The 72,089-nt window shown below is 55.0% G+C and overlaps 4 protein-coding genes and 1 non-coding gene across 11 annotated transcripts in view; 2 read left to right on the top strand and 3 right to left on the bottom strand.

Moving 5' to 3' along the window:
• The window catches only part of LOC139230569 (trans-1,2-dihydrobenzene-1,2-diol dehydrogenase-like), a 9,407-nt gene extending 8,873 nt beyond the window's left edge, over positions 1-534 (top strand). The window contains exon 7 of the mRNA XM_070862396.1: positions 122-534. Coding sequence (XP_070718497.1) covers positions 122-231 — 110 coding nt within the window. The 3' untranslated portion in view covers positions 232-534. The remainder of the gene's footprint in view (positions 1-121) is intronic.
• A 1,660-nt stretch (positions 535-2,194) lies between these two features.
• Positions 2,195-6,289, bottom strand: rps11 (ribosomal protein S11). Its single transcript, XM_070862395.1, has 5 exons — positions 6,182-6,289; positions 4,981-5,112; positions 4,316-4,391; positions 3,333-3,462; positions 2,195-2,375 (listed from the first exon to the last, which is right to left on the bottom strand). Exons 1-5 carry the CDS (start codon positions 6,194-6,196, stop codon positions 2,252-2,254), a joined length of 477 nt encoding a protein of 158 aa, XP_070718496.1. The 5' UTR covers positions 6,197-6,289; the 3' UTR covers positions 2,195-2,251.
• On the bottom strand, positions 4,464-4,550 carry LOC139230745 (small nucleolar RNA SNORD35). Its single transcript, XR_011587976.1, has one exon. It is a non-coding gene; the product is annotated as a small nucleolar RNA SNORD35 (small nucleolar RNA).
• A 10,471-nt stretch (positions 6,290-16,760) lies between the features above and the next one.
• Positions 16,761-39,176, bottom strand: LOC139230109 (zinc finger and BTB domain-containing protein 20-like). 2 transcript variants are annotated; one of them, XM_070861947.1, is made up of 4 exons: positions 39,084-39,176; positions 34,797-36,379; positions 26,483-26,781; positions 16,761-16,818 (listed from the first exon to the last, which is right to left on the bottom strand). In XM_070861947.1, the coding sequence occupies exons 2-3, from the start codon at positions 36,349-36,351 to the stop codon at positions 26,525-26,527; spliced, it is 1,812 nt and encodes a 603-aa protein (XP_070718048.1). In that variant the 5' UTR covers positions 36,352-36,379; positions 39,084-39,176; the 3' UTR covers positions 16,761-16,818; positions 26,483-26,524. The 2 variants fall into 2 exon arrangements, with proteins under 2 accessions (XP_070718048.1, XP_070718047.1); XM_070861946.1 differs by lacking the exons at positions 16,761-16,818; positions 39,084-39,176 and adding an exon at positions 37,196-39,076 and having other exon boundaries at positions 26,519-26,781.
• On the top strand, positions 39,148-63,041 carry thap7 (THAP domain containing 7). 6 transcript variants are annotated; one of them, XM_070861951.1, is made up of 5 exons: positions 39,152-39,300; positions 40,561-40,669; positions 61,193-61,348; positions 61,614-61,736; positions 62,244-63,041. In XM_070861951.1, the coding sequence occupies exons 2-5, from the start codon at positions 40,590-40,592 to the stop codon at positions 62,944-62,946; spliced, it is 1,062 nt and encodes a 353-aa protein (XP_070718052.1). In that variant the 5' UTR covers positions 39,152-39,300; positions 40,561-40,589; the 3' UTR covers positions 62,947-63,041. The 6 variants fall into 6 exon arrangements, with proteins under 6 accessions (XP_070718055.1, XP_070718052.1, XP_070718053.1 ...); XM_070861952.1 differs by having other exon boundaries at positions 39,152-39,305; XM_070861950.1 differs by having other exon boundaries at positions 39,152-39,363.
• The last annotated feature ends 9,048 nt before the right edge of the window (positions 63,042-72,089 follow it).

Genomic DNA, 72,089 nt, shown 5'->3' with positions numbered 1-72,089 from the left:
TGCCAGACCACGTATTGGGATTGCATGCTGTGGCATTAGCTGGAGTCAGCTGCCCCTCGGGCCCATGGAGGGAGAGCAGTACGACTGTGACCCAGTTACATTTGTTCTGTTTGATCTGCAGGGCTGAAGGAAAGTCCCCAAATGCCACTGGCAGAGAGCGAGCTGATTGTGAGCATTATGGATGAGGCTCGGCGACAGCTGGGGGTGGTGTACCACCAGGACACAGCGTGAAGGCCACACCACAACACCAGAGGCCCTGGTACCCACTGCAGGCACTGAATCACGGGGAACTCCACGGACCCGAGGCCAATCTCACGGCACAGACTTCGACAAAGGACCCTGGGGAATACAGCTCCTTAATAAACATTACTCACCCGACCAGCACAGCATACGGCCAGGTTCCACCCACCGCCTGGGCTCAGTGATCAGAGAGATTGGGGCAGGACACGGGAGGCTAAATAAAATCATCAGGCCCCCCGCCCCAGCCCTCCCCCCCCCCACTCGGCGTTCCCTCCCACCCCCGCCCCAGACACCAAGGGCTCCCCCCCCCCCCAGACACCAAGGGCCCCCCCCCCCCCAGACACCAAGGCCCCCCCCCCCCCCCCAGACACCAAGTGCTCTCTCCCCGCCGCCCCCCCCCACACCCCAAGGGCTCCCCATACCAGAGTTCGGGAGTGACCCAGTGGCTGGTGCCCAGGAGTGTGTCCCCCTCCCCCACCGTTAGCAGCAGCTGACTGGCACAGCAGGATCCCACAAAGACCAGTTCTTTGAGCCACTCATGCCCTCAGTCTGACTCCATCAGTCCAGATATACAAGAACAACAAGAAATAGGAACAGAAGGCTATTCGACCCCTCGAGCCTGCTCCGCCATTCAATACGACCATGGCTGATCCAATCATGGACTCAGCTCCACTTCCCCGCCCTCTCCCCATAACCCCTTATCGGTTAAGAAACTGTCTATTTCTGTCTTAAATTTATTCAATGTCCCAGCTTCCACAGCTCTCTGAGGCAGTGAATTCCAGAGATTCCTTCTCTGAGAGGAGACATTTCTCCTCATCTCAGTTTTAAACGGACGGCCCCTTATTCTAAGACCATGCCCCCTAGTTCCAGTCTCCCCCATCAGAGGAAACATCCTCTCTGCATCCACCTTGTCAAGCCCCCTCATAATCTTATACGTTTCGATAAGATCACCTCTCATTCTTCTGAATTCCAATGAGTAGAGGCCCAACCTCCTCAACCTTTCCTCATAAGTCAACCCCTCATCCCTAGAATCAACCGAGTGAACCTTCTCTTAACTGCCTCCAAAGCAAGTATATTCTTTCGTAAATACGGAGACCAAAACTGCACGCAGTACTCCAGGTGTGGCCTCACCAATACCCTGTATAGCTATAGCAAGACTTCCCTGCTTTTATACTCCATCCCCCTTTGCAATAAAGGCCAAGATACCACTTGCTGTACCTGCATACTATTCTTTTGTGTTTCATGCACAAGTACCCCCAGGTCTCGCTGTACTGCAGCACTTTGCAATCTTTCTCCATTTAAATAATAACTTGCTCTTTGATTTTTTTCTGCTAAAGTGGATAATCTCTCACTTTCCAACATTATACTCCATCTGCCAAATTTTTGCCCACTCACTGAGCCTGTCTATGTCCTTTTGCAGATTTTTTGTGTCCTCCTCACACATTGCTTTTCCTCCCATCTTTGTATTGTCAGCAAACTTGGCTACGTTACACTCAGTCCCTTCTTCCAAGTCGTTAATATAGATTGTAAATAGTTGGAGTCCCAGCACTGATCCCTGCGGCACCCCACTAGTTACTGATTGCCAACCCGAGAATGAACCATTTATCCCGACTCTCTGTTTTCTGTTAGTGAGACAATCTTCTATCCATGCTAATATATTACCCCCAATCCCGTGAACTTTTATCTTGTGTATGGCATCATATGGTCAGGAACCAGAGTGGGCCAGGACAGTGACTCCACCAATCAAATGGAGGGGGAATTATCCCGAAACGCTGAACATCGATGCACCACAATCCCATGTGCCCCTAACCCCTTTTTTTAACCCCTGGGGAAGTGGGCTACAATGTTTATCGAGACCATGTACTGAAACCAAACACGATCAAATTCCTCAAAAATAAAATGCACCACCAACACTCGACTGCCGTGCTGATTTAACCTTCGACCCAGTGTCTGGAGACATGGAGTTTTTTCACAAAGGGTTTATTGTGGTTAATTCACCTTACAATCACACTTAGAATTTCTGGAACTGCTTCTTGGCTCCAGCGGCCTTGGTGACTTTAAGGACATTGAAGCGCACGGTCTTGCTGAGGGGCCGACACTCCCCCACAGTCACACTGTCTCCATTCTGCACATCCCTGGAACAAGGAGATAAACCCGGGTTAAACAGAACATTCCACCCACGGTCTTGCTCAGTAACGGCCCCACGAAACATGGACTCAGGCTCAGCACCAGAAACAAATACCTGGCCATAAACAAGATGCACATTGCTCAGCCTAAACACCCAAAGCACCATTCTTCACATGGGACCCTCAACAGTGCCAGCAGCTCACAGAATCGGGCGAGGCATCACTGCCGACATCAATCAGACTCTCACACCAACAGGATCGGGAGCAGGACCCCGTTCATTGCACTTCAACCAGTACTGTCCCGACCAAGCACTGGCGAACTCAAGACCTATGTGGCCATCGCCCCGGCTCATGCTCTGTATTCGACCCCACATACTGCAGATCGGAAGTTAGGGACAGTGTCTGGTCCGGCTGCAGTCAATGGGCGATCAGGGACCCGATAATGAGCGATAAGTACGGGGTTCCGATAGACCCTCTCATTAGCAATCGAGGGGAAATGGGAAAAGAGAAGCTATTTCAAAGGTTTAAAACCAAAGTCGAGCCAGCCCCTGGGTGGCCCTTTGGGTAAATGCACTGCCTGGTGCGGGTGCGGAGGTCAATTTCAGCCGGGACAGCACGTTCCTGCCAGCATCACCCACCCCCTCCTGGTACACACTGACGGGACAAACATATAACCAGAGTGCCATTCTACACAAATATCGCAACCAGCATCAAATCTGATCAGAACCAGGAGTGTCTCCAATGGGGAAGGGTTATGTGACAGGGTGAGGCTGTACATTATGTGAAACGCTCAACACTTTCCACTCACAGACAGAGAGACAGATCTGAAGTGCTCGGGGAATCCCGCGGGAGCTCTGCAGACCACTGAGTTTCAGCATCACCAACAACACTCACACTCCCAAACAGCACACAGGATGTGCACACAGCAAACAGACAGACAGTGGCCGAGAGTGAGGGGTGGGATACCTGAAGCAGGGGGACAGGTGCACAGACATGTTCTTGTGTCGCTTCTCAAAGCGGTTGTATTTCCTGATGTAATGCAGATAGTCCCTGCGGATCACGATGGTCCGCTGCATCTTCATCTTGGTCACAACACCTGTCAGAGAAAGCAGATCATCATACAGTGCATTCGTGAGGTGCCACACCCCTTCACGTAACGTACAGCACACTGACACACAGCGCTCACCCCTTCACAAACCCTAAAACAGAACACAATGCGAGGTATGAGGGCAGGAATGGACACACTGAGGCTCTGGGGTATTCAGTGACCCGAGACCCAGAGGTGGGATAGAAGCAAACATCAGAAGGATGGCATGAGTGGAAACGCTTTCTATCCCCTCCTCGAGGGGAAGAGCTGAGCCTCCACTGACTGCGTCGTGGTATAGACACCCCCCTCCCCATTTACTGCGACAATTAAAGCTCACCGAAGACGGACATCGGAGGCCTGGGTCTGTGAACACACGACAATGCCAGGCAACATTAAAGCATCTCTCACAACAGAGCTCCACTTTTACACTCAGCACAGAGTTTTACACTCAGTTCTCCCAGTGACAGTCCTGATCCTATTCTCAGTCCTCACGGACCGCCGTCAGGAATGGGGACTGGCATTTCCACCCAGGGCTCTGGGGCCAATTGGGTACCTGTGCTGATACCAACCAACAAGGATTGCTGTGATAGACAGAATGGGCCCTTTATACACTGCTCTACAAACCACCCCAGGTCTCGGGTTCCCCATCAATAGGATCAGAGGCCGGGCCAGCCACTCTACATCACCAGCCAGTGACCGACTGTCCAGGGCAACCACTGTATTGCTGGCGGGGTTGAGGGTGGAGAGGCAGCGATCCAGGCCCACCCAGGGCCAGTATGCCCATCGAATGGCAGTGCCCCACCTCAAGGCAGGAACAGTATCCTGTGCAGAATCCCCCTTCCAATTGGAGAGCCAGGCCTACCTGACAAGATCCGTCCTCGGATTGACACGTTCCCGGTGAACGGACACTTCTTGTCAATGTAGGTTCCATCGATGGCCTAGGAGACAGAAAGGAGCACGCGACACGTGAGGGAAGGCGAGGAACCGAGGGAGCGAGGCTGGTTGCTGCAAGAGCTGCATCAGTAAAGCCATCAGGCAATGTCGTCAGTGCCTTCGAGAGACTTGGAAGACCATCGTGAGAATGAACATCATTTGTAGCCCTGATGCCTGCCACCTTTACACGCAGCAAGCCCAACACTGGGCCAGAGCAGAAACGAGAGGCTCGGTAATACAGTGCGGGGACTGTGGGTTAATGACCTCACTGGCTGATTCCAGACTCAGAATCAGGTTCCATCAGTAAACCTGCCGCTCACAAACCACCCCTTTAGCTGCCTTGGGACCTTTCTACAGAACTGGGGCGAACAATCAATCTGAAGCAGTGGCTCCAGTGGGAACACCAACCCACTGACTCCTCAGCCCATGCCCCAGGGAGGTGCTGAAACAGGGACACCAATGGGTAATCCCTCAGCCAGATTAAAACTTTCATACAAGTAAAGATGGTTCCCAGAGCCTGCACCAACGTCCCAGCCAAGACCCCCCCCCTGCCCCCCGTAGCTCCCCCATGGCCAGCCGGCCTGGCAGCCTCACCTCTCGCGGAGTCTTGAAGCCCAGGCCCACGTTGCGATAGTAGCGAGGAAGCTTCTCCTTACTGCCCTCACCCACCAGTGCTCGCTTCTTGTTCTGGAAGATGGTGGGCTGCTTCTGGTAAGCTCGCTCGGTCTGCAGTGGAGGGAAAGGAAAACACGCTGAGGGTTACAGAGAGTCTGCGGCCCCACAAACTGCCAGACAGGAGAGATGGTGGATCTGGGAGCTGCCTGAACCCATCCAGCCAGGAAGCAGCTGTTAAACCCGGTGTTAACCAGTGCAACAGAGAGATGGAAAGTGTTAGAAAGTGAGGGACACAGAGTGAAAGGGGGAGGAAGATGCCTGCTATGAGGGAGGGGGGGAATAGGGGGTTATGCAGATAGATTTAAATAAAGGACAGGAGGAGGCTGGAGTGGAGAATAAATGGCCGTTGGATCGAGTGGTCTGTCCCATATTTCCTGTCATCCTATCGAGCCGGGCCTTCTCCCGCCCCCCCCCCCCCCCCCATACATAACATACAACAGGAGCAGGAGTCGGCCATTCGGCCCCTCGAGCCTGCTCCGCCATTTAATACGACCAGGGCTGATCGATCATTGACTCAGCTCCACTTCCCCGCCCGCTCCCCAGAACCCCTTATCGGTTCAGAAACTGTCTATTTCTGTCTTAAATATATTCAATGACCAGCCTCCACAGCTCTCGGGGCAGCGAATTCCACAGATTTACAGCCCTGAAATCCAATGTGTAAAGGCCCAACTCCTCAACATCTCCTCATAAGTCAACCCCGGAATCCCCCTCATCCCCGGAATCCCCCTCAACCCCCGAGTGACCCAGTGACCCTTCTCTGAACTGCCTCCAAAACAAGTTTATCCCTCTGTAAATATGGAAACTATAACTGCCCGCAGTACTCCAGGTGTGTCACCGATACCCTGTGCCGGCTTCCCCCTCCACCGCTCCCCGGCCTCTCACTATCCCGGCCCCAGGCTCCCCTCCCCCCGGGGCCCGGCCTCTCCCCCCCGGGGCCCGGCCTCTCCCCCCCCGGCCCCCAGTCCCTCTCCCCCCCGGGGCCCGGCCTCTCCCCCCGGGGCCCAGTCCCTCTCCCCCCCGGGGCCCGGCCTCTCCCCCCGGCCCCGGGCCCTCTCCCCCCGGGGCCCAGTCCCTCTCCCCCCCCGGGGCCCGGCCCCCAGGCCTCTCCCCCCCCGGGTACCTGAGTGTCCGCCATGTTGTTGTTGCCGCGCTCCGGGAGAAAGAGCGAGGCTGGGCCACGGGGTCTCTTAAGCACCTCCACACGGCGGGAAGTGACGCATCTTTAGGGCGGAAGTTGTGCGCGTCGCTACGGCTGCTGGGCGAATGAGGTCGGACTGGGCGCCGCCATATTGGCCACGCCGTCTCATTGTCACTGCGCATGCTCCAGAGACCCCAATACACGGAGTGAGTGAGAGAGACTCCAATACACGGAGAGAGACAGACCCCAATATACGGAGAGAGAGAGAGAGAGAGAGACCCCAATACAAGGAGAGAGAGAGACCCCCCAATAAACGGAGAGAGAGACCCCAATACAAGGAGAGAGAGTTACCCCCCAATAAATGGAGAGAGAGACCCCAATACACGGAGAGAGAGAGACCCCCCAATAAATGGAGAGAGAGACCCCAATACACGGAGAGAGAGAGAGAGAGACCCCAATACACGGAGAGAGAGACAGAAACCCCAATACACGGAGAGAGAGAGAGACCCCAATACACGGAGAGAGAGAGAGAGAAACCCCAATACACGGAGAGAGAGAGAGAGAGAGAGAGAAACCCCAATACACGGAGAGAGAGAGAGACCCCAATACACGAAGAGAGAGAGACCCCAATACACGGAGAGAGAGAGAGACCCCAATACACGGAGAGAGAGGGAGAGAGAGAGAGACCCCAATACACGGAGAGAGAGAGAGAAACCCCAATACACGGAGAGAGAGAGACCCCAATACATGGAGAGAGAGAGAGAGAAAGACCCCAATACACGGAGAGAGAGAGAGAGAGAGAAACCCCAATACACGGAGAGAGAGAGAGAGAGAGAGAAACCCCAATACACGGAGAGAGAGAGACCCCAATACACGGTGAGAGAGAGAGACCCCAATACACGGAGAGAGAGAGAGACCCCAATACACGGAGAGAGAGAGAGACCCCAATACACGGAGAGAGAGAGAGAGAAACCCCAATACACGGAGAGAGAGAGACCCCCCAATAAACGGAGAGAGAGACCCCAATACACAGAGAGAGAGAGAAACCCCAACACAAGGAGAGAGAGAGACCCCGCAATAAACGGAGAGAGAGACCCCAATACACGGAGAGAGAGACCCCAAGACACGGAGAGAGAGACCCCAATACACGGAGTGAGAGAGAGACCCCAATACACGGAGAGAGAGAGACCCCAATACACGGAGAGAGAGAGAGACCCCAATACACGGAGAGAGAGAGAGAGACCCCAATACACGGAGAGAGAGAGAGAGAAACCCCAATACACGGAGAGAGAGAGACCCCCCCAATAAACGGAGAGAGAGACCCCAATACACAGAGAGAGAGAGAAACCCCAATACACGGAGAGACCCCAATACACGGAGTGAGAGAGAGACCCCAATACACGGAGAGAGAGAGAGACCCCAATACACAGAGAGAGAGAGAGAGACCCCAATACACGGAGAGAGAGAGACCCCCCAATAAACGGAGAGAGAGACCCCAATACACAGAGAGAGAGAGAAACTCCAATACAAGGAGAGAGAGAGACCCCCCAATAAATGGAGAGAGAGACCCCCCAATAAATGGAGAGAGAGACCCCAATACACGGAGAGAGAGACCCCAATACATGGAGAGAGAGACCCCAATACACGGAGTGAGAGAGAGACCCCAATACACGGAGAGAGAGAGAGACCCCAATACACGGAGAGAGAGAGAGACCCCAATACACGGAGAGAGAGACCCCAATACACGGAGAGAGAGAGAGACCCCAATACACGGAGAGAGAGAGAGAGAGAGAGAGAAGGAGACATCAATACGTGGAGAGAGAGAGAGAGAGAGAACCCAATACACGGAGAGAGAGAGAGAGACCCCAATACACGGAGAGAGAGAGACCCCAATACACGGAGAGACCCACCCCAATACACGGAGTGAGAGAGAGACCCCAATACACGGAGAGAGAGAGAGACCCCAATACACGGAGAGAGAGAGAGACCCCAATACACGGAGAGAGAGAGAGACCCCAATACACGGAGAGAGAGAGAGACCCCCCAATAAACGGAGAGAGAGAGAGACCCCCCAATAAACGGAGAGAGAGACCCCAATACACGGAGAGAGAGACCCCAATACACGGAGAGAGAGAGACCCCAATACACGGAGAGAGAGAGAGACCCCAATACACGGAGAGAGAGAGAGACCCCAATACACGGAGAGAGAGAGAGACCCCAATACACGGAGAGAGAGAGAGAGAAACCCCAATACACGGAGAGAGAGAGACCCCCCCAATAAACGGAGAGAGAGACCCCAATACACAGAGAGAGAGAGAAACCCCAATACAAGGAGAGAGAGAGACCCCCCAATAAACGGAGAGACCCCAATACACGGTGAGAGAGACCCCAATACACGGAGAGAGAGACCCCAATACACGGAGAGAGAGACCCCAATACACGGAGTGAGAGAGACCCCAATACACGGAGAGAGAGAGAGACCCCAATAAACGGAGAGAGAGAGCGACCCCAATACACGGAGAGAGAGAGAGAGAAACCCCAATACACGGAGAGAGAGAGACCCCCCAATAAACGGAGAGAGACCCCAATACACAGAGAGAGAGACCCCACGACACAGAGAGAGAGAGAAACCCCAATACACGGAGAGAGAGACCCCAATACACGGAGTGAGAGAGAGACCCCAATACACGGAGAGAGAGAGAGACCCCAATACACGGAGAGAGAGAGAAACCCCAATACACGGAGAGAGAGAGAGACCCCAATACACGGAGAGAGAGAGAGACCCCAATACACGGAGAGAGAGAGAGACCCCAATACACGGAGAGGGAGAGACCCCAATACACGGAGAGAGAGAGAGAGACCCAAATACACGAAGAGGGAGAGACCCCAATACACGGAGAGAGTGAGAGAGAGACCCAATACTCGGAGAGAGAGAGAGAGACCCCAATACACGGAGAGAGAGAGAGAGAGAGAGAGAGAGACCCCAATACACGTTGAGAGAGAGAGAGAAACCCCAATACACGGAGAGAGAGAGAGACCCCAATACACGGAGCGAGAGAGAGACCCCAATACACGGAGAGAGAAAGAGAGAGAGAGAGACCCCAATACACGGAGAGAGAGAGAGAGAGAGAAACCCCAATACACGGAGAGAGAGAGAGACCCCAATACACGGAGAGAGAGAGAGACCCCAATAAACGGAGAGAGAGAGAGACCCCAATACACGGAGAGAGAGAGAGAAACCCCAATACACGGAGAGAGACAGACCCCCCAATAAACGGAGAGAGAGACCCCAATACACAGAGAGAGAGACCCCACTACACAGAGAGAGAGAGAAACCCCAATACACGGAGAGAGAGACCCCAATACACGGAGTGAGAGAGAGACCCCAATACACGGAGAGAGAGAGAGACCCCAATACACGGAGAGAGAGAGAAACCCCAATACACGGAGAGAGAGAGAAACCCCAATACACGGAGAGAGAGAGAGACCCCAATACACGGAGAGAGAGAGAGACCCCAATACACGGAGAGAGAGACCCCAATACACGGAGAGGGAGAGACCCCAATACACGGAGAGAGAGAGAGAGACCCAAATACACGAAGAGGGAGAGACCCCAATACACGGAGAGAGAGAGAGAGAGAGACCCAATACTCGGAGAGAGAGAGAGAGACCCCAATACACGGAGAAAGAGAGAAACCCCAATACACGGAGAGAGAGAGAGAGACCCCAATACACGGAGAGAGAGAGAGAGAGAGAGAGAGAGACCCCAATACACGGAGAGAGAGAGAGAGAAACCCCAATACACGGAGAGAGAGAGAGACCCCAATACACGGAGAGAGAGAGAGACCCCAATACACGGAGAGAGAAAGAGAGAGAGAGAGACCCCAATACACGCAGAGAGAGAGAGAGAGAGAGAGAAACCCCAATACACGGAGAGAGAGAAACCCCAATACACGGAGAGAGAGAGACCCCCCAATAAACAGAGAGAGAGACCCCAATACACAGAGAGAGAGAGAGAGACCCCAATACATGGAGAGAGAGAGAGACCCCAATACACGGAAAGAGAGAGAGACCCCAATACACGGAGAGAGAGAGCGAGACCCCAATACACGGAGAGAGAGAGCGAGACCCCAATACACGGAGAGAGAGAGAGAGAGAGCCCAATACACGGAGAGAGAGAGAGAGACCCCAATACACGGAGGGAGAGAGAGAGACCCCAATACACGGAGGGAGAGAGAGAGACCCCAATACACGGAGAGAGAGAGAGAGACCCCCAATACACGGAGAGAGAGAGACCCCCAATACACGGAGAGAGACCCCAATACACGGAGAGAGACCCCAATACACGGAGAGAGAGAGAGAGAGAGAGAAGGAGACATCAATACGTGGAGAGAGAGAGAGAGAGAACCCAATACACGGAGAGAGAGAGAGAGACCCCAATACACGGAGAGAGAGAGACCCCAATACACGGAGAGAGAGAGAGAGAGAGAGACCCCAATACACGGAGGGAGAGAGAGAGACCCCAATACGCAGAGAGAGAGATAGAGACCCTAATACACGGAGAGAGAAAGACACCAATACACAGAGAGAGAGGGACCCCAATACACGGAGAGAGAGACCCGAATACACGGAGAGAGAGAGACCCCAATACGCAGAGAGAGAGAGAGAGACCCCAATACACGGAGAGCGAGAGAGACCCCAATACACGGGGAGAGAGAGACCCCAATACATGGAGAGAGAGAGAGATTGGGAGAGACCCCAATATACGGAGAGAGAGAGACCCCAATACACGGAGAGAGAGAGAGAGACCCCAATAAACAGAGAGAGAGAGAGAGAAAACCCAATACACGGAGAGAGAGAGAGAGACCCCAATACACGGAGAGAGAGAGAGACCCCAATACACGGAGAGAGAGAGAGAGAGAGAGAGACACCCCAATACACGGAGAGAGAGAGAGAGAGAGAGAGAGAGAGACACCCCAATACTCGGAGAGAGAGAGAGACCCCAATACACGGAGAGAGAGAGAGACCTCAATACACGGAGAGAGAGAGAGACCCCAATACATGGAGAGAGAAAGAGAGACCCCAATACACGGAGAGAGAGAGAGAGAGACCCCAATACACGGAGAGAGAGAGAGAGACCCCAATACACGGAGAGAGAGAGAGAGACCCAAATACACGGAGAGAGAGAGAGACCCCAATACACGGAGAGAGAGAGAGACCCCAATACACGGAGAGAGAGACCCCAATACACGGCGAGAGAGAGAGAGAGAGAGGGAGACCCCAATACACGGAGAGAGAGAGAGACCCCAATACACGGAGAGAGAGACACCCCAATACACGGAGAGAGAGAGACACCCCAATACACGGAGAGAGAGAGAGACACCCCAATACATGGAGAGAGAGAGAGAGAGAGAGAGACACCCCAATACACGGAGTGAGAGAGAGAGAGAGAGCGAGAAACCCCAATAAATGGAGAGAGAGACCCAATACACGGAGACAGAGAGAGAGAGGAGACCCCAATACGCGGAGAGAGAGAGAACCCAATACACGGAGAGAGAGAGAGAGAGATCCCAATACACGGAGAGAGAGAGAGACCCCCCAATAAACGGAGAGAGAGACGCCAATACACGGAGAGGGAGAGAGACCCCAATACACGGAGAGGGAGAGACCCCAATACACGGAGAGGGAGAGACCCCAAATCACAGAGAGGGAGAGACCCCAATACACGGAGAGGGAGAGACTCCCCAATAAACGGAGAGAGAGAGAGACCCCAATACACAGAGAGAGAGAGGGACCCCAATACACAGAGAGAGAGAGAGACCCCAATACACGGAGAGAGAGAGAGACCCCAATACACGGAGAGAGAGAGACCCCAATACACGGATAGAGAAAGAGAGACCCCAATACACGGAGAGAGAGAGAGACCCCAATACACGGAGAGAGAGAGAGAGAGACCCCAATACACGGAGAGAGAGAGAGAGAGAGACCCCAATACACGGAGAGAGAGAGATCCCAATACACGGGGAGAGAGAGAGAGAGAGAGAGAGAGACCCCAATACACGGAGAGAGAGAAAGAGAGACCCCAATACACGGAGAGAGAGAGAGACAGAGAGAGAGAGAGAGAGAGACCCCAATATACGGGGAGGGAGAGAGCGAGAGACCCCAATACACGGAGAGAGAAAGAGAGAGACCCCAATACACGGAGAGAGAGAGAGACCCCAATACATGGAGAGAGAGAGAGACCCCAATACACAGAGAGAGAGACCCCAATACACGGAGAGAGACAGACCCCAATACACGGAGAGAGAGAGAGAGAGAGAGAGAGACCCCAATACACGGAGAGAGAGAGAGAGACCCCAATACACGGAGAGAGAGAGACACCTCAATACATGGAGAGAGAGAGAGAGAGACCCCAATAAACGGAGAGAGAGAGACCCCAATACACGGAGAGAGAGAAACACCAATACACGGAGAGAGAGAGACCCCAATACACGGAGAGAGCGAGAGACCCCAATACACGGAGAGAGACCCCAATAAACGGAGAGAGAGAGAGAGAGACCCCAATACACAGAGAGAGAGAGAGACCCCAATACACGGAGAGAGAGAGAGAGAGAAAGAGAGAGACCCCAATACACGGAGACAGAGAGAGAGAGAGACCCCAATACACGGAGAGCGAGAGAGACCCCAATACACGGAGAGAGAGAGACCCCAATACATGGAGAGAGAGAGAAAGACCCCAATACCCGGAAAGAGAAAGACCCCCAATAAACGGAGAGACCCCAATACACGGAGAGAAAGAGACCCCAATAAATGGAGTGAGAGAGAGACCCCAATACACGGAGAGACCCCCCAATAAACGGAGCGACCCCAATACACGGAGAGAGAGAGAGAGACCCCAATAAACGGAGTGAGAGAGAGACCCCAATATACAGAGAGAGAGAGAGACCCCAATACACGGAGAGAGAGAGAGAGAGAGAGAGACCCCAATACACAGAGAGAGAGAGACCCCAATACACGGAGAGAGAGAGAGAGAGAGAGACCCCAATACACGGAGACAGAGAGAGAGAGAGACCCCAATACACGGAGAGCGAGAGAGACCCCAATACACGGAGAGAGAGAGACCCCAATACATGGAGAGAGAGAGAGTGACCCCAATACACGGAAAGAGAAAGACCCCCAATAAACGGAGAGACCCCAATACACGGAGAGAAAGAGACCCCAATAAATGGAGTGAGAGAGAGACCCCAATACACGGAGAGAGACACCCAATAAACGGAGCGACCCCAATACACGGAGAGAGAGAGAGAGACCCCAATAAACGGAGTGAGAGAGAGACCCCAATATACAGAGAGAGAGAGACCCCAATACACGGAGAGGGAGAGAGACCCCAATACACGGAGAGAGAGAGACCCAATACACGGAGAGAGAGAGAGAGAGACCCCAATACATGGAGAGAGAGAGACCCCAATACACGGAGAGAGAGAGAGACAGACCCCAATACACGGAGAAAGAGAGACCCCAATACATGGAGAGAGAGAGAGACCCCAATAAATGGAGAGAGAGAGAGACCGACCCCAATACAGGGAGACAGAGAGAGAGAGAGGAGACCCCAATACGCGGAGAGAGAGAAACCCCAATACACGGATTGAGAGAGACCCCCCAATAAACAGAGAGGGAGACCACAATACACGGAGAGAGACCCCAATACACGGAGAGAGAGAGAGACCCCAATACACGGAGAGAGAGAGAGAGAGACCCGCATACACAGAGTGAGTGAGAGAGAGACCCCAATGCACGGAGAGAGAGAGAGAGACCCCAATACACGGAGAGAGAGAGACCCCAATACACGGAGAGACCCCAATATACGGAGAGAGAGAGAGAGAGACCCCAACACACGGAGAGAGAGAGAGAGAGAGAGAGAGACCCCAATGCATGGCGAGAGAGAGAGAGACCCCAATACATGGAGAGAGAGAGACCCCAATACACGGAGAGAGAGAGAGACCCCAATACAGGTAGAGAGAGAACAGAGACCCCAAAACACGGAGAGAGAGAGAGACCCCAATACAGGTAGAGAGAGAGCAGAGACCCCAAAACACGGAGAGAGAGAGAGAGAGAGAAAGAGAGAGACCCCAATACACGGAGAGAGAAAGAGAGACCCCAATACCCGGAGAGAGAGAGAGAGAGAGACCACAATACAGGGAGAGAGAGACCCCAATACACGGAGAGAGAGAGTCCCCAATACATGGAGAGAGAGAGAGACCCCAATACACGGAGAGAGAGAGAGAGAGAGAGACCCCAATGCACGGAGAGAGAGACCCGCATACACGGAGTGAGAAACCCCAATACACGGAGAGTGAGAGAGACCCCAATACACGGAGAGAGAGAGAGAGACCCCAATACACGGAGAGTGAGAGAGACCCCAATACACGGAGAGATGAGAGAGACCCCAATACACGGAGAGAGAGACCCCAATACAGGGAGAGAGAGAGAGAGACCCCAATACACGGAGAGAGAGACCCCCCAATACACGGCGAGAGAGAGAGACCCCAATACACGGAGAGAGAGAGAGAGAGACCCCAATACACGGAGAGAGAGAGAGAGAGACCCCAATACACGGAGAGAGAGAGAGACCCCAATAGAGAGAAAGAGATAGACCCCAATACAGAGAGGGAGAGACCCGAATACACGGAGAGAGACCCCAATGCACACAGACCCCATACATGGAGCAAGAGACCCCAATGCGCAGAGAGACCCCGTAGAGAGAGGCCCCAATATAGAGAGAGAGTGAGAGAGAGACCCCAATAGAGAGAAAGAGTGAGACCCCAATAGAGAGAAAGAGAGACACCCCAATAGAGAGCGAGACCCCAATACAGAGACGGATAAAGACCCCAATACACGGAGAGAGAGAGAGAGACCCCAATACACAGAGAGAGAGACCCCAATGCACACAGACCCCAATACATATGCAAGAGACCCCAATATGCAGAGAGACCCTGAGAGAGAGACCCCAATACAGAGAGAGAGAGAGAGAGAAGACCCCAATACACAGTGATGAACCCGAAATACACAGAGCAAGAGACCCCAATACACAGAGAGAGAGAGAGAGAGAGAGAGAGAGAGAGAGGACCCCAATACACAGTGAGGGACCCCAATACATGGAGCACGAGACCCCAATACGCAGAGAGACCCCGAGAGAGAGACCCCAATACAGAGAGAGAGAGAGGACCCCAATACACAGTGATGGACCCCAATACACAGAGCGAGAGAGATCTAATGCAGAGAGAGCCCCAACACAGAGTGAGAGACCCACATAGAGATTTTATAAATGGACAGAGACCCCAATACAGAAAGGCCTCCCCCCCCAATACAGAGATCAATAAAAACAGAGACACCCCAATACAGAGAGACCTCCATACAGTCATCATCAAATACTCCAAGGGGAGGTGCAGCACTGTGTTAGATACAGAGTAAAGCTCCCTCTACAATGTCCCATCAAACACTCCCAGGGCAGGTACAGGGGGTTAGATACAGAGTAAAGCTCCCTCTACACTGTCCCATCAAACACTCCCAGGGCAGATACAGGGGGTTAGATACAGAGTAAAGCTCCCTCTACACTGTCCCATCAAACACTCCCAGGGCAGGTACAGGGGGTTAGATACAGAGTAAAGCTCCATCTACACTGTCCCATCAAACACTCCCAGGGCAGGTACAGCACGGGGTTAGATACAGAGTAAAGCTCCCTCTACACTGTCCCATCAAACACTCCCAGGGCAGGTACAGGGGGTTAGATACAGAGTAAAGCTCCCTCTACACTGTCCCATCAAACACTCCCAGGGCAGGTACAGGGGGTTAGATACAGAGTAAAGCTCCCTCTACACTGTCCCATTAAACACTCCCAGGGCAGGTACAGCACGGGGTTAGAATCTAGAGTAAAGCTCCCTCTACACTGTCCCATCAAACACTCCCAGGGCAGGTACAGCACGAGTTAGATACAGAGTAAAGCTCCCTCTACACTGTCCCATCAAACACTCCCAGAGCAGGTACAGCACGGGATAGATACAGAGTAAAGCTCCCTCTACATTGCCCCATCAAACACTCCCAGGGCAGGTACAGCACGGGGTTAGATACAGAGTAAAGCTCCCTCTACACTGCCCCATCAAACACTCCCAGGGCTGGTACAGCACGGGGTTAGATACAGAGTAAAGCTCCCTCTACACTGCCCCATCAAACACTCCCAGGGCTGGTACAGCACGGGGTTAGATACAGAGTAAAGCTCCCTCTACACTGTCCCATCAAACACTCCCAGGGCAGGTACAGCACGGGGTTAGATACAGAGTAAAGCTCCCTCTACATTGTCCCATCAAACACTCCCAGAGCAGGGACTGGTTGAGGCTTGACATATTCAATCCACAGAGCCACCTAATGGCCAATGGCTGCAACTACAGTGTGACCATTCAAACGGGAAATGTTGACAGAAAAATCTGACAACAGGTGTCAAAGTCTGCATCCTTCTCAAGACTTGTTAATAATAAATGATATGATGCGTACTTGGTAGAAAGACTGCCCTGGAGCTCAACTCTGCAAAATATCCGGTGCCAAAGGCTGAGTTGTCAGTTATCCTGTGGGTTTCAAAGAAAAAGTCACAAAAACTCAATTTGGGCTTTGAGCTGGGCTTTAGTGCTAGATCTAAGAATTGAATCAGAGACAAACCTGCTGTAAACATTAGGCTCTCACTCAGTCCGCTCTACACTGAATCACAGCAAATCCAATCACTGCCACCATCACACGCTGAGATTCCATCTCACACATCAGTGCTCACAATATTTGAATCGCACACTTGATTCTTTGCCTCGTTTTATTTGAAAAGACAACACATACATGAAATGTTCACATGTCAACAGCACCTTGGATTTTTTTGGTTGTTAAAGTGACATTGACGTTATTGGTTAATGCAGATTCAGCAGCAGAGCAAATGGTTTTGTGATGCCATGAAAGCAGAAAAGATGAATTAAGGAGCAGTGCTGCCCCCAGATTTCAGCAAATAGTGGCCCAGTGAAATTGTCACAGTCTTGAACTATAGAATCTGCCCTTCCAAACAGGGTCCGTTATGGGGAGAGAGTTTTGTCCTGGATGATGTATAGGTGGGCACAAGTTCACAAAACTGATATTTATACTATACACTGAATAAACCCAGTGACAACACTGCCTTAGATCCAGTGGCCTGCTGTTAAAGGAGTGTGTCTCATCCCATGTCCTACCACCTTCAGGTATCACGGAACAAGCAAACACCCACATTTAAATCTTTTATTAAAAATCATTTTAAGAAATACTGAATGAATGATCCCACACACTGATGGGCGTAAAGGCAGGTGTGAGCATTTGACCAGGAGAACATCCCATTTGTGCCTCCTGGTGCTCAGGGTCAGGTCACTTGTGGGGTGGAACCTTGGGCCACACAGGCAGAGTACGCTCCACATATGCAAACTTCATTCAAGCCTGATCCTAGTTGTTTGCCAATCTCTGCGTAGAAAGATTACAATGAGACCAGGGTCACCTCACACCCGACTCTGGGCAAATAGTCAGGTCTGAGCAGGATCTCCAACAACATTAAAAGTCTGGGTTTCAAAGTCAAACCGTGCCTCATGTGGAGGCGCTCTTAAAGGTTTTTTGATGAATTTTCATCAGCAGCAAAGCAAAACTTAGACTCAAGCTTCGATTCCACCACCTGCCCAGGCAGAGCTGGGCAGAAGGTAGGCAGCATAATTAATAAACCACCGCGAAACAGAACAATGAAAACAGGCACCAGGTACACAAGGGATTTGGTGGCGATTTACGTACATCAGACTGATCCACAGTCCCAAGCGCACTGAAGCCAGTGCAGTTAATGTGCTGCATTACACCACAATCTATTGCACTTATTGAAATTCAGACAGACTCATTTAATTGATTACTACCCATAGACTATATCGATGAGCAAAGGACCCAATTAGTGGGGTGGACATTACTCCATAAGTCTATAAGAAAACTAACTTGCACATCATAAAATACTTTAAAAATCCTCTTAGTGCGTTATAAACATCAAAATCTGGTAAAAAAATGTTCTCTAAAAAATTATCTACTCCACAATAATAATTTAACACACACGCTCTGTCACAACAGCCTGTGGACTCTTTGTACTGAGGCACTTACATCACCAGCACACACAACACAGACCAACTTCTCAATACTTCGCTGCAACAGACTCTTTGTAAGAATCTCCCATTCCTTCATGTGAATTCCCTGCTCCTGATTGTCTCATTCTTCACCCTGGATTATTTTTTGCTTTTTCACTTGCTGGGGGAAAATATGCTGACTCTCCCCAGGGTACAGTTCCTGAAGGTGCTGACTCTCCCCGGGGTACAGTTCCTGAAGGTGCTGACTCGCCCCAGGGTACAGACCCTGAAGATGCTGACTCTCCCCGGGGTACAGTTCCTGAAGGTGCTGACTCTCCCCAGGGTACAGTTCCTGAAGGTGCTGACTCTCCCCAGGGTACAGTTCCTGAAGGTGCTGACTCTCACTGGGGTACAGACCCTGAAGGTGCTGACTCTCCCTGGGGTACAGACCCTGAAGGTGCTGACTCTCCCTGGGGTACAGACCCTGAAGGTGCTGACTCTCCCTGGGGTACAGACCCTGAAGATGCTGACTCTCCCTGGGGTACAGACCCTGAAGGTGCTGACTCTCCCTGGGGTACAGACTCTGAAGGTGCTGACTCTCCCTGGGGTAGACCCTGAAGATGCTGACTCTCCCTGGGGTACAGTCCCTGAAGGTGCCGACTCTCCCCGGGGTACAGTCCCTGAAGGTGCTGACTCTCCCTGGGGTAGTCCCTGAAGGTGCTGACTCTCCCTGGGGTACAGTCCCTGAAGGTGCTGACTCTCCCTGGGGTACAGACCCTGAAGGTGCCGACTCTCTCTGTGGTACAGTCCCTGAAGGTGCTGACTCTCCCTGGGGTATAAACCCTGAAGGTGCTGACTCTCCCTGGGGTACAGACCCTGAAGGTGCTGACTCTCCCCGGGGTAGTTCATGAAGGTGCTGACTCTCCCTGGGGTACAGACCCTGAAGGTGCTGACTCTCCCTGGGTTACAGTTCCTGAAGGTGCAGACTCTTCCTGGGGTACACTTTCTGAAGGTGCTGACTCTCCCCGGGATACAGACCCTGAAGCTGCTGACACTCCCTGGGTTACAGTTCCTGAAGGTGCAGACTCTTCCTGGGGTACACTTTCTGAAGGTGCTGACTCTCTCAGGGTTTGATATTCGAATGCGGAGGAGCGATCTGACCTCTTACCCTTCGGGTCATTTTTCATGTGCTAATTTAAATGGTGAGTACGGACAGGATATCTGCACCAGGATAGTGAAGGGGAGCAGGAACCCTAGCTCATTCCCCGCCCCCAGCCCAGGAGCAGTGTTTCATTTCAGCACTGCTATCTCTGCCCAACTGACATTATCTGCCTGAAAAAGACACCTTTTGCTGTGTGCTATCTAATCCCACTTTGCCTTCCTTCTCTCCTACTTTCTCTCCTTCCTTTCCTATTTTCTCTCCTTACTGTACATCCCTACCTCAGCATTCTTCCCTCCCACCCTCACGTTTCTTTGGGCAGCACTTGAAGCCTTGGTAAGTTTATTCAGTGAGTTTCTGAGACACACAGACCTGGAGGTCCCAGGATCAATACCTGGCGGCTGACTTCAGTTTGGACCCTATAGTTTGCATTAAATGGAGGCTGGGAGGGGCTCGGGCACGTCCATGATGCCCTCCACAGACGCTCAACACTTAAGCTCACTTGCACTGGAGGGACTGTGGAACTGTACCCTAACTGGTTCAGTTGCAATATGTAGCAGAGAAAGTGTCACGGTTCAGTGTGACACCAAGAGTTTGAGAATACACCTATACTGGCCGAGTCAGCCTAGCAACCACAACCAAGCCTTGACCCTCGACCCCCAGACCTCAGCCTCGACCCCTGACCCCCAGAGCTCAGTGCCCAGGCTCGACGCTCAACTCCTCTGGGCCTCTGATCTCCCCCCCCCCCCCCCCCCCACCTCACAGGGCCTCTGACCCTTACCCCACCCCCCCCAGAGCCTCTAACCCTGACTCTTCTTCACCCCCCCCCACGTGCCCACGCACTCACTGCCCAGCAGGAGGTAGTGGATGGCGATCAGGAGCCTCGGCCGGTTTTGCCCGATACACGCCCTGGCTAGGCTGGGCACACAGCCGGGCTTGGCGCTGGCCTGTCTCTATGGGTGGTTTGTACAAGTGGTGGTGCATTCACCCAGTGAGGCACTGGTGGAGCTGGTTTGGTTTGTGTACAGTGGAGTTGGGCACCAGGATTCGATCATGTACCTATGGTCTGAGAGTCTCGGGCAGGATGAGGATAGTGAGAATCCAACGACAAAATGATAGACTGCGCTAACTGGTTGAGGGAAAGAGAAAGACAATCGAGAGTGTGTTAAGCAGATCTTTAGCTAGAAGAGAGAAGGATTTGTCTGGACAACCTCTACAGTATCACTTGGTTTAGCAATGGCCTGCTCTCTCAGTATATAGGCCTGGGATATTTTAAAGTATTAAATATTGTTAGCAGCATCTACAGTGTCCCAGTCCCAGTCACTGATTGGAAACAGACAGAATTTCTCTCATTGATAGTGTCCAATCCTAACCTTCAGACACAAGATGTTAATCCAGTGATGGAATCAGGGTCCCAGAGCATGGGTACCCCCACCCCCTTAAATCTATTGGTAACCAGTATATCGAAATACACATTCTTGGCAAACATTTTATCAGCAAGGATCGAGTGATGCCATGGAGTGCAGCACGTGGTTCTGGAACTTAAACGAAAAGCCCAGCCCAGCTGTACCTCTGCTTGTGTCGAGCGGGACACATTGTTCTCGCCCCGGCTGTAAAGCCCAGCTACACTGTGTGGATCAGAATCACACACACAGCTGAAGCAGGTTTGTCAGAAACAGGAAGTAACGCAGGGAAAGCATTAAAAAGCCTAGCTCTCGGACAGACCCTGCCTTTCTGTCTGTAGGGGAGCTGGGGACTGGGGTCACTCCCGGCAACATTGTGGTTTGCCTGCTTTACTGAAATGTTACCCACCGTCACTGCCTGGCTGGACCCGAATACTGCCTAGACTATCTCTCGCAACCAATAAATACAATTCAGTTTTCAGCACACACAGGCTAAGACACAGTAATACATACATTTTTACATAATTTCTTGCAGAGAATCAAAGTGACGGCTTCTTATCGCTACGATGGAGAGAAGTTCCAGCTCCTCCATGCTTCTCTGTCCTCTCATAAAGGCAGTCTCGTGCTGGTGTTTGGCTTCCTAGGCAGCAGGTATCGACTGTGCACTACCCCAAGCGGCCCTATCTACATGAGCGGACCGCAAGTGGCAGGCTGCTCCACTGTGGCAGGATGGGAAGGAGATGATCACAGCCAATCCGGGGTGTGTTCTCGCCCTGAGCCTGCACTTTCACTTTCAATCGAGGGTCACTGGATAATAAGCAGGAGCTGACTTTCTGCTCATTCATCCTGGTGCTAAAACCAACCAAGGGTTCTGAATCAAAGGTTGTGGATGCTGAGACGTTGAGTATTCAAGGCAGAGATCGATAGATTTTTGGACTCTAGGGGAATCAAGGGATATGGGGATCGGGAGTTGAGGTCAAAGATCAGCCACAATCTTATTGCATGGAGGAGCAGGCTCGAGGGACCGAATGGCCACCACCTGCTCCATCTCTCACGCTCTATAGCACTCCCAATATCAACCTGGATGAGATTGACCACAGACGAGGGTTTCGTACCCTGCAACTTGGCTGGGAAGGTCAGAGGCTGAGGTGTGCTGGATAAATGCACATTCTTTGCTCTACATTGAAAACTGGTAGAGGGAGTAGTGAAAATCCTTGGCCCGCCCAGTGCGCACCTTCAGCAATTCAGGTGGGAATGCACCAGAAATTAATCCAGGACACAGACACGCTCGGTCCAGCCCTACACTGGGCACACTGCTGAGCCTCCGGATGGGGCCCCATTGACTCAGTCCATGGCCCAGTGGTCAGAAAGAGTGAGGCTGGGCCACATTGACCCATTACATGGCTTAGCGGTCAGAGGGAGCGGGGCTGGGGTTTCCATTGACCCATTACAGCGGTCAGAGGGAGGCAGGGCTTCGGGGGCCCCATTGACCCAGTCCATGGCCCAGCGGTCAGAAAGAGTGAGGCTGGGCCTCCATTGACCCATTACAGCGGTCAGAGTGAGGCAGGGCCTCGGGGCCTCCATTGACCCATTACATGGCCCAGCGGTCAGAGGGAGTGGGGCTGGGCCTATGGGCGCCCCATTGACCCATTACATGGCCCAGCGGTCAGAGGGAGTGGGGCTGGGCCTATGGGGCCCCCATTGACCCATTACATGGCCCAGCGGTCAGAGGGAGTGGGGCTGGGCCTATGGGCGCCCATTGACCTACGACAGCGGTCAGAGTGAGGCAGGGCCCAGCGGTCAGAGGGAGTGGGGCTGGGCCTATGGGCCCCCATTGACCCATTACATGGCCCAGCGGTCAGAGGGAGTGGGGCTGGGCCTATGGGGCCCCCATTGACCCATTACATGGCCCAGCGGTCAGAGGGAGTGGGGCTGGGCCTATGGCCCCCCATTGACCTATTACATGGCCCAGCGGTCAGAGGGAGTGGGGCTGGGCCTATGGGCCCCCATTGACCTACGACAGCGGTCAGAGTGAGGCAGGGCCCAGCGGTCAGAGGGAGTGGGGCTGGGCCTATGGGCCCCCATTGACCTATTACATGGCCCAGCGGTCAGAGGGAGTGGGGCTGGGCCTATGATCCCCCATTGACCTATGACAGCGGTCAGAGGGAGTGGGGCTGGGCCTATGGGCCCCCATTGACCCATTACATGGCCCAGCGGTCAGAGGGAGTGGGGCTGGGCCTATGGGCCCCCCATTGACCTATTACATGGCCCAGCGGTCAGAGGGAGTGGGGCTGGGCCTATGGGCCCCCATTGACCTACGACAGCGGTCAGAGGGAGTGGGGCTGGGCCTATGGGCCCCCCATTGACCTATTACATGGCCCAGCGGTTGGAAGGAGCAAGGCAGGGGCCCCCACATTTCCAACTCTGGGGAAGGCCTAGGGAGGGGTTACACAGCCTCCGTAGAGCATGCAAGCTCACCTGGGGGGCGAGGCTGGGATTGTGGGGAAAAGCTGCCCAATGCCAAGGGGCACTTGTCAGGCCTTCCTGGAGGGAGGGTGAGCCCATTGGGCAGCCCGCCCTCCAGAATACGATCACCAGTGTGCAGCAACCTGGATGTGACCCCAAGGAGGGGGGGTCCTGAGGACGCCCGTCACTGATACGCAAAGGAAGGTAGCTCCAGTCGAGTGGGACAGTGGTGGAGGTCCCCGAAGAGTGTGAACACTGTGGAACTGCCGGGGACTCAGGTCCCTGCACATTTTGCAGGTAATCGAGGCAGCTTTAGCCAAACAGAAGGGGCAGTGAGAAGGGAGAGTGGGACAAACAGGGATGTGGAGAACAGTGCTGGATTTAACTCTCGACCGTGATTCCCGAAACACATCAGAGCGCCACAATCTAGAATTAAATATTTCAGACAGTGTTTAAAGATACTAGGAAGGGCATAGCTGCAGTAACCAACTGTTCCATTTATCAGTTTAATAATGAATTGTAGTTGGACAGGTTGACAGTGAAGCTGAGGGGCTGCTGTGGAAGTGGAGCTGGGACCCAACTATTTACAATCTATATTAACCACTTGGAAGAAGGGACCGAGTGTAATGTAGCCAAGTTTGCTGACGATACAAAGATGGGAGGAAAAGCAATGTGTGAGGAGGACACAAAAAATCTGCAAAAGGACATAGACAGGGTAAGTGAGTGGGCAAAAATTTAGCAGATGGAGTATAATGTTAGAAAGTGTGAGGTCATGCACTTTGGCAGAAAAAAAATCAAAGAGCAAGTTATTATTTAAATAAAGATTGCAAAGTGCCGCAATAGAGTGGGACCTGGGGGTACTTGTGCATTAAACACAAAAGGATAGTATGCAGATACAGCAAGTGATCAGGAAGGATAATGGAATCTTGGCCTTTATTGCAAAGGGGGATGGAGTATAAAAGCAGGGAAGTCTTGCTACAGTTATACAGGGTATTGGTGAGGCCACACCTGGAATATTGCGTGCAGTTTTGGTTTCCATATTTACGAAAGGATATTCTTGCTTTGGGGGCAGTTCAGAGAAGGTTCACTAGGTTGATTCAGGAGATGAGGGGGTTGACTTATGAGGAAAGGTGAGTAGGTTGGGCCTCTACTCATTGGATTTCAGAAGAATGAGAGGTGATCTTATTGAAACATAAAAGATTCTGAGGGGGCTTGACAAGGTGAATGCAGAGAGGTTGTTTCCACTGATGGGGGAGACTAGAATTAGGGGGCATAGTCTTAGAATAAGGGGCCACCCATTTAAAACTGAGATGAGGAGAAATTTCTTCTCTGAGGGTTGCAAATCTGTAGAATTCACTGCCTCAGAGAGCTGTGGAGGCTGGGACATTGAATAAATTTAAGACAGAAATAGACAGTTTCTTAAACGATAAGGGGTTATGGGGAGTGGGCGGGGAAGTGGAGCTGAGTCCATGATCGGATCAGCCATGATCTTATTGAATGGCGGAGCAGGCTCGAGGGGCCGAATGGCCGACTCCTGCTCCTATTTCTTGTGTTCTTATGGAGGGGGAGGGGGTCCATCAGTGCTCCAAGCTGCCCCTGCACTGAATGCCCAGATTTCTCAGGCTGTTAGTTTTACTCCACTGATCAAAGCATTTGTCTCAAATTGCTGTGCACAATTTGAACAATGTCATTAATCCATTTATTTTAAGCGGATTTATGACTTTTCAGCACTGGAGTTTCACCCACCCAATGGTTACAATGTGTAGTGCTCTGCAAACAACACGCTATTAAACTCACCCCATCCCTGACTGAAGCAGGTATCCAGGCGGGCATGGATACAGCCCAGTCTTCACGTGAGAGCCCAGACTGAAAAACTCAACGGGCTATTCAACTGTGAGGGGCATCGTCTCCACGCTCAACATCAGCACACCTTCTAATGGTTCGTGAATGCTGCCTGGTGTCCCTCCCTAATCCCTGCGTTATCCTTATCGGCGAGTTTAATTACCCCGACAAACTGGGGGGGGGGGGGGGGGGCAAAGCTGGTTCCCTCTTGCTCTGTGTTGTTTCAGTACCACCCTGGATGGGCCATCCAGTCACGTAGCCTTGGAGGAGCTATGCCCAGTTTTACGCTGTGTCCACCTCATGCCCATCCTGTGCTCACACTTTGGCTGGTTTCAATCTCTGGGTAAACCCCTGGTGTGTGTGGCATGGGTCTGTCCAACACACAGTTATCCCAGGTAAATCCAGTGTGCGTGTCTGTCTGTGTGTGTGTGTATGTGCGTGTCTGTCTGTGTGCGTGTCTGTGTGTGCGTGTGTCTGTCTGTGTGTGCGTGTGTCTGTCTGTGTGTGTGTGCGTGTGTTTGTGTGTGCGTGTGTCTGTCTGTGTGAGCGTGTGTCTGTCTGTGTGAGCGTGTGTCTGTCTGTGTGAGCGTGTGTCTGTCTGTGTGTGTGTGCGTGTCTGTGTGCGTGTGTGTCTGTGTGTGTGTGTGTGTGTGCGTGTGTGTCTGTCTGTGTGCGTCTGTGTGTGTGCGTGTGTCTGTGTGTGTGCGTGTCTGTCTGTGTGTGCGTGTGTCTGTGTGTGTCTGTCTGTGTGTGTCTGTCTGTGTGCGTGTGTGTGTGTCTGTGTGTGTGTGCGTGTCTGTCTGTGTGCGTGTGTCTGTCTGTCTGTGTGTGTGCGTGTGTGTCTGTTTGTGTGTGTGTGCGTGTCTGTCTGTGTGCGTGTCTGTCTGTCTGTGTGTGTGCGTGTCTGTCTGTGTGTGCGTGTGTCTGTCTGTGTGTGTGTGTGTGTGTGTCTGTCTGTGTGTGTCTGTCTGTGTGTGTGCGTGTGTGTGTGTCTGTGTGTGTGTGCGTGTCTGTCTGTGTGCGTGTGTCTGTCTGTCTGTGTGCGTGTGTGTCTGTTTGTGTGTGTGTGCGTGTCTGTCTGTGTGCGTCTGTCTGTCTGTGTGTGTGTGTGTGTGTCTGCGTGCGTGCGTGTGTCTGTGTGTGTGTGTGTGTCTGTGTGTGTGTGTGTGTGTCTGTCTGTGTGTGTGTGTCTGTGTGTGTCTGTCTGTGTGTGTGTGTCTGTCTGTGTGTGTGTGTGTGTCTGTCTGGGGGGGGGATTTACCTGGCTCGGCCAGGCCAGGCCCAGCCTGGTGCAAAGTCTGCTTTAGATTATGTGTGTGGCCATGTGCCTCTCCAGCAGAGTCTTGTGAGAGAAACGCTTGTTGCAGACGTGACACTCGAAGGCCTTCTCACCACGATGCAGACGCATGTGCACATTCAGGGAGCTCTTTTGCGTGAAGCGTTTATTGCACACGGGACACTGGTATGCTCGCACTCCTGTGTGTGTCACCATGTGCTTTATCAAGTAGTCCCTAAGCGAGAATGACCGCCAGCACACACTGCATTGATGAGGTTTCTCACCTGTGGAGGAGGTGGGGAGAGAAAAGAAATTGTAAATCAAAGAGAGAGACTTCAACTGCAGAAAATGACCATTAGACCCCGAGCAATAAGCAGCGGATTGTGTGAACGTGTCACTGGTGCGATAATGATCCACACTGTGCATCCGTTCACCTTCCATGCCCAGCCTGAGCCACGTTAGCCGGTCCGGGGGGGGGATGGGGACTGAGATTGGTCTCGGCCAGCCCCTGTTATACACCCCAGTGAGACTCAGCATCTTCAGGGGAGAAGGGAGGGAGGATAGCGAGGAAAAATACACAATTCGTAACTCAGAGATCAACCTTCAAGTATCAGCTGATTGCAGCCTCGTTACCCCCGTGCTACTCCCGGTGATGATCGCCCGTTTACCCCCCCGACCCGTGCTACTCCCGGTGATGGTCACCTGTTTACCCCCCCGACCCGTGCTACTCCCGGTGATGGTCACCTGTTTACCCCCCCAACCCGTGCTACTCCCGGTGATGGTCACCTGTTTACCCCCCCGACCCGTGCTACTCCCGGTGATGGTCACCTGTTTACCCCCCCCAACCCGTGCTACTCCCGGTGATGGTCACCTGTTTACCCCCCCGACCCGTGCTACTCCCGGTGATGGTCACCTGTTTACCCCCCCGACCCGTGCTACTCCCGGTGATGGTCACCTGTTTACCCCCCCGACCCGTGCTACTCCCGGTGATGGTCACCTGTTTACCCCCCCGACCCGTGCTACTCCCGGTGATGGTCACCTGTTTACCCCCCCGACCCGTGCTACTCCCGGTGATGGTCACCTGTTTACCCCCCCGACCCGTGCTACTCCCGGTGATGGTCACCTGTTTACCCCCCCGACCCGTGCTACTCCTGGTGATGACCGGCCGTTTACCCCCCCGACCCGTGCTACTCCCGGTGATGGTCACCTGTTTACCCCCCCGACCCGTGCCACTCCCGGTGATGGTCACCTGTTTACCCCCCGACCCGTGCTACTCCCGGTGATGATCGCCCGTTTACCCCCCCGACCCGTGCTACTCCCGGTGATGATCGCCCGTTTACCCCCCCCGACCCGTGCTACTCCCGGTGATGATCGCCCGTTTACCCCCCCGACCCGTGCTACTCCCGGTGATGGTCACCTGTTTACCCCCCCGACCCGTGCTACTCCCGGTGATGGTCGCCCGTTTACCCCCCCGACCCGTGCTACTCCCGGTGATGGTCACCTGTTTACCCCCCGACCCGTGCTACTCCCGGTGATGGTTGCCCATTTACCCCCTGACCCGTGCTACTCCCGGTGATGGTTGCCCATTTACCCCCCGACCCGTGCTACTCCCGGTGATGGTTGCCCATTTACCCCCCGACCCGTGCTACTCCCGGTGATGGTTGCCCATTTACCCCCCGACCCGTGCCACTCCCGGTGATGACTGGCCGTTTACCCCCCAACCCGTGCTACTCCCGGTGATGGTTGCCCATTTACCCCCTGACCCGTGCTACTCCCGGTGATGATCGCCCGTTTACCCCCTGACCCGTGCTACTCCCGGTGATGGTTGCCCATTTACCCCCTGACCCGTGCTACTCCCGGTGATGACTGGCCGTTTACCCCCCGACCCGTGCTACTCCCGGTGATGACTGGCCGTTTACCCCCCGACCCGTGCTACTCCCAGTGTTGATTGGCTGTTAACCCCCCCCAACCCGTGCTACACCCGGTGATGGTCACCTGTTTACCCCCCCCGACCCGTGCTACTCCCAGTGTTGATTGGCTGTTAACCCCCCCCGACCCGTGCTACTCCCGGTGATGGTCACCTGTTTACCCCCCCGACCCGTGCTACTCCCGGTGATGGTCGCCCGTTTACCCCCTGACCCGTGCTACTCCCGGTGATGGTCGCCCGTTTACCCCCTGACCCGTGCCACTCCCGGTGATGACTGGCCGTTTACCCCCCCGACCCGTGCTACTCCCGGTGATGGTCGCCCGTTTACCCCCTGACCCGTGCTACTCCCGGTGATGGTCGCCCGTTTACCCCACCGACCCGTGCCACTCCCGGTGATAAGAACGTAACAACTTAAGAAATAAGAGCAGTCGGAAGCCATACAGCCCCTCGAACCTGCTCCGCCATTTAATATCATGGCTGATCTGATCATGGACTAAGCTCCAATTCCCCACCCGCTCCCCATAACCCCTTATCGTTTAAGAAACTGTATTTCTGTCTTAAATTTATTCAACGGCTTCCACAGCTCTCTGAGGCAGCGAATTCCACAAATTTACAACCCTCAGAGAAGAAATTTCTCCTCATCTCAGTTTTAAATGGGCGGCCCCTTATTCTAAGACCATGCCCCCTAGTTCTAGTCTCCCCCATCAATGGAAACATCCTCTCTGCATCCACCTTGTCAAGCCCCCTCAGAATCTTATATGTTTCGATAAGATCACCTCTCATTCTTCTGAATTCCAATGAGTAGAGGCCCAACCTCCTCAATCTTTCTTCATAAGTCAACCTCCTCATCTCCAGAATCAACCGAGTGAACCTTCTCTGAACTGTCTCCAAAGCAAGTATATCCTTTTGTAAATATGGAAACCAAAACTGCACGCAGTACTCCAGATGTGGCCTCACCAATACCTTTTCTAGCTGTACTAAGACTTCCCTGCTTTTATAGAAACATAGAAAATAGGTGCAGGAGTAGGCCATTCGGCCCTTCGAGCCTGCACCACCATTCAATAAGATCATGGTTGATCATTCACCTCAGTACCCCTTTCCTGCTTTCTCTCCCTACCCCTTGATACCCCTAGCTGTAAGGGCCATATCTAACTCCCTCGTGAATATATCCAATGAACTGACATCAACAACTCTCTGCGGCAGGGAATTCCACAGGTTAACAACCCTCTGAGTGAAGAAGTTTCTCCTCATCTCGGTCCTAAATGGCTTACCGCATATCCTTAGACTTTGTCCCCTGGTTCTGGACTTCCCCAACATCGGGAATATTCTTCCTGCATTTAACCTGTCCAGTCGCGTCAGAATCTTATATGTTTCGATGAGATCCCCTCTCATTATTCTAAACTTCAGTGAATATAGGCCCAGTTGATCCAGTCTCTCCTCATATGACAGTCCTGCCATCCCGGGAATCAGTCTGGTGAACCTTCGCTGCACTCCCTCAATAGCAAGAATGTCCTTCCTCAGATTAGGAGACCAAAACTGAACACAATATTCCAGGTGAGGCCTCACTAAGTGCAATAAGACCTCCCTGCTCCTATACTCAAATCCCGTAGCTATGAAAGCCAACATACCATTTGCCTTCTTCAATGCCTGCTGAACCTGCCAACTTTCAATAACATAAGAACATAAGAATTAGGAACAGGAGTAGGCCATCTAGCCCCTCGAGCCTGCTCCGCCATTCAACGAGATCATGGCTGATCTGGCCGTGGACTCAGCTCCACTTACCTGCCCGCTCTCCGGAACCCTTAATTCTCTTATTGGTTAAAAATCTATCTATCTGTGATTTGAATACATTCAATGAGCTAGCCTCAACTGCTTCCTTGGGCAGAGAATTCCACAGATTCACAACCCTCTGGGAGAAGAAATTCCTTCTCAACTCGGTTTTAAATTGGCTCCCCCGTATTTTGAGGCTGTGCCCCCTAGTTCTAGTCTCCCCGACCAGTGGAAACAACCTCTCCGCCTCTATCTTGTCTATCCCTTTCATTATTTTAAATGTTTCTATGAGATCACCCCTCATCCTTCTGAACTCCAATGAGTAAAGACCCAGTCTACTCAATCTATCATCATAAGGTAACACCCTCATCTCCGGAATCAGCCTAGTGAATCGTCTCTGTACCCCCTCCAAAGCTATTATATCCTTCCTTAAGTAAGGTGACCAAAACTGCACGCAGTACTCCAGGTGTGGCCTCACCAATACCCTATACAGTTGCAGCAGGACCTCCCTGCTTTTGTACTCCATCCCTCTCGCAATGAAGGACAACATTCCATTCACCTTCCTGATTACCTGCTGCACCTGCAAACTAACTTTTTGGGATTCATGCACAAGGACCCCCAGGTCCCTCTGCACCTCAGCATGTTGTAATTTCTCCCCATTCAAATAATATTCCCTTTTACTGTTTTTTTTTCCCCAAGGTGGATGACCTCACACTTTCCGACATTGTATTCCATCTGCCAAACCTTAGCCCATTCGCTTAACCTATCTAAATCTCTTTGCAGCCTCTCTGTGTCCTTTACACAACCCACTTTCCCATAATCTTTGTGTCATCTGCAAATTTTGTTCCACTACACTCTGTCCCCTCTTCCAGGTCACCTATGTATATTGTAAACAGTTGTGGTCCCAGCACCGATCCCTGTGGCACACCACTAACCACCGATTTCCAACCTGAAAAGGACCCATTTAACCCGACTCTCTGCTTTCTGTTAGCCAGCCAATTCTCGATCCATGCTAATACATTTCCTCTGACTCCGCGTACCTTTCTCTTCTGCAGTAACCTTTTGTGTGGCACATTATCGAATGCCTTTTGGAAATCTAAATACACCACATCCATCGGTACACCTCTATCCACCATGCTCGTTATATCCTCAAAGAATTTCAGTAAATTAGTTAAACATGATTTCCCCTTCATGAATCCATGTTGCGTCTGCTTGATTGCACTATTCCTATCTAGATGTCCCGCGATTTCTTTCTTCATGATAGCTTCAAGCATTTTCCCCACTACAGATGTTAAACTAACGGCCTATAGTTACCTGCCTTTTGTCTGCCCTCTTTTTTAAACAGAGGCGTTACATTAGCTGCTTTCCAATCCACTGGTACCTCCCCAGAGTCCAGAGAATTTTGGTAGATTATAACGAATGCATCTGCTATAATTTCTGCCATCTCTTTTAATACCCTGGGATGCATTTCATCCGGACCAGGGGACTTGTCTACCTTGAGTCCCATTAGTCTGTCCAGCAATACCCCCCTAGTGATAGTGATTATCTCAAGGTCCTCCCTGCCCACATTCCCGTGACCAGCAATTTTTGGCATGGTTTTTGTGTCTTCCACTGTGAAGACCGAAGCAAAATAATTGTTTACGGTCTCAGCCATTTCCACATACACCACATCCACTGGTCGCCCATTTACCCGCCCCGCCCCCCTTCCCCCTCCCCACCCCCAACCCGTGCTACTCCCGGTGTTGGCCGGCTGTTTACCCCTGACCATAGAAAATAGGTGCAGGAGTAGGCCATTCGGCCCTTCGAGCCTGCACCACCATTCAATAAGATCATGGCTGATCATTCCCTCAGTACCCCTTTCCTGCTTTCTCTCCATACCCCTTGATCCCTTTAGCCGTAAGGGCCACATCTAACTCCCTCTTGAATATATCCAATGAACTGGCATCAACAACTTTCTGTGGTCGAGAATTTCATAGATTAACAACTCTCTGAGTGAAAAAGTTTCTCCTCATTTCAGTCCTAAATGGCCTACCCCTTATCCTTAGACTGTGTCCCCTGGTTCTGGACTTCCCCAATATCGGGAACATTCTTCCTGCATCTAACCTGTCCAGTCCCGTCAGAATGTTATATGTTTCTATGAGATCCCCTCTCATCCTTCTAAACTCCAGTGAATACAGGCCCAGTCAATCCAGTCTCTCCTCATAGGTCAGTTCTGCCATCCCGGGAATCAGTCTGGTGAACCTTCACTGCACTCCCTCAATAGCAAGAACGTCCTTCCTCAGATTAGGAGACCAAAACTGCACACAATATTCCAGGTGAGGCCTCACCAAGGCCCTGTACAACTGCAGTAAGACCTCCCTGCTCCTAAACTCAAATCCCCTAGCTATGAAGGCCAACATACCATTTGCCTTCTTCACCGCCTGCTGTACCTGCATGCCAACTTTCAATGACTGATGTACCATGACACCCAGGTCTCATTGCACCTCCCCCTTTTCCTAATCTGCCGCCATTCAGATAATATTCTGCCTTCGTGTTTTTGCCACCAAAGTGGATAACCTCACATTTATCCACATTATACTGCATCTGCCATGTATTTGCCCACTCACCTAACCTGTCCAAGTCACCCTGCAGCCTCTTAGCTTCCTCCTCACAGCTCACACCGCCACCCAGCTTAGTGTCATCTGCAAACTTTAAGATATTACACTCAATTCCTTCATCTAAATCATTGATGTGCTACTCCCGGTGTTGGCCGGCCGTTTACCCCCTGACCCGTGCCAATCCCAGTGTGAGCTGGACATTTAGCCCCCGACCTGTGCTACTCCTGGTGTTGGCTGGCTGTTTACCCCCTGACCCGTGCTCCTCCCAGTGTTGGCCGGCCGTTTACCCCTTGACCTGTGCTAATCCCAGTATTGGCCGTCTTGAAATGGCAAATGCTGGCGGACTGGACGACTGAGCTCGAGGGACTGACGGCTCCAAACATGATCGGAACTCATCAATTAGACTATTGCCAGACATCCCACAATTCAACAGTGACTACACTGGTCGTGAAAGACGCTATATAAAATTGTAAGTATTTCTTTCTTTTACATAAACATTTGTCTCGTGTTCCTCACGTTCCTTCCATATTGCACTCTCTCCGACTCCAACCCATACTTTCCCAGACATCAAAACTGGGAATCCCTCATCTCCCTCCCTCCCTCCAACCGACATGCTTTCAAAACTCAAGCATCCTAACTGACATCCCTGTCTTACAGCCTACATTACAACAGTGATGGCCCTCGCCCCTCTTGCCTCGCCTTGAGTTGACAGCCCACAGCAATCACTGTGCTCCCTGCAAACACGACTCTACAACATCCACATTTCCAGACCATCCTCAGTCTGTCCACTTCCTGCTGCAGTTATCCTCTGGTCGGCTTTCTCACTGGCTTGTTGCGAGACTATTGGTGATTGCCCTAGACACAGCTGCACAGTAAAGATGCTCAGTATTGTACAAGCAGTGCTCGTATCAACATGTTGCACAGAATCCCAAAAACACAGCTCGATGATACTGTACCCCGGTCACCCGCTTATGCTGCACATCCTGTTCGGGTACGAATTAGATACTGAATGCAGATACTGCTCCAATTCATAAAATACTACAAGACATTTTGGATAAAAGTGATCGATTTCTAGGCCCCCTCCCCCAACGTTCTCTCCTCTCCCGATATATCACTTGGTAAGGGCAGCAGGCAAATAGAGCAGGACGGTTCACAGCCTGTCTGACAGTCTGTGCTGTTAGTTACAGTCAGCTGGGACAGGCTGGATGTTATGGGTAGCCTCCGCATATCAAGACCCATGTAACCTGTACCCCAGTGAGAGTCAGTGTGTGTGGGACTGTACCCCACTGAGAGTCAGTGTGTGTGGGACCCGTATCCCAGTGAGAGTCAGTGTGTGTGGGACCCGTACCCCAGTGAGAGTCAGTGTGTGTGGGACCGTACCCCAGTGAGAGTCAATGTGTGTGGGACCCGTACCCCAGTGAGAGTCAGTGTGTGTGGGACCTGTATCCCAGTGAGAGTCAGTGTGTGTGGGACTGTACCCCAGTGAGAGTCAGTGTGTGTGGGACCTGTATCCCAGTGAGAGTCAGTGTGTGTGGGACTGTACCCCAGTGAGAGTCAGTGTGTGTGGGACCTGTATCCCAGTGAGAGTCATTGTGTGTGGGACTGTACCCCAGTGAGAGTCAGTGTGTGTGGGACCCATACCCCAGTGAGAGTCAGTGAGTGTGGGACTGTACCCCAGTGAGAGTCAGTGTGTGTGGGACCTGTACCCCAGTGAGAGTCAGTGTGTGTGGGACCCATACCCCAGTGAGAGTCAGTGTGTGTGGGACCTGTACCCCAGTGAGAGTCAGTGTGTGTGGGACCCATACCCCAGTGAGAGTCAGTGTGTGTGGGACCCATACCCCAGTGAGAGTCGGTGTGTGTGGGACTGTACCCCAGTGAGAGTCAGAAGAGGAGTGGAGAAAACTGCAAATTAAGGATTAGCAAATCCTGGGAGAGCGCTTTTTATAGCACATATGAAAACCTGAGCTACAATAGCATGGAATGGAAAGAATCTCCTTGAACCCACCTGTGTGGACAAACATGTGCTTTGCGTAGTTCTGTCTGGAGCTGAAGGTCTTCCCACATTGTGCGCATCCGTAGGGCTTCCGCTCGGCTTCACCGCAACTCTGACTGGCCTGAGACGGTGCTGGCACAGCCTGGCCCGCATCCTGGAACAACGGCGGGTTCTGGCACGGCGACGGCGCTGAAATGCTGGGCATACACGTCTGGGAGGTGGAGGCCAAAGGTGGAAGGTGAGGAGACTGAGGAAGGCTCATCTGGAAGAGATTGCGGTGACCGACTGCGCTGGCTGCGGGAGTGTCTCCTTGAACCTCGTACTGCACCGAGCAGCCCTGGTTCCGTGGGTTGGACTGCACGCTCGCTCCGGGGAGAAAGTCCTGCATAAACGTTGATGGCCGTGGGAACGATGCGTCGACCTGTGACTTGCAATCTGTTTTCCGGTTCTGTTGTAAGGAGGGGTCCTTCTCCTCTTTCTCACCCTGCCAAAAGGACTTCAGTTCCTCCGGCAACAGATCACTCGCGCTGAAAAATTCCAACTCATCCCCTTTGCCGCTCAAACTCAAATGACCACCTGAGTCTCTCCGTTCCCCCATCGTGTTCTGGTTGGGGTCAAATGCGTTTCCCTCGGACAGATCCTCAGTCCGCTCACCTTGGTTGATGTTCTCGGTGGATTGGTCGGAGCCTGTTGCTACGGAGATGCTCTCCCCACAGTAAAGGAGATCGTCATCTTCTTCCTTGATGGTCACTTGACTTCCATCGGCCATTTGGAGCCGGATTGGCTGCCGCTGCTTGCGGCTGTGGCTACCTTGTGGCAACAACGCCATGTCGGGCCGCTGATTGGCCGCAGTGTTGTACCACAGCGCGCGCACCTCGCTGTTCCGGCTACTGTCCATCAGAGACAGGTTCTCCTGGTCCGGGGCGGCCTGCTCTCCAGCTCCCTTTGGACGTGCCGGACCGGGGCTAATTTCCTCTGCTTTGTACCCAGTGTCACTGGCGGCCATGTTCTTTGCACCTCCGCGAACAAAGTCAAATTCTTTCTCAGCTGCGTGCGGTGACAACGCGGTCTCAATCAATCCCATGGGAAACTTGTGGATCTGCTCACTGACTGTCTGGCAGATAATGGCTTCCTTCTCATCACAAAGGTCCATCTTTTGGCCGAGCAATGACTGGAATCCCTGAGCCTTCTGAGGAGCATTCTGTGAAATAATGCGCGTGCATTCGTCGATGATGGTTTTGATCTGGAGGACACTCGCGGCTGTGAGAATCTGCAGAGCCTCCACGTGAGAGACCATCAGTGAGCCACTGTACATGAAATCCACCAGACGGCGCAGAGTCTGGGCCGAGACCAGGGGCGGAACCTCAATCTCACTGTAACCCAACAGGAGTTTATCGTGGAAGAAGGGGCTGGCTGCAGCCAGGACACAGCGGTGGGCCCGGAGAGCCGTGTTGTGGATCCGCACCGTCACATCGCAGAAATGGCCGCCCAGCCGCTGAGAGTTCAGCGTCTCCAGCAGCGACCTGCTGAAGTTCTGGAGGTTGATGCTATGAAGTTGCTCACACATTCTTCTCCTTCATACGGCACCACAGGGCCTGGAAACCAGGGGATCAATCACATTAAAACAACAGAATCGTACCTCGCAGGAGGGGGAAGAGAGTTAGAGACGGGCTGGGGGGGCGGGAAGAGAGAGATGGAAGGGGGGGGGGGGGGGGGGAAGAGAGATGGAAGGGGGGGGGAGGGAGAGATGGAAGGGGGTGGAGAGAGAGATGGAAGGGGGGGGGAAAGAGAGAGATGGAAGGGAGGGGAGAGAGAGATGGAAGGGGGAGGGGGGAGGGAGAGAGATGGGAGGGGGGAGAGGGAGAGAGATGGGAGGGGGGTGAGAGAGATGGAAGGGGGGGGAGAGAGATGGAAGGGGGGTGGAGAGAGATGGAAGGGGAGGGGGAGAGAGATGGAAGGGGAGGGGGAGAGAGATGGAAGGGGAGGGGGAGAGAGATGAAAGGGGGCGGAGAGAGATGGAAGGGGGGGGAGAGAGATGGAAGGGGGGAGAGAGAGATGGACGAGATGGGGGGGGGGGAAGAGATGGGGGGGGGGGAAGAGAGAGATGGACGGAGCGGGGGGAAAGAGGGTGTGGGAGAGATGGGCCGGGGGGGGGGGGGGGGGGGAAGAGATTGGGGGGGGGGGGGAGAGAGAGAGATGGGGGGGGAGAAGAAATGGGGGGGTGAGATGGGGGGGGAAAGAGATGGGCGGGGGTTGAGAGAGAGGAGGGGGACGGTGGGGGAGAGGAGGGAAAAGGGGGGGAAATAGGTGTGGGGCAGGAAGAGGTGATAGATGGGGGTGGAAGAGCGGGTGGGGGAATTTGTGGAAACTGGTATGGGAAAAGGGGAGGGAATTAGTGATAGCTCACTCACAATTGTCAAGGAAAACCAGTAGTTGAGAGAGGTGCCCTATCAGTAAACACATACAGAATTGGGCTGCTATTATAAACCCATGCAATGAGCAGCTCACTGGATCTGTTACTGGCACCTGTCCCCGTCACTCTCCAGCTCCAATTCCAACCTGTGACCATAGACTACCATCTGCTATTAACAGATCAAACGTCACCCCATCATGTAGCACTCCAACCTTTTCATTCATCAGACTCACACCTCTTCACTAAATGCTCCCCTTGCAGCTTTTTCGAGAAGGTGCGTCACACATCACACAGCCTCAGACAGGCAGGCAGGGCTCAGCAGTAGTGTTGGGATTACCCTGCCTGTACCTTTAAGGCCACAGCTTACCCATTCCCTTTGGGGAGATGGTCTAAATATGCAAGGTCAGTTCGAGGCTAATTGTGATTGCGGAGGGAAGTTTCTGCAGATTGACAGCTGCCTGTCCCTTTAGGGAAAAGTCAGAACCCAACCAGAGATGACTTGTTTTATTTATATTTGTTTAAATTTTATAAATAAGATACTTGAACCAATCAGGTACAAGTATAAAATTATGAGGGGCCTAGATAGAGTGGATAGGACGTACCTATTTCCCTTAGCAGGGGGCATAGATTTAAAGTAATTGGGGGGGAGGTTTCGAGGAGATTTGAGGGGAATGTTTTTCACCCAGAGGGTAGTGGGGGTCTGGAACTCACGGCCTGAAAGGGTGGTAGAGGCAGAAACCCTCACCACATTTAAAAGATACTTGGATATGCACCTGAAGTGCCGTAACCTACAGGGCTACGGACCAAGAGCTGGAAAGTGGGATGAGGCTGGGTCGCTCTTGGTTGGCCGGCGGAGACACGGTGGGCCAAAATGGCCTCCTGCGGTGCTGTAAATTTTTATGATTCTAAATGGGACATATAATTTGCATGCATGACATTTGCAGACATGTTAGATTATTTTATATATAAAGTTCCTTCTCTCGATTAGCTCAACTTGAGCAACTTTCAGATCAGCCATGATCTTAGTAAATGACAGAGCAGGCACGAGGGGCCTGACAAATCGCTGACTTCTGCTCCTAATTCTTGTGTTCTTATATAACTGAAACTTATCCTCATCAACAACTACCTACAGTTCCATTACTGTTCCACACATTTTGAATGAGCCGGCATGGACTGGTTGGGCCCCAATGGTTTATTACTGTGCAGTATATCCTATGTAAATTGTTGAAAGATTATTTACATTCCTCTACCACTCTCAGGGTACCAAACTGCTGCTATAAGATGTACCCACTGACTCGGACTAAGCGGCCGTTTAAAAAGAAGAAACGAAGCCAAAAGGGACCAACACGCTCTTTGCGCAATTCCCTGGTCTATGCTGATATGGCTGAAAACAACCAAAAGGCAGCAACAATTCCAAAGAAGGGCTGAGCATTTGTGGGTTAAGGAGTGGGGGGTAATCAGCCAGTGTACCGGCTCCTAGCTGGCATCAGTGTGACTGTGGGAGGTGGTCGCATGCGAGAGGCAGCTTTGGATTGGATGCCGGCACGATGCCCTCCATAGCCGAATAGCAGAGCAGAGCTGAAAGTTGGGGATTTGCAGATGGCCAGCTGTGTGAGGGCTGGGACTGGTCCCCACCCCGCAATACCTCAGCAGTGAGGGGAGGGACAGGGGCTGGCCGCTGCCGGCCCTTTAACAGGGGCTCAGCGGCGATGGGGGCGCGGGCTCTTTAACGGGGGTTCAGTGCCGGTGACCCCTGACCCGCCGAGCGGCCGCTCCGCTTCCACCCTTTGCCAATGTCCGGCAGGCCCCGCCGCCCCTCACAAAGCCGGGGGTGGTGTGGGGTGGGGGGCCGGGGTGTGGCGTGTCTGGGCCCGGGGGCCTCTCACCTCTTGTCTCTCCGGGAGCGGCCGCCTCTCAGCCGGGCAGGGGGCAGGCCCTGCGTCACCGCGCAACGTGCCGCGTGACGTCAGCGCGCTGGACTTGGCCGCCGCCCCACTGCGCAGGCGCCCGGGAGCGGCGCCAAGGGCTCAGCCTCGCGGAGGCAAAATTACCGTCCGAGCACCGGGCGGCCCGCTCCCGCCCGGCAAAATGGAGCCCATTAAAGTAAAGTACAAGAGCCGCCACAACATCGCCGGCTGCTGGAGCAGCCGCGCGCGCAGCATCCGGGTTAGCACAGGGCCTGCGTCAGGGCGCGGTGACGTCAGATGGAAGCTAAAGCGGCCGCCATTTTAGTGAGGTCGAACGGGACAGAGTGAGTCAGAGGAGGAGAGGGACAGGGAGACTGGAGTGGAGGGTGAAAGGGCCAGAGGTTGAGTGGAAGGTTAAGGAGGAAGGAGGGGGCCAGTGGATGGGGTAAGGAGGAGGAGCCAGGGTAAGGAAGAGTAGGAGGGGCCGGAGTTGAGGCCAGGGTTGAGGGAGGAGGGGCCAGGATTGAGAGGGAGGGGCCAGGGTTGAGTGAGTGAGTGAGTGAGGGAGGAGGAGGAGCCAGGGTAAGGAAGAGGAGGAGGGGCCGGAGTTGAGGAGGAGGGGCCAGGGTTGAGGGAGGGGAGGAGGAGGAGGAGGAGGGGCCAGGGTTGAGGGAGGGAGGAGGAGCCAGGTTTGAGAGGGAGAGGCCACGGTTGAGTGAGGGAGGGGAGGAGGCGGAGCCAGGGTAAGGAAGAGGAGGAGGAGGGGCCGGAGTTGAGGAGGAGGGAGGAGGACTCAGGATTGAGAGGGAGGGGCCAGGATTGAGAGGGAGGGGCTGGAGTTGAGGAGGAGGAGCCAGAGTTGAGGAGGAGGGGCCAGGGTTGCGGGAGGGAGGAGGAGCCAGGATTGAGAGGGAGGGGCCAGGGTTGAGTGAGGGAGGGGAGGAGGAGGAGCCAGAGAAGGGGGGAGCGAGGTGGGGGCCAGGGGCCAGGGGAAGGGGGAGCGAGTTAGGGGAAAGGGGGGGGTGAGAGGTTGCGGAGGGGGGAGCGCGAGGTTTGAGGAGGAGGAGGAGGAGGAGCCAGGGATGAGGGGTGGATATGGGAGGAGGAGCCAGGGTTGAGGGGTGGATATGGGAGGAGGAGCCAGGGTTGAGGGGGCGGGGTGATCGGGAGGGACGAGGAGCTATGGATGAGGGAAGGAGGCAGGGCCAAGGTCGAGAGGGAGGAGAGGCCATGGTTGGGATGGAGGAGTGGTCAATGGAGCGGGAGGGAAGGGTTGAGAAGGGCCAGGTTGGGTGGCAGGAGCGAGGGGGTGATGGAGTGGAGGGAGAGCGCTGAGAGCGAGCATGCAGTGTGGGAGATAGAAGTGGGATCACTGTCCACTCACCACTGCCATTTGCAATGTTTAGATTAAGATGAGACCAGGAACAGATCGTATTTGAACCTCCTCCTGTGTCAGTTTGTGTTACAGGCTGGAGTCACAACGCGATGCCTCGTCACTGCTCGGCCGATGGGTGCAGATCAAGGGACACCAAGGATTCAAGAATCAACGGCATCACCTTTCATAGGTCAGTAACACCCCCGGGTGAAAAATAATGCAGCCCCTCGCCCGCGGCACTTCCAGTAACACAGCACCCACCTTCAGTAACTCAGCACCCACCCCCAGTAACACAGCACCCACCCCCAGTAACACTGCACCCACTCCCAGTAACACAGCACCCACCCCCAGTAACACTGCACCCACTCCCACTAACACTGCACCCACTCCCAGTAACACTGCACCCACTCCCACTAACACTGCACCCACTCCCAGTAACACTGCACCCACCCCTAGTAACACTGCACCCACTCACAGTAACACTGCACCCACCTCCAGGAACACAGCACCCACTCCCAGTAACACTGCACCCACTCCCAGTAACACTGCACCCACCCCTAGTAACACTGCACCCACTCACAGTAACACAGCACCCACCCCCAGTAACACAGCACCCACCCCCAGTAACACTGCACCCACTCCCACTAACACTGCACCCACTCCCAGTAACACTGCACCCACCCCTAGTAACACTGCACCCACTCACAGTAACACAGCACCCACCTCCAGGAACACAGCACCCACCCCCAGGAACACTGCACCCACTCCCAGTAACACTGCACCCACCCCCAGTAACACTGCACCCACCCCTAGTAACACTGCACCCACCCCCAGTAACACTGCACCCACCCCCAGTAACACTGCACCCACTCACAGTAACACTGCACCCACCTCCAGGAACACAGCACCCACCTCCAGGAACACAGCACCCACCCCCAGTAACACTGCACCCACTCCCAGTAACACTGCACCCACCCCCAGTAACACTGCACCCACCCCCAGTAACACTGCACCCACTCCCAGTAACACTGCACCCACTCCCAGTAACACTGCACCCACTCCCAGTAACTGCACCCACTCCCAGTAACACAGCACCCACCCCCAGTAACACTGCACCCACCCCCAGTAACACTGCACCCACTCCCAGTAACACTGCACCCACCCCCAGTAACACTGCATCCACCCCCAGTAACACAGCACCCACCCCCAGTAACACAGCACCCACCCCCAGTAACACAGCACCCACCCCCAGTAACACAGCACCCACACAGCACCCACTCCCAGTAACACAGCACCCACTCCCAGTAACACTGCACCCACCCCCAGTAACACAGCACCCACCCCCAGTAACACAGCACCCACCTCCAGTAACACAGCACCCTCCTCCAGTAACACAGCACCCACCCCCAGTAACACAGCACCCACCCCCAGTAACACAGCACCCACCTCCAGTAACACAACACCCACCCCCAGTAACACAGCACCCACCCCCAGTAACACTGCACCCACCCCCAGTAACACAGCACCCACCTCCAGTAACACAGCACCCACCTCCAGTAACACAGCACCCACCCCCAGTAACACAGCACCCACCCCCAGTAACACAGCACCCACCCCCAGTAACACAGCACCCACCCCCAGTAACACAGCACCCACCCCCAGTAACACTGCACCCACTCCCAGTAACACTGCACCCACCCCCAGTAACACTGCACCCACCCCCAGTAACACAGGACCCACTCCCAGTAACTGCACCCACTCCCAGTAACACAGCACCCACCCCCAGTAACACAGCACCCACCCCCAGTAACTGCACCCACTCCCAGTAACACAGCACCCACCCCCAGTAACACTGCACCCACCCCCAGTAACACTGCACCCACTCCCAGTAACACAGCACCCACCCCCAGTAACACTGCACCCACTCCCAGTAACAATGCACCCACCCCCAGTAACACTGCACCCACTCCCAGTAACACTGCACCCACTCCCAGTAACACTGCACCCACTCCCAGTAACACTGCACCCACTCCCAGTAACACTGCAACAACTCCCAGTAACACTGCACCCACCCCCAGTAACACTGCACCCACCCCCAGTAACACTGCATCCACTCCCAGTAACACTGCACCCACTCCCAGTAACACTGCACCCACCCCCAGTAACACTGCACCCACTCCCAGTAACACTGCACCCACTCCCAGTAACACTGCACCCACTCCCAGTAACACTGCACCCACCCCCAGTAACACTGCACCCACCCCCAGTAACACTGCACCCACCCCCAGTAACACTGCACCCACCCCCAGTAACACAGCACCCACCACCAGTAACACAGCACCCACCCCCAGTAACACAGCACCCACCCCCAGTAACACAGCACCCACCCCCAGTAACACTGCACCCACTCCCAGTAACACAGCACCCACCCCCAGTAACACTGCACCCACTCCCAGTAACACAGCACCCACCCCCAGTAACACTGCACCCACTCCCAGTAACACAGCACCCACCCCCAGTAACACAGCACCCACCCCCAGTAACTGCACCCACTCCCAGTAACACAGCACCCACCCCCAGTAACACTGCACCCACCCCCAGTAACACTGCACCCACTCCCAGTAACACAGCACCCACCCCCAGTAACACTGCACCCACTCCCAGTAACAATGCACCCACCCCCAGTAACACTGCACCCACTCCCAGTAACACTGCACCCACTCCCAGTAACACTGCACCCACCCCCAGTAACACTGCATCCACTCCCAGTAACACTGCACCCACTCCCAGTAACACTGCACCCACCCCCAGTAACACTGCACCCACTCCCAGTAACACTGCACCCACTCCCAGTAACACTGCACACACCCCCAGTAACACAGCACCCACCCCCAGTAACACAGCACCCACCCCCAGTAACACTGCACCCACTCCCAGTAACACTGCACCCACTCCCAGTAACACTGCACCCACCCCCAGTAACACTGCACCCACCCCCAGTAACACAGCACCCACCCCCAGTAACACTGCACCCACTCCCAGTAACACTGCATCCACTCCCAGTAACACTGCACCCACTCCCAGTAACACTGCACCCACCCCCAGTAACACTGCACCCACTCCCAGTAACACTGCACCCACCCCCAGTAACACTGCACCCACCCCCAGTAACACTGCACCCACTCCCAGTAACACTGCACCCACTCCCAGTAACACTGCACCCACCCCCAGTAACACTGCACCCACCCCCAGTAACACTGCACCCACCCCCAGTAACACAGCACCCACCCCCAGTAACACTGCACCCACTCCCAGTAACACAGCACCCACCCCCAGTAACACTGCACCCACTCCCAGTAACACAGCACCCACCTCCAGTAACACAGCACCCACCCCCAGTAACACAGCACCCACCCCCAGTAACACTGCACCCACCCCTAGTAACACTGCACCCACTCCCAGTAACACTGCACCCACCCCTAGTAACACTGCACCCACTCCCAGTAACACTGCACCCACCTCCAGGAACACAGCACCCACCTCCAGGAACACAGCACCCACCCCCAGTAACACAGCACCCACCCCCAGTAACACAGCACCCACCCCCAGTAACACAGCACCCACCCCCAGTAACACAGCACCCACCCCCAGTAACACTGCACCCACTCCCAGTAACACTGCACCCACCCCCAGTAACACTGCACCCACTCCCAGTAACACTGCACCCACTCCCAGTAACACTGCACCCACTCCCAGTAACTGCACCCACCCCCAGTAACACTGCACCCACTCCCAGTAACACAGCACCCACCCCCAGTAACACTGCACCCACCTCCAGTAACACTGCACCCACCCCCAGTAACACTGCACCCACCCCCAGTAACACTGCACCCACTCCCAGTAACACTGCACCCACCTCCAGGAACACAGCACCCACCCCCAGTAACACAGCACCCACCCCCAGTAACACAGCACCCACCCCCAGTAACACTGCACCCACTCCCAGTAACACAGCACCGACCCCCAGTAACACAGCACCGACCCCCAGTAACACAGCACCCACCCCCAGTAACACAGCACCCACCCCCAGTAACACAGCACCCACCACCAGTAACACAGCACCCACCACCAGTAACACTGCACCCACCCCCAGTAACACAGCACCCACCCCCAGTAACACAGCACCCACCCCCAGTAACACAGCACCCACCTCCAGTAACACAGCACCCACCCCCAGTAACACAGCACCCACCCTCAGTAACACAGCACCCACCCCCAGTAACACTGCACCCACCCCCAGTAACACTGCACCCAACCCCAGTAACACTGCACCCACCCCTAGTAACACTGCACCCACTCCCAGTAACACTGCACCCACTCCCAGTAACACTGCACCCACCCCTAGTAATACTGCACCCACTCCCAGTAACACTGCACCCACTCCCAGTAACACTGCACCCACCTCCAGGAACACAGCACCCACCTCCAGGAACACAGCACCCACCCCCAGTAACACAGCACCCACCCCCAGTAACACAGCACCCACCCGCAGTAACACTGCACCCACTCCCAGTAACACAGCACCCACCCCCAATAACACTGCACCCACCCCCAGTAACACTGCACCCACCCCCAGTAACACTGCACCCACCCCCAGTAACACTGCACCCACCCCCAGTAACACTGCACCCACTCCCAGTAACACTGCACCCACTCCCAGTTACACTGCACCCACCTCCAGGAACACAGCACCCACCTCCAGGAACACAGCACCCACCTCCAGTAACACTGCACCCACTCCCAGTAACACAGCACCGACCCCCAATAACACTGCACCCACCCCCAGTAACACTGCACCCACCCCCAGTAACACTGCACCCACCCCCAGTAACACTGCACCCACCCCCAGTAACACAGCACCCACCCCCAGTAACACAGCACCCACCCCCAGTAACACAGCACCCACCCCCAGTAACACTGCACCCACTCCCAGTAACACAGCACCCACCCCCAGTAACACAGCACCCACCCCCAGTAACACAGCACCCACCCCCAGTAACACAGCACCCACCCCCAGTAACACAGCACCCACCCCCAGTAACACTGCACCCACCCCCAGTAACACTGCACCCACCCCCAGTAACACTGCACCCACCCCCTGTAACACTGCACCCACCCCCAGTAACACTGCACCCACCCCCAGTAACACTGCACCCACCCCCAGTAACACTGCACCCACCCCCAGTAACACTGCACCCACCCCCTGTAACACTGCACCCACCCCCAGTAACACTGCACCCACCCCCAGTAACACTGCACCCACCCCCAGTAACACTGCACCCACTCCCAGTAACACTGCACCCACCCCTAGTAATACTGCACCCACTCCCAGTAACACTGCACCCACCTCCAGGAACACAGCACCCACCCCCAGTAACACAGCACCCACCCCCAGTAACACAGCACCCACCCCCAGTAACACAGCACCCACCCCCAGTAACACTGCACCCACTCCCAGTAACACTGCACCCACCCCCAGTAACACTGCACCCACTCCCAGTAACACTGCACCCACTCCCAGTAACACTGCACCCACTCCCAGTAACTGCACCCACCCCCAGTAACACTGCACCCACTCCCAGTAACACAGCACCCACCCCCAGTAACACTGCACCCACCTCCAGTAACACTGCACCCACCCCCAGTAACACTGCGCCCACCCCCAGTAACACTGCGCCCACTCCCAGTAACACTGCACCCACTCCCAGTAACACTGCACCCACCTCCAGGAACACAGCACCCACCTCCAGGAACACAGCACCCACCTCCAGGAACACAGCACCCACCCCCAGTAACACAGCACCCACCCCCAGTAACACAGCACCCACCCCCAGTAACATTGCACCCACTCCCAGTAACACAGCACCGACCCCCAGTAACACTGCACCCACCCCCAGTAACACAGCACCCACCCCCAGTAACACAGCACCCACCCCCAGTAACACAGCACCCACCACCAGTAACACAGCACCCACCCCCAGTAACACAGCACCCACCCCCAGTAACACAGCACCCACCCCCAGTAACACAGCACCCACCCCCAGTAACACAGCACCCACCCTCAGTAACACAGCACCCAACCCCAGTAACACTGCACCCACCCCTAGTAACACTGCACCCACTCCCAGTAACACTGCACCCACTCCCAGTAACACTGCACCCACCCCTAGTAATACTGCACCCACTCCCAGTAACACTGCACCCACCTCCAGGAACACAGCACCCACCTCCAGGAACACAGCACCCACCCCCAGTAACACAGCACCCACCCCCAGTAACACAGCACCCACCCGCAGTAACACTGCACCCACTCCCAGTAACACAGCACCCACCCCCAGTAACACTGCACCCACCCCCAGTAACACTGCACCCACCCCCAGTAACACTGCACCCACTCCCAGTAACACTGCACCCACTCCCAGTAACACTGCACCCACCTCCAGGAACACAGCACCCACCTCCAGGAACACAGCACCCACCTCCAGGAACACAGCACCCACCCCCAGTAACACAGCACCCACCCCCAGTAACACAGCACCCACCCCCAGTAACACAGCACCCACCTCCAGTAACACTGCACCCACCCCCAGTAACACTGCACCCACCCCCAGTAACACTGCACCCACCCCCAGTAACACTGCACCCACCCCCAGTAACACAGCACCCACCCCCAGTAACACAGCACCCACCCCCAGTAACACAGCACCCACCCCCAGTAACACTGCACCCACTCCCAGTAACACAGCACCCACCCCCAGTAACACAGCACCCACCCCCAGTAACACAGCAACACCCCCAGTAACACAGCACCCACCCCCAGTAACACTGCACCCACCCCCAGTAACACTGCACCCACCCCCAGTAACACTGCACCCACCCCCAGTAACACTGCACCCACTCCCAGTAACACTGCACCCACCCCCAGTAACACTGCACCCACCCCCAGTAACACAGCACCCACCCCCAGTAACACAGCACCCACCCCCAGTAACACAGCACCCACCCTCAGTAACACAGCACCCAACCCCAGTAACACTGCACCCACCCCTAGTAACACTGCACCCACTCCCAGTAACACTGCACCCACTCCCAGTAACACTGCACCCACCCCTAGTAATACTGCACCCACTCCCAGTAACACTGCACCCACCTCCAGGAACACAGCACCCACCTCCAGGAACACAGCACCCACCCCCAGTAACACAGCACCCACCCCCAGTAACACAGCACCCACCCGCAGTAACACTGCACCCACTCCCAGTAACACAGCACCCACCCCCAGTAACACTGCACCCACCCCCAGTAACACTGCACCCACCCCCAGTAACACTGCACCCACTCCCAGTAACACTGCACCCACTCCCAGTAACACTGCACCCACCCCCAGTAACACTGCACCCACCCCCAGTAACACTGCACCCACCCCCAGTAACACTGCACCCACTCCCAGTAACACTGCACCCACTCCCAGTTACACTGCACCCACCTCCAGGAACACAGCACCCACCTCCAGGAACACAGCACCCACCCCCAGTAACACAGCACCCACCCCCAGTAACACAGCACCCACCTCCAGTAACACTGCACCCACTCCCAGTAACACAGCACCCACCCCCAATAACACTGCACCCACCCCCAGTAACACTGCACCCACCCCCAGTAACACAGCACCCACCCCCAGTAACACAGCACCCACCCCCAGTAACACAGCACCCACCCCCAGTAACACAGCACCCACCCCCAGTAACACAGCACCCACCCCCAGTAACACAGCACCCACCCCCAGTAACACTGCACCCACCCCCAGTAACACTGCACCCACCCCCAGTAACACTGCACCCACCCCCAGTAACACTGCACCCACCCCCAGTAACACTGCACCCACCCCCAGTAACACTGCACCCACCCCCAGTAACACTGCACCCACCCCCAGTAACACTGCACCCACCCCCTGTAACACTGCACCCACCCCCTGTAACACTGCACCCACCCCCTGTAACACTGCACCCACCCCCAGTAACACTGCACCCACTCCCAGTAACACTGCACCCACCCCTAGTAATACTGCACCCACCCCTAGTAATACTGCACCCACTCCCAGTAACACTGCACCCACCTCCAGGAACACAGCACCCACCCCCAGTAACACAGCACCCACCCCCAGTAACACAGCACCCACCCCCAGTAACACAGCACCCACCCCCAGTAACACAGCACCCACCCCCAGTAACACTGCACCCACTCCCAGTAACACTGCACCCACTCCCAGTAACACTGCACCCACTCCCAGTAACACTGCACCCACTCCCAGTAACTGCACCCACCCCCAGTAACACTGCACCCACTCCCAGTAACACAGCACCCACCCCCAGTAACACTGCACCCACCTCCAGTAACACTGCACCCACCCCCAGTAACACTGCGCCCACCCCCAGTAACACTGCGCCCACTCCCAGTAACACTGCACCCACTCCCAGTAACACTGCACCCACCTCCAGGAACACAGCACCCACCTCCAGGAACACAGCACCCACCTCCAGGAACACAGCACCCACCCCCAGTAACACAGCACCCACCCCCAGTAACACAGCACCCACCCCCAGTAACATTGCACCCACTCCCAGTAACACAGCACCGACCCCCAGTAACACTGCACCCACCCCCAGTAACACAGCACCCACCCCCAGTAACACAGCACCCACCCCCAGTAACACAGCACCCACCACCAGTAACACAGCACCCACCCCCAGTAACACAGCACCCACCCCCAGTAACACAGCACCCACCCCCAGTAACACAGCACCCACCCTCAGTAACACAGCACCCACCCCCAGTAACACTGCACCCAACCCCAGTAACACTGCACCCACCCCTAGTAACACTGCACCCACTCCCAGTAACACTGCACCCACTCCCAGTAACACTGCACCCACCCCTAGTAATACTGCACCCACTCCCAGTAACACTGCACCCACCTCCAGGAACACAGCACCCACCTCCAGGAACACAGCACCCACCCCCAGTAACACAGCACCCACCCCCAGTAACACAGCACCCACCCGCAGTAACACTGCACCCACTCCCAGTAACACAGCACCCACCCCCAGTAACACTGCACCCACCCCCAGTAACACTGCACCCACCCCCAGTAACACTGCACCCACTCCCAGTAACACTGCACCCACTCCCAGTAACACTGCACCCACCTCCAGGAACACAGCACCCACCTCCAGGAACACAGCACCCACCTCCAGGAACACAGCACCCACCCCCAGTAACACAGCACCCACCCCCAGTAACACAGCACCCACCCCCAGTAACACAGCACCCACCTCCAGTAACACTGCACCCACCCCCAGTAACACTGCACCCACCCCCAGTAACACTGCACCCACCCCCAGTAACACTGCACCCACCCCCAGTAACACAGCACCCACCCCCAGTAACACAGCACCCACCCCCAGTAACACAGCACCCACCCCCAGTAACACTGCACCCACTCCCAGTAACACAGCACCCACCCCCAGTAACACAGCACCCACCCCCAGTAACACAGCAACACCCCCAGTAACACAGCACCCACCCCCAGTAACACTGCACCCACCCCCAGTAACACTGCACCCACTCCCAGTAACACTGCACCCACTCCCAGTAACACTGCACCCACCTCCAGGAACACAGCACCCACCTCCAGGAACACAGCACCCACCTCCAGTAACACTGCACCCATCCCCAGTATCACTGCACCCACCCCCAGTAACACTGCACCCACTCCCAGTAACACTGCACCCACCCCTAGTAATACTGCACCCACTCCCAGTAACACTGCACCCACCTCCAGGAACACAGCACCCACCTCCAGGAACACAGCACCCACCTCCAGGAACACTGCACCCACCCCCAGTAACACAGCACCCACCTCCAGGAACACATCAACCAACTCCAGGAACACAGCACCCACCCCCAGGAACACAGCACCCACCCCCAGTAACACAGCACCCACCCCCAGTAACACTGCACCCACTCCCAGTAACACAGCACCGACCCCCAGTAACACTGCACCCACCCCCAGTAACACTGCACCCACCCCCAGTAACACTGCACCCACCCCCAGTAACACTGCACCCACCCCCAGTAACACAGCACCCACCCCCAGTAACACAGCACCCACCAACAGTAACACTGCACCCACTCCCAGTAACACAGCACCCACCCCCAGTAACACAGCACCCACCCCCAGTAACACAGCACCCACCCCCAGTAACACTGCACCCACCCCCAGCAACACTGCACCCACCCCCAGTAACACTGCACCCACCCCCAGTAACACTGCACCCACCCCCTGTAACACTGCACCCACCCCCAGTAACACTGCACCCACCCCCAGTAACACTGCACCCACTCCCAGTAACACTGCACCCACCCCTAGTAATACTGCACCCACTCCCAGTAACACTGCACCCACCCCCAGTAACACTGCACCCACCCCCAGTAACACTGCACCCACCCCCAGTAACACTGCACCCACTCCCAGTAACACTGCACCCACCCCTAGTAATACTGCACCCACTCCCAGTAACACTGCACCCACCTCCAGGAACACAGCACCCACCTCCAGGAATACAGCACCCACCTCCAGGAACACAGCACCCACCCCCAGTAACACAGCACCCACCCCCAGTAACACAGCACCCACCCCCAGTAACACTGCACCCACCCCCAGTAACACTGCACCCACCCCCAGTAACACTGCACCCACTCCCAGAAACTGCACCCACCCCCAGCAACACTGCACCCACCCCCAGCAACACTGCACCCACCCCCAGTAACACTGCACCCACCCCCAGTAACACTGCACCCACCCCCAGTAACACTGCACCCACTCCCAGTAACACAGCACCCACCCCCAGTAACACTGCACCCACCCCCAGTAACACTGCACCCACCCCCAGTAACACAGCACCCACTCCCAGTAACACTGCACCCACTCCCAGTAACACTGCACCCACCTCCAGGAACACAGCACCCACCTCCAGGAACACAGCACCCACCCCCAGTAACACAGCACCCACCCCCAGTAACACAGCACCCACCCCCAGTAACACTGCACCCACCCCCAGTAACACTGCACCCACCCCCAGTAACACTGCACCCACTCCCAGTAACACAGCACCCACCCCCAGTAACACAGCACCCACCCCCAGTAACACTGCACCCACCCCCAGTAACACAGCACCCACCCCCAGTAACACTGCACCCACTCCCAGTAACACAGCACCCACCCCCAGTAACACAGCACCCACCCCCAGTAACACTGCACCCACTCCCAGTAACTGCACCCACTCCCAGTAAAAACAGCACCCACCCCCAGTAACACTGCACCCACCCCCAGTAACACTGCAATCCCAGTAACACTGCACCCATCCCCAGTAACACTGCACCCACCCCCAGTAACACTGCACCCACCCCCAGTAACACAGCACCCACCCCCAGTAACACTGCACCCACTCCCAGTAACACAGCACCCACCCCCAGTAACACTGCACCCACCCCCAGTAACACAGGACCCACTCCCAGTAACTGCACCCACTCCCAGTAACACAGCACCCACCCCCAGTAACACTGCACCCACCCCCAGTAACACAGCACCCACCCCCAGTAACTGCACCCACTCCCAGTAACACAGCACCCACCCCCAGTAACACTGCACCCACCCCCAGTAACACTGCACCCACCCCCAGTAACACTGCACCCACTCCCAGTAACACAGCACCCACCCCCAGTAACACTGCACCCACTCCCAGTAACAATGCACCCACCCCCAGTAACACTGCACCCACCCCCAGTAACACTGCACCCACCCCCAGTAACACTGCACCCACCCCCAGTAACACTGCACCCACTCCCAGTAACACTGCACCCACTCCCAGTAACACTGCACCCACCCCCAGTAACACTGCACCCACCCCCAGTAACAAAGCACCCACCCCCAGTAACACTGCACCCACCCCCAGTAACACTGCACCCACCCCCAGTAACACAGCACCCACTCCCAGTAACACTGCACCCACTCCCAGTAACACTGCACCCACTCCCAGTAACACGGCACCCACTCCCAGTAACACGGCACCCACCACCAGTAACACTGCACCCACTCCCAGTAACACGGTACCCACCCCCAGTAACACAGCACCCACCACCAGTAACACTGCACCCACTCCCAGTAACACTGCACCCACTCCCAGTAACACTGCACCCACCCCCAGTAACACTGCACCCACCCCCAGTAACACAGCACCCACCCGCAGTAACACAGCACCCACCCCCAGTAACACAGCACCCACTCCCAGTAACACAGCACCCACCCCCAGTAACACTGCACCCACCCCCAGTAACACTGCACCCACCCCCAGTAACACTGCACCCACCCCCAGTAACACAGCATCCACCCCCAGTAACACTGCACCCACTCCCTGTAACACTGCACCCACCCCCAGTAACACTGCACCCACCCCCAGTAACACTGCACCCACTCCCAGTAACACAGCACCCACTCTCAGTAACACAGCACCTACTCCCAGTAACACAGCACCTACTCCCAGTAACACAGCACCCATCCCCAGTAACACTGCACCCACTCCCAGTAACACTGCACCCACCCCCAGTAACACTGCACCCACCCCCAGTAACACTGCACCCACCCCCAGTAACACTGCACCCACCCCCAGTAACACAGCACCCACCCCCAGTAACACAGCACCCACCCCCAGTAACACAGCACCCACCCCCAGTAACACTGCACCCACTCCCAGTAACACAGCACCCACTCCCAGTAACACAGCACCCACCCCCAGTAACACTGCACCCACTCCCAGTAACACAGCACCCATCCCCAGTAACACTGCACCCACTCCCAGTAACACTGCACCCACTCCCAGTAACACAGCACCCACCCCCAGTAACACTGCACCCACTCCCAGTAACACAGCATCCACCCCCAGTAACACTGCACCCACCCCCAGTAACACTGCACCCACCCCCAGTAACACTGCACCCACCCCCAGTAACACAGCACCCACCCCCAGTAACACAGCACCCACCCCCAGTAACACAGCACCCACCCCCAGTAACACTGCACCCACTCCCAGTAACACAGCACCCACCCCCAGTAACACAGCACCCACCCCCAGTAACACAGCAACACCCCCAGTAACACAGCACCCACCCCCAGTAACACTGCACCCACCCCCAGTAACACTGCACCCACCCCCAGTAACACTGCACCCACCCCCAGTAACACTGCACCCACTCCCAGTAACACTGCACCCACCCCCAGTAACACTGCACCCACCCCCAGTAACACAGCACCCACCCCCAGTAACACAGCACCCACCCCCAGTAACACAGCACCCACCCTCAGTAACACAGCACCCAACCCCAGTAACACTGCACCCACCCCTAGTAACACTGCACCCACTCCCAGTAACACTGCACCCACTCCCAGTAACACTGCACCCACCCCTAGTAATACTGCACCCACTCCCAGTAACACTGCACCCACCTCCAGGAACACAGCACCCACCTCCAGGAACACAGCACCCACCCCCAGTAACACAGCACCCACCCCCAGTAACACAGCACCCACCCGCAGTAACACTGCACCCACTCCCAGTAACACAGCACCCACCCCCAGTAACACTGCACCCACCCCCAGTAACACTGCACCCACCCCCAGTAACACTGCACCCACTCCCAGTAACACTGCACCCACTCCCAGTAACACTGCACCCACCCCCAGTAACACTGCACCCACCCCCAGTAACACTGCACCCACCCCCAGTAACACTGCACCCACTCCCAGTAACACTGCACCCACTCCCAGTTACACTGCACCCACCTCCAGGAACACAGCACCCACCTCCAGGAACACAGCACCCACCCCCAGTAACACAGCACCCACCCCCAGTAACACAGCACCCACCTCCAGTAACACTGCACCCACTCCCAGTAACACAGCACCCACCCCCAATAACACTGCACCCACCCCCAGTAACACTGCACCCACCCCCAGTAACACAGCACCCACCCCCAGTAACACAGCACCCACCCCCAGTAACACAGCACCCACCCCCAGTAACACAGCACCCACCCCCAGTAACACAGCACCCACCCCCAGTAACACAGCACCCACCCCCAGTAACACTGCACCCACCCCCAGTAACACTGCACCCACCCCCAGTAACACTGCACCCACCCCCAGTAACACTGCACCCACCCCCAGTAACACTGCACCCACCCCCAGTAACACTGCACCCACCCCCAGTAACACTGCACCCACCCCCAGTAACACTGCACCCACCCCCTGTAACACTGCACCCACCCCCTGTAACACTGCACCCACCCCCTGTAACACTGCACCCACCCCCAGTAACACTGCACCCACTCCCAGTAACACTGCACCCACCCCTAGTAATACTGCACCCACCCCTAGTAATACTGCACCCACTCCCAGTAACACTGCACCCACCTCCAGGAACACAGCACCCACCCCCAGTAACACAGCACCCACCCCCAGTAACACAGCACCCACCCCCAGTAACACAGCACCCACCCCCAGTAACACAGCACCCACCCCCAGTAACACTGCACCCACTCCCAGTAACACTGCACCCACTCCCAGTAACACTGCACCCACTCCCAGTAACACTGCACCCACTCCCAGTAACTGCACCCACCCCCAGTAACACTGCACCCACTCCCAGTAACACAGCACCCACCCCCAGTAACACTGCACCCACCTCCAGTAACACTGCACCCACCCCCAGTAACACTGCGCCCACCCCCAGTAACACTGCGCCCACTCCCAGTAACACTGCACCCACTCCCAGTAACACTGCACCCACCTCCAGGAACACAGCACCCACCTCCAGGAACACAGCACCCACCTCCAGGAACACAGCACCCACCCCCAGTAACACAGCACCCACCCCCAGTAACACAGCACCCACCCCCAGTAACATTGCACCCACTCCCAGTAACACAGCACCGACCCCCAGTAACACTGCACCCACCCCCAGTAACACAGCACCCACCCCCAGTAACACAGCACCCACCCCCAGTAACACAGCACCCACCACCAGTAACACAGCACCCACCCCCAGTAACACAGCACCCACCCCCAGTAACACAGCACCCACCCCCAGTAACACAGCACCCACCCTCAGTAACACAGCACCCACCCCCAGTAACACTGCACCCAACCCCAGTAACACTGCACCCACCCCTAGTAACACTGCACCCACTCCCAGTAACACTGCACCCACTCCCAGTAACACTGCACCCACCCCTAGTAATACTGCACCCACTCCCAGTAACACTGCACCCACCTCCAGGAACACAGCACCCACCTCCAGGAACACAGCACCCACCCCCAGTAACACAGCACCCACCCCCAGTAACACAGCACCCACCCGCAGTAACACTGCACCCACTCCCAGTAACACAGCACCCACCCCCAGTAACACTGCACCCACCCCCAGTAACACTGCACCCACCCCCAGTAACACTGCACCCACTCCCAGTAACACTGCACCCACTCCCAGTAACACTGCACCCACCTCCAGGAACACAGCACCCACCTCCAGGAACACAGCACCCACCTCCAGGAACACAGCACCCACCCCCAGTAACACAGCACCCACCCCCAGTAACACAGCACCCACCCCCAGTAACACAGCACCCACCTCCAGTAACACTGCACCCACCCCCAGTAACACTGCACCCACCCCCAGTAACACTGCACCCACCCCCAGTAACACTGCACCCACCCCCAGTAACACAGCACCCACCCCCAGTAACACAGCACCCACCCCCAGTAACACAGCACCCACCCCCAGTAACACTGCACCCACTCCCAGTAACACAGCACCCACCCCCAGTAACACAGCACCCACCCCCAGTAACACAGCAACACCCCCAGTAACACAGCACCCACCCCCAGTAACACTGCACCCACCCCCAGTAACACTGCACCCACTCCCAGTAACACTGCACCCACTCCCAGTAACACTGCACCCACCTCCAGGAACACAGCACCCACCTCCAGGAACACAGCACCCACCTCCAGTAACACTGCACCCATCCCCAGTATCACTGCACCCACCCCCAGTAACACTGCACCCACTCCCAGTAACACTGCACCCACCCCTAGTAATACTGCACCCACTCCCAGTAACACTGCACCCACCTCCAGGAACACAGCACCCACCTCCAGGAACACAGCACCCACCTCCAGGAACACTGCACCCACCCCCAGTAACACAGCACCCACCTCCAGGAACACATCAACCAACTCCAGGAACACAGCACCCACCCCCAGGAACACAGCACCCACCCCCAGTAACACAGCACCCACCCCCAGTAACACTGCACCCACTCCCAGTAACACAGCACCGACCCCCAGTAACACTGCACCCACCCCCAGTAACACTGCACCCACCCCCAGTAACACTGCACCCACCCCCAGTAACACTGCACCCACCCCCAGTAACACTGCACCCACCCCCAGTAACACAGCACCCACCCCCAGTAACACAGCACCCACCAACAGTAACACTGCACCCACTCCCAGTAACACAGCACCCACCCCCAGTAACACAGCACCCACCCCCAGTAACACAGCACCCACCCCCAGTAACACTGCACCCACCCCCAGCAACACTGCACCCACCCCCAGTAACACTGCACCCACCCCCAGTAACACTGCACCCACCCCCTGTAACACTGCACCCACCCCCAGTAACACTGCACCCACCCCCAGTAACACTGCACCCACTCCCAGTAACACTGCACCCACCCCTAGTAATACTGCACCCACTCCCAGTAACACTGCACCCACCCCCAGTAACACTGCACCCACCCCCAGTAACACTGCACCCACCCCCAGTAACACTGCACCCACTCCCAGTAACACTGCACCCACCCCTAGTAATACTGCACCCACTCCCAGTAACACTGCACCCACCTCCAGGAACACAGCACCCACCTCCAGGAATACAGCACCCACCTCCAGGAACACAGCACCCACCCCCAGTAACACAGCACCCACCCCCAGTAACACAGCACCCACCCCCAGTAACACTGCACCCACCCCCAGTAACACTGCACCCACCCCCAGTAACACTGCACCCACTCCCAGAAACTGCACCCACCCCCAGCAACACTGCACCCACCCCCAGCAACACTGCACCCACCCCCAGTAACACTGCACCCACCCCCAGTAACACTGCACCCACCCCCAGTAACACTGCACCCACTCCCAGTAACACAGCACCCACCCCCAGTAACACTGCACCCACCCCCAGTAACACTGCACCCACCCCCAGTAACACAGCACCCACTCCCAGTAACACTGCACCCACTCCCAGTAACACTGCACCCACCTCCAGGAACACAGCACCCACCTCCAGGAACACAGCACCCACCCCCAGTAACACAGCACCCACCCCCAGTAACACAGCACCCACCCCCAGTAACACTGCACCCACCCCCAGTAACACTGCACCCACCCCCAGTAACACTGCACCCACTCCCAGTAACACAGCACCCACCCCCAGTAACACAGCACCCACCCCCAGTAACACTGCACCCACCCCCAGTAACACAGCACCCACCCCCAGTAACACTGCACCCACTCCCAGTAACACAGCACCCACCCCCAGTAACACAGCACCCACCCCCAGTAACACTGCACCCACTCCCAGTAACTGCACCCACTCCCAGTAAAAACAGCACCCACCCCCAGTAACACTGCACCCACCCCCAGTAACACTGCAATCCCAGTAACACTGCACCCATCCCCAGTAACACTGCACCCACCCCCAGTAACACTGCACCCACCCCCAGTAACACAGCACCCACCCCCAGTAACACTGCACCCACTCCCAGTAACACAGCACCCACCCCCAGTAACACTGCACCCACCCCCAGTAACACAGGACCCACTCCCAGTAACTGCACCCACTCCCAGTAACACAGCACCCACCCCCAGTAACACTGCACCCACCCCCAGTAACACAGCACCCACCCCCAGTAACTGCACCCACTCCCAGTAACACAGCACCCACCCCCAGTAACACTGCACCCACCCCCAGTAACACTGCACCCACCCCCAGTAACACTGCACCCACTCCCAGTAACACAGCACCCACCCCCAGTAACACTGCACCCACTCCCAGTAACAATGCACCCACCCCCAGTAACACTGCACCCACCCCCAGTAACACTGCACCCACCCCCAGTAACACTGCACCCACCCCCAGTAACACTGCACCCACTCCCAGTAACACTGCACCCACTCCCAGTAACACTGCACCCACCCCCAGTAACACTGCACCCACCCCCAGTAACAAAGCACCCACCCCCAGTAACACTGCACCCACCCCCAGTAACACTGCACCCACCCCCAGTAACACAGCACCCACTCCCAGTAACACTGCACCCACTCCCAGTAACACTGCACCCACTCCCAGTAACACGGCACCCACTCCCAGTAACACGGCACCCACCACCAGTAACACTGCACCCACTCCCAGTAACACGGTACCCACCCCCAGTAACACAGCACCCACCACCAGTAACACTGCACCCACTCCCAGTAACACTGCACCCACTCCCAGTAACACTGCACCCACCCCCAGTAACACTGCACCCACCCCCAGTAACACAGCACCCACCCGCAGTAACACAGCACCCACCCCCAGTAACACAGCACCCACTCCCAGTAACACAGCACCCACCCCCAGTAACACTGCACCCACCCCCAGTAACACTGCACCCACCCCCAGTAACACTGCACCCACCCCCAGTAACACAGCATCCACCCCCAGTAACACTGCACCCACTCCCTGTAACACTGCACCCACCCCCAGTAACACTGCACCCACCCCCAGTAACACTGCACCCACTCCCAGTAACACAGCACCCACTCTCAGTAACACAGCACCTACTCCCAGTAACACAGCACCTACTCCCAGTAACACAGCACCCATCCCCAGTAACACTGCACCCACTCCCAGTAACACTGCACCCACCCCCAGTAACACTGCACCCACCCCCAGTAACACTGCACCCACCCCCAGTAACACTGCACCCACCCCCAGTAACACAGCACCCACCCCCAGTAACACAGCACCCACCCCCAGTAACACAGCACCCACCCCCAGTAACACTGCACCCACTCCCAGTAACACAGCACCCACTCCCAGTAACACAGCACCCACCCCCAGTAACACTGCACCCACTCCCAGTAACACAGCACCCATCCCCAGTAACACTGCACCCACTCCCAGTAACACTGCACCCACTCCCAGTAACACAGCACCCACCCCCAGTAACACTGCACCCACTCCCAGTAACACAGCATCCACCCCCAGTAACACTGCACCCTCTCCCAGTGACACTGCACCCACCCCCAGTAACACAGCACCCACCCCCAGTAACACTGCACCCACTCCCAGTAACACAGCACCCACTCCCAGTAACACTGCACCCACCCCCAGTAACACAGCACCCACCCCCAGTAACACAGCACCCACCCCCAGTAACACAGCACCCACCCCCAGTAACACAGCACCCACCCCCAGTAACACTGCACCCACCCCCAGTAACACTGCACCCACCCCCAGTAACACTGCACCCACCCCCAGTAACACTGCACCCACCCCCAGTAACACTGCACCCACCCCCAGTAACACAGCACCCATCCCCAGTAACACTTCACCCACCCCCAGTAACACTGCACCCACTCCCAGTAACACAGCACCCACCCCCAGTAACACAGCACCCACCCCCAGTAACACTGCACCCACCCCCAGTAACACTGCACCCACCCCCAGTAACACTGCACCCACCCCCAGTAACACAGCACCCACCCCCAGTAACACTGCACCCACTCCCAGTAACACAGCACCCACTCCCAGTAACACAGCACCCACCCCCAGTAACACTGCACCCACCCCCAGTAACACAGCACCCACTCCCAGTAACACAGCACCCACCCCCAGTAACACTGCACCCACTCCCAGTAACACAGCATCCACCCCCAGTAACACTGCACCCACTCCCAGTAACACTGCACCCACCCCCAGTAACACTGCATCCACTCCCAGTAACACAGCACCCACCACCAGTAACACAGCACCCACCCCCAGTAACACAGCACCCACTCCTAGTAACACAGCACCCACCCCCAGTAACACAGCACCCACTCCCAGTAACTGCACCCACTCCCAGTAACACAGCACCCACCCCCAGTAACACTGCACCCACCCCCAGTAACACTGCACCCACCCCCAGTAACACTGCACCCACCCCCAGTAACACTGCACCCACCCCCAGTAACACTGCACCCACCCCCAGTAACACTGCACCCACCCCCAGTAACACTGCACCCACCCCCAGTAACACAGCACCCACCCCCAGTAACACAGCACCCACCCCCAGTAACACTAGCACCCACCCCCAGTAACACTGCACCCACTCCCAGTAACACTGCACCCGCCCCCAGTAACACAGCACCCACCCCCAGTAACACAGCACCCACAATTTCAGGGAGCTATTTCTCTTCTCATTGACTTGTTTTGATTTTGTTCAGGTTGCCAAAGAAAGGGAAATGTCAGCGCGAGATCTGGTTGTTGAATTGTTGCCGGATGAACTCGGATGGTTCTGTTCCCTGGGACCCGCCTTCACAGTTCGTCTACTTCTGCTCAAAACATTTTGAAAAACACTGTTTTGAACTCGTGGGACTCAGGTAATAAATCAAACCCCGAGCGTTGATCGATCAATCAAACCCCGAACGTTGATCGATCAATCAAACCCCGAGCGTTGATCGATCAATCAAACCCCGAACGTTGATCGATCAATCAAACCCCGAGCGTTGATCGATCAATCAAACTCCGAGCGTCCCCTCCTCCCGCCTGTTTCCCCTCCCCCCGCTCCGATGTTTCGCTGCCAGCTCTGTGCATTTTCGGGCGTGTGTGCGGCCACGGTTCACTGGTCACGTTGTGTTTCCCCAGCGGTTATCACCGGCTCCGAGACGACGCTGTCCCCACGATATTCCAGCTGTGTCCCCGGGGAAAAGCAGCCGTGAGAGGAGCAAACAGAGAAAGGACAATGGGAGTTGTGGGCACCAGCCAATGGTGAGACGCTGCCGGTGCCTGTGCGCTGTAACCCCGCGCCGTTCATGCCGGGGTTTGCACGCTGGACTCTTAACTCGAAATCAGCGTCTTAACCAAAGATCCCGTTCGCATTTCTCCCAAGACCCACTCCACCTGCTGGCTGAGTGGGAAATGGCAGCGGGTGCTCGGGCCCGAGACCAGGTGGTCGGTGCTGAGTTAGCGGGTCCCTGCGGGGGCTAGGGGAGGGGTCAGGGAGGGGCTCCCAGTCCCGATCACTAGCCAGTCACTCTCGGGTACAGTGTGCAGCTGTTGGATTGTGATGCCCTCTTGGCCAAATATCCAGCGGACACTCGCTGTTGGTGCACACTCGGAGAATGGCCACTTGGGTGAGGCCGTGACAAGCGACTGTGACCCAGGGAGCTTGAGGCCAGGGGGAGAAAACTGACATTCAGATATGAGCAGGTGGTCGCTCCCTGTATTAACCTTCAGCGAACAGGCAGCTAATCTCTCTTCCTGTCTGTCCACCAGCCCCACCCATGACGGCTCTTTACCTGTTGCTGATCTCAGGAGTACCGACACCATTGCAGAGATGGGCTGCGGCATTTCCCGCGATGGCTCTGCCTTTGTTCTGAGTGATTGCGATCCTCAGGAGAGGGTGAGTGAAAGCGTCTGCTCGTTCGAAACATCACTGACGGACGCCCCGCTCCCGACCAGCCAGCCCGAGCTGGGGGCCTTGGCTCCAGCCATCATCTACCTCATTGATGTGGACTCGCAGCTGGTGGAGCTCGAGGATTCTGGCAATACAGAGGGAACCTCCAAGGACATCTCATCGCCTCAGCCTGATGCCCTGACTGAACACTCGGCCGACTCTCCGGAGGGGCCGGACAATCACAGGGGCCCCGTCCCCATTGCATTGTACATGGCCCGCATCCCAAGCCCGATCCCTCGGCCTGGTGCCTACATTGCCGTCGAGCACAGTTACACGGTAGGCTGCCCGCTGGTCTGGAAGAAGAGGGCGGAGGCTCTGAAGGAGGCCTTCGAGAAGGCCAGCAAGGAGCTGCGGGCGAGCAGGAAGCGGGAGAGTCGCCTGCGAGCGCGCATCACGTCCATCCTGAGGCCGCGAGGCCGAGTGCTCCGGCACACATGCACGGAGTTGGACGGGATCAAGGGCTTTCCGGCGGAGGGCGATGTGTTTGAGGTGCAGGTGGTAGATGAGCCAGTGGCTCTGTAGCTCGCTCACCTGGTGAACCAGTGCGGCCGTGCCCTCTGTGAGGAGCCCACCGTGCGTGGTCACGCTGCGGGGGGGAGCGGCGGGGAGTGAGCGAGATAGGGGAGGGGGAGAGAGAAAAGAGGGGGGGGGAGGGGGAGAGAGACAGGGGGGAAGGGGAAGAGAGATGGGGAGAGGAGGGAGGGGATGGGGGAGAGACGGGGAGAGGGGAGAGAAAGCGGGTAGAGAGAGAGTTGGAGAGGGCTGGGGGAGAGAGACGGAGGGAGGGGGGAGAGAGAGAGAGATGGGGAGATAGGAGAGAAAGAGATAGAGAGGGGAGAGAGACGGGGGGGTGGGGAGAGAAGAGACAGGAGAGGGGAGGGGGGGATTTGGGGGCTCTGTCACGGTGATCCGGGGGTGCTGTGGGGCTTTTCCCAGCTCTGTGTGACTGGCTTGTCATGTTAATATGGGGCGTAAAGCGCTGAGGGTAAGTCATGCAGGAGATTAGTTTTGTCACCAGGTTTTGACTGGTGTGAGATGTAACTGTTGAATATTTTACTGTTTAAAATAAAATTAATGTGATGGATCTTTACGATTGAGAACATTGGTAGTTCTACAAAACTGTGGCATTTTTAATGATTGTGCATTCTGGTTCCCAGTCCTCTCCCCAACTCTCCAGAAGGTCTCAGGTTTTCCTACGGCATTGTGCACAAGTTCTTTATTTGTGTCCGCGATATTCAACAGTAGCGTGCCTCTTCCAACACCCGCCCCTATGCGCGTTCTGGCAGCCATTCCTGGAGGATGAAGAGCAGGACCATGGCCGGATTTTCCTTTGTCTCTCCTCCCACCTAACCCAGGGCACTGAGGCCAACTGCAGTCTCTTTTTCTTTATTTATAAACAAAACATTTCTGAGCATGAAGTAGCTGAATTTACACAGTCCGACTGCTACAGGGATGACAGAAACACCTTGGGTTAAAGCTAGTTCAGCTCCTTGAATACCACCTGCGTTGTCTCCGCAAGATCCTGCAAATCTCCTGGGAGGACAGACGCACCAACGTTAGCGTCCTCGATCAGGCCAACATCCCCAGCATTGAAGCATTGACCACACTCAACCAGCTCCGCTGGGCAGGCCACATTGTCCGCATGCCCCGACAGGAGACTCCCAAAGCAAGCGCTCTACTCGGAACTCCGACACGGCAGGCGAGCCCAATGTGGGCAGAGGAAACGCTTCAAGGACACCCTCAAAGACTCCTTGATAAAGTGCAACATCCCCACCGACACCTGGGAGTCCCTGGCCAAAGACCGCCCTAAGTGGAGGAAGAGCATCCGGGAGGGCGCTGAGCACCTCGAGTCTCGTCGCCGAGAGTATGCAGAAATCAAGCGCAGGCAGCGGAAGGAGCGTGCGGCAAACCAGTCCCACCCACCCTTTCTTCCAACCACTGTCTGTCCCACCTGTGACAGGGACTGTGGCTCTCGTATTGGACTGTTCAGTCACCTGAGAACTCACTTTGAGTGGAAGCAAATCTTCCTTGATTCCTAGGGACTGCCTATGATGATGATGATGATGAGCTCCTTGAAGACTGCCTGACATTGTCGTATAGCGGTGCTTGGAGTTGGCTGTCCTGCGATTCCCGCTCGCTGCACCCTCTGCTGATTCCCAATGGATTGTACGGAAAGCTGGAGATTGGACAGGGATAGAGAGTGGCTAACAACAGAGCAACAAGTAAACCAGCACAACACAGTGACTGCTCCATCTACAGCTCGTTCAGGGCAGCTCCTCATCCAGTCCCTGTACATCATCCGGTCTCACTGTACAACACCCGATCTCACTGTTATATATGTGGATTTGTATTTACTCTGTACAGCCACCAGAGGGCTCATCCCCTGGAGTCCCAAGGGATCCCATAATCCCTTGGGAGCACCGATATTTAATGAGGCGTCACAGGTTGGAGAGGCACTCTGGAGATCTGCAATAAAAGACTAAGGTCACACTTTACTTTGAGCTCACAGTGTTCAGTCTGACTCTTTCTCCATACACAACAACTGGCGATGAGATACAGATAGCGAACCCAAAGATGCAGAGAACAGTGGGCATCCTGGAGAAATTGTCGGAGGGAGATGATTGGGAAACTTTTGTGGGGCGACTCGACCAATACTTCGTGGCCAACGAGCGAGATGGGGAAGAGAGCCAAACGAAGGGCGATCCTCCTCACCGTCTGTGGGGCACCAACGTATGGCCTCATGAAGACACTGCTCACTCCAGCAAAACCCACGGAGAAATCGAACAACGATCTGTGCACACTGGTCCGAGAGCATTTGAACCCGAGGGAAAGCGTTCTGATGACGAGGTATCGGTTCTACACCTACAGAAGGTCTGAAGGCCAGGAAGTGGCAAGTTATGTCGCCGAGCTAAGACATTGCGAATTTGAAGGACATTTGGAGCACATGCTCAGAGACTTTTTCATACTTGGCATTGGCCACAAAACCATACTTCGCAAACTTTTGACTATAGAGACCCTAACCTTGAGTAAGGCCATAGCGATAGCCCAGGCGTTCATTGCCACCAGTGACAATACAAAGCAAATCTCTCAGCACACAAGTGCTGCTACAAGTACTGTGAACAAAGTGATGTTGTTTTCAAATCGTACAGGGCAGGTCACACATACCTGCAGCTGCACGTCCGCAGATCACTCAGAGTCCACCATCAAGGGTGATGAATGCAAGGCCACTATCACCTTGTTGGTGCTGCGGGGGTGATCATCGTTTCCATTCATGCCGATTCAAAGAGTATGTTTGCAAGGGCTGTGGAACAATGAGACACCTCCAACGAGTGTGCAGATGAGCTGCTAAGCCTGTTAAACCTGCAAACCACCATGTTGCAGAGGAGGACAGATCCACGGAGGATCACTTCAAAGCAGAGCCTCAGATAGAGGAGGCAGAGGTACATGGGGTGCACACATTCACCACAAATTGTCCTCTGATAATGCTGAATGTTGAACTAAATGGACTCCCGGTGTCAATGGAGCTGGACACGGGCGCGAGCCAGTCCACCATGGGCAAAAAGACTTTCGAAAGGTTGTGGTGCAACAAGACCTCAAGGCCAGTCTTAACTCCAGTTCGCATGAAACTAAGAACTTATACGAAAGAACTGATTCCTGTAATCGGCAGTGCTACTGTAAAGGACTCCTACGATGGAGCGGTGCACAAGCTACCACTCTGGGTGGTACTGGGCGATGGTCCCACGCTGCTCGACAGGAGCTGGCTGGGAAAGATACGCTCAAACTGGGACGGCGTCCGAGCGCTATCGCCCGCTGACGACACTTCGTGTGTACAGGTCTTAAACAAATTTCCTTCGTTGTTCGAACCAGGTATCGGGAAATTCCAAGGCGCAAAAGTGCAGATGCATCTAATTCCGGGGGCGTGACCCATCCATCACAAGGCGAGAGCGGTACCTTACATGATGAGAGAGAGCGTAGAGATCGAGCTAGACCGGCTGCAAAGAGAGGGCATCATTTCACCGATCGAGTTCAGCGAGTGGGCCAGTCCTATTGTCCCAGTCCTCAAGGGAGACGGCACTGTCAAAATCTGTGGCGATTACAAAGTAACTATCAATCGTTTCTCCCTGCAGGACCAATACCCACTCCCAAAAGCCGACGACCTTTTTGCAACGCTGGCGGGAGAAAAGACCTTCAGCCGACATGACATAGGAACTGGAGGAATCATCGAAGGCCCTCACCTGCATCAACACGCACAAGGGTCTTTTTGTTTCTAACAGATGCCCGTTTGGAATTCGATCAGCGGCGGCGATATTCCAGAGAAACATGGAAAGTTTACTGAAGTTGGTCCCGCACACCGTGGGCTTCCAGGACGACATCTTGGTCACAAGTCGGAACACAGTCGAGCATCTGCAGAACCTGGAGGAGGTTCTTAAGTCGACTCAACCACGTGGGGCTCAGGTTAAAACGCTCGAAGTGCGTTTTCCTGGTGCCTGAAGTGGAGTTCCTGGGAATGAGGATTGTGGCGGACGGCATCAGGCCCACCAACGCGAAGACGGAGGCAATCGAGAACGCACCGAGGCCACAAAACGTGATGGAGCTGCGGTCGTTTCTGAGACTCTTGAACTACTTTAGTAACTTCTTCCCGGGTTTCGGCACACTGTTAGAACCACTACATGTGTTACTCCGAAAAGGTGGCGAATGGGTTTGGGGCAAAAGCCAAGAAAATGCCTTCGTAAAAGCGAGAAAATTGTTATGCTCAAACAAATTGCTTGTGTTGTATGATCCATGTAAGCGTTTGGTACTGACGTGATGCATCGTCATATGGCGTCGGGTGTGTATTGCAACAAGCTAATGATTTCGGGAAACTGCAACCGGTTGCTTGTGCATCCAGGCTGAGAGAGTCTACAGCATGATTGAGAAAGAAGCGTTAGCATGTGTCTATGGGGTAAAGAAAATGCATCAATACCTGTTTGGGCTAAAATTCGAATTGGAAACTGACCATAGGCCATTTATATCCCTGTTTTCCGAGAGTAAAGGGATCAATACCAACGCATCGGCCTGCATCCAGAGATGGGCACTCATGTTGTCCGCATACATCATAGGTAGTCCCTCGGAATCGAGGAGGACTTGCTTCCACTCCCAAAGTGAGTTCTTCAATGGCTGAACAGACCGATGCGAGAGCCACAGACCCTGTTACAGGTGGGACAGACATTCGTCAAGGGAAGGGGTCGGAGAGGCTGGTTTGCCGTGCGCTCCTTCCGCTGCCTGCGCTTGGCCTCTTCATGCCCTTTGCGTTGAGACTCGAAGAGCTCAACGCCCTCCCGGATGGTTTCTCCACCTCGGGCGGTCTTCGGCCAGGGTCTCTCAGGTGTCAGTGGTGATATCGCACTTTACCAGCGAGACTTTGAGGGTGTCCTTATAATGTTTCCGCGGTCCTCCTTTGGCTCGTTTACCATGAAGGAGCTCGGCATAAAGCATTTGCTTAGGAAGTCTCGTATCTGGCATGTCTACTATGTGACCTGCTCAGCGAAGCTGATCGAGTGTGGTCAGTGCTTCAATACTGGGGATGTTGGCCTGGTCGAGGACATTGATATTGGTGCATCTGTCCTCCCAGGGGATTTGCAGGATCTTGCGGAGACATCGTTGGTGATATATCTCCAGCGACTTGAGGTGCCTTCTATACATCGTCCATGCCTCAGATCCATACAGGAGGGCGGGTATTACTACAGCCCTGTAGACCATGAGTTTGGTGGTAGATTTGAGGGCCTGTTCTTCAAACACTTTTTTCCTCAGACGGCCGAAAGCTGCACTGGCGCACTGGAGGCGATGCTGAATCTCCATCAATGTCTGCCTTTGTTGATAAGAGGCTCCCGAGGTATGGGAAATGGTCCATGTTGTCCAGGGCCGCGCCATGGATCTTGGTGATTGGAGGGCAGTGCTGTGCGGCGATGACAGGCTGGTGGGGGACCTTTGTCTTACGGATGTTAAGTGTAAGTCTCATGCTTTTATATGCCTCAGTGAATACATTGACTATATCCTGGAGTTCAGCCTCTGAATGTGCACAGTCCGCATTCTGCAGCTCAACGACAGAGGTTGGAGTGATCTTGGACCTGGCCTGGAGGTGGCGTAGGTTAAACAGCTTCCCACTGGTTCTGTAGTTTAGTTCCACTCCAGCGGGGAGCTTGTTGATTGTGAGTGGAGCATGGCGGCGAGGAAGATTGAGAAGAGGGTTGGAGCGATAACACAGCCCTGTTTGACCCCGGTCTGCATGTGAATTGGGTCTGTAATAGATCCGTTGGTAAGGATCACGGCCTTCATGTCATCGTGAAGCAGGCGAAGGATGTTGACAAACTTTTTGGGGGCATCCAAAACGGAGGAGGACGCTCCATAGACCCTCACGGTTGACAGTGTCAAAGGCCTTTGTAAATTCGAAAAGGTCATGTGTAAGGGCTGGTGCTGCTCCCTGCATTTTTCCTGCAACTGTCGCGCTGCAAAGATCATGTCTGTTGTGCCCCGTAGGGGACAAAATCCGCACTGTGATTCCGGGAGGAGCTCCTCGGCCACAGGGAGTAGACGATTGAGGAGAACTCTGTTGTGTATCTGTAAAGCATGCACTCCCATGTTCTGCATCCCCTGAAGTCCCAAGGGATCCCAGCATCCCTTGGGAGCACTGTATATAAGCCGGCCCCCAAGGCCTGTTACTGACTCTGGAGTGTCTTAATAAAGACTTAGGTCACTGTTACTTTAACCTCCCTGTGTGCAGTCTCATCTGTGTTCGGAACACAATAAACTCGAGCGACAACTTTCCCAGTGGCTGAAAGCAGGGAGATTCCCCTGTAGTTGCTGCAGTCGGACTTGTCCTCCTTTTTAAAAAATGGTCACAATCACTGCAGATCTCAGATTTCCCAGCATGCTCTCCTCCCTCCAGATGAGCAAGATGAGGCCATGTATCCGCGCCAACAGCGCCTCCGCCATATTTTAGCACCTCAGCAGGGATTCCATCCGCACCCGTAGCCTTGTTATTCTTAAGCTGTTTTATGGCTTTGCCTACCTCGTGCAACGTTGGAGTTTCACTGAGGTGGTGGCGGGTCGCGTGCTGCGGGATGTAGTCGAGAACACCCGAGTCAAAGGCAGCGTCTCGATTGAGGAGATCTTCAAAGTGCTCCTTCCATCGGCCCCTGACAGCCTCGGTGTCCTTGATGAGTGTTTCCCCATTCTTGGCCAGTTGTGGGCTGGGGCCTTGGGAGTTTGGACCGTAGGTGGCCTTGACTGCAGCGAAGAATCCTCGCATATCGTGGCTGCCAGCCAGTTGTTGTATCTCCTGTGCTTTCTCCATCCACCACCTGTTCTTTAGGTCCCGGGTTTTTTGTTGGACCTGACCCTTGAGCCGTCTGTAATGTTGGTTTGCAGCTCCTGAATTGGGCTGTTGCTTGAGGCCCAGAAATGGTTTGCGCTTGCGATCTATTAGTTCTTCGATCTCCTGATCATTTTCATCAAACCAGTCCTGATGTTCTCTGGTTGAGTGACCAAGTGTCTCTTCACAGGCGCTGATTATAGAGGCCTGGAGGGCAGACCAAGCGCTGTGGGGATTCAGCATCTCGGGGTCATCAAGGCACGCTAGATTGGCTGTGAGGCGCTGGCTGTATCGGGCTCTCTTAGCTGGGTCTCTAAATGCCCCGGCATTAACTTTTTTGCGGAACTGCTTCTGCTGTCCCCTCTGCTTTGGGACAGTGTTAATGATGATGATGGATCGGATTTGGCGGTGGTCCGTCCAGCAGTCGTCAGCTCCTGTCACGGCGCGGGTGATGCGCACATCCTTGCGATCCCTGGCTCAGACAATGACATAGTCGAGCAGGTGCCAGTGTTTGGAGCGAGGGTGTTGCCACGATGCCTTGTATGTGTCCCTCTGGCGGAACAGGGTGTTGGTGATGAGGAGTTCATGTTCTAGACATTTTGTCAGGAATAGGGTACCGCTGGAGTTGGCTTTCCCTACCCCCTCTCTGCCAATCACGCCTCCCCAGAGGGCTGTGTCGTTGCCGACTCTGGCATTAAAATCACCCAGGAGGATCAGTTTGTCGCCTGTGGGAATGCGGGACAAGGATATCTCAAGGTTGGAATAAAAACCCTTTTTAGCCTCATCTGTTGCATCGAGTGTAAGCACTGATGACTGTGGCACATTGTTTCAGATATAGGGTGATACGGAGAGTCATGAGGCATTCGTTAACCCCACGGGGAGTCTTTGAGGCGGTCGACCAGCTCATTCTTGACGGCAAAGCCGACTCCATGAAGGCGGTGTTCTGCCTCTGGTTTCCCTTTCCGAAAGAAGTGTACCCTCCACCATGTTCCTTCAACTGGCCTTCCCCTGCCCGCTGGGTCTCGCTTAGGGCGGCGATGTCAATGTCGAAATGTTTTGAGTTCCCAGGCAACTATCGCGGTGCAGCATTCCGACATGTTGCTGTTGGGATTGTCTGAGGGTTCTGACGTTCCAGGTCCTGAACTTCATGCTGACGAAGTGGAAGATGCCTGTGTGTGAGTTCTTTTAACGTGGGGTGGCCGTTGCACACCGGCAACCACACGGGCTTAGCTGAACAAGGTCTTGGTCCAGTGGCAAGGGGGTCCAAGACACCTGGAGACCAGGCACAGCTCGATAAGCCGAATTACCTACGGCGAAGTGTTGGCTGTAAGCTCGGCGCCGAGTAGCACCATTGATGGTAGATGGCCCGAAGCTAGGTTGGGGGGCAGGCATTAGGAAGGTGACTTCCAAAGTTATTTTAAAAGTTGATAAAGATTCTCAATTTGTTTGAAGAGTTTCTAAGAGTTGTTGAAAAGTCTAAGATGTAATTCAATAATAGGTTATCACAGTTTCCCCAGTTTAAAAAGTTTCTAAAGATTGTTACAATCTCATACAACTACGCCATCCGCCACAGGCCAGGCACAGAAAACTGCGCCGATGCTCTCAGTAGGCTGCCATTGCCCACCATGGGGGTGGAAATGGCGCAGCCTGGAGATCTAGCCATGGTTATGGAAGCATTTGAGAGTGAGCAATCACCCGTCACTGCCCAGCAGATCAAAACCTGGACAAGCCACGACCCCTTGCTATCTCTAGTCAAAAGCTGTGTGCTTCATGGGAGCTGGTCCAGAGTCCCAGTGGAAATGCAGGAAGAGATAAAGCCGTTCCAGCGGCGCAAAGATGAAAGGTCTATACAGGCAGACTGCCTTCTGTGGGGCAATCGAGTAGTAGTCCCCAAGAAGGGCAGAGACACCTTCATCAATGACCTCCACAGTATCCACCCAGGCATCGTAATGATGAAAGTGATAGCCAGATCCCACGTGTGGTGGCCCGGTATCGATGCGGACTTAGAGTCCTGCGTTCACAGATGTAATACATGCTCGCAGTTAAGCAATGTACGCAGGGAGGCGCCTCTATGTTTATGATCTTGGCCCTCCAAACTGTGGTCTAGGGTACACGTCAACTATGCAGGCCCGTTCTTGGGTAAAATGTTCCTTGTGGTTGTAGACGCGTACTCCAAGTGGATTGAATGTGAGCTAAGTTCGGCTAGTACGTCCGCTGCCACCACTGAAAGCCTGCGGGCCTTGTTTGCCACTCACGGCTTACCCGATGTCCTGGTGAGCGACAACGGGCCATGTTTTACCAGTGCTGAGTTCAA

Source organism: Pristiophorus japonicus, chromosome 19 (genome assembly GCF_044704955.1).
Source record: "Pristiophorus japonicus isolate sPriJap1 chromosome 19, sPriJap1.hap1, whole genome shotgun sequence".
Taxonomy (NCBI): Eukaryota; Metazoa; Chordata; class Chondrichthyes; family Pristiophoridae; genus Pristiophorus; species Pristiophorus japonicus.
The sequence above is the reverse complement of the archived record's forward strand: the minus strand, read 5'-3'. Positions and strand labels throughout refer to the sequence as shown.

Excerpts from the sequence above, each read along its gene's own strand:
- rps11 (XM_070862395.1), bottom strand. Across the intron at positions 4,392-4,980 it reads GCTTCAAGACTCCGCGAGAG|GCCATCGATGGAACCTACAT; the intron begins GTGAGGCTGCCA and ends TCTGTCTCCTAG. Across the intron at positions 3,463-4,315 it reads CCGAGGACGGATCTTGTCAG|GTGTTGTGACCAAGATGAAG; the intron begins GTAGGCCTGGCT and ends TTTCTCTGACAG.
- LOC139230109 (XM_070861947.1), bottom strand. The coding sequence starts at position 36,351 with ATGTGTGAGCAACTTCATAGCATCAACCTCCAGAACTTCAGCAGGTCG. Across the intron at positions 26,782-34,796 it reads GCACATGTTTGTCCACACAG|GTGAGAAACCTCATCAATGC; the intron begins GTGGGTTCAAGG and ends CCTCCTCCACAG.
- thap7 (XM_070861951.1), top strand. The coding sequence starts at position 40,590 with ATGCCTCGTCACTGCTCGGCCGATGGGTGCAGATCAAGGGACACCAAG. Across the intron at positions 40,670-61,192 it reads AACGGCATCACCTTTCATAG|GTTGCCAAAGAAAGGGAAAT; the intron begins GTCAGTAACACC and ends GATTTTGTTCAG. Across the intron at positions 61,349-61,613 it reads TTTGAACTCGTGGGACTCAG|CGGTTATCACCGGCTCCGAG; the intron begins GTAATAAATCAA and ends GTGTTTCCCCAG.